This window comes from Eschrichtius robustus, chromosome 4 (assembly GCF_028021215.1).
Source record: "Eschrichtius robustus isolate mEscRob2 chromosome 4, mEscRob2.pri, whole genome shotgun sequence".
Lineage (NCBI taxonomy): Eukaryota > Metazoa > Chordata > Mammalia > Artiodactyla > Eschrichtiidae > Eschrichtius > Eschrichtius robustus.
The window spans coordinates 65402033-65474121 of record NC_090827.1 but is presented as its reverse complement, the minus strand read 5'-3'; the positions used below and the strand labels follow the sequence as shown (position 1 = coordinate 65474121).

Sequence of the window (72089 nt, the reverse complement as noted above, 5' to 3'; positions counted from 1 at the left end):
CTGTGTTTGACCAATTCCATCATTCTGGCTTCTTCCTCCTCAACTGAAACTAGCTGTAACTATGTAAAAGTTTCTGACAGAAGACTTTCCACAAAGTACCAATTTTAACATAACTAATATTGCCATCATTTTGATATAATGAAATTCTATTTAATTGCAGTTTATATTTTCATTCCCTAATTACCAGTGAGAATGATCATTGTGATCATTATTTCACATACTTCACTTTTCAGCCGTGCTGCAGCCCCAATTTTTGTGTTCTGACTCTTAAAGCCAGTAAGACTGTGGCTTTCTGCTTAACTTTTTAGCTCCTCTACATCACCTGGACTGGCCAGTGCCCTCTGGCAAGAAACCATATGTATGTAAATCTTACCCAGTACAGTCCCTTCCCTTCATGAATTGACTCTGAGACAGTTTTTATCAGTTTTTTGTCACTCTGTACTGCCTTCATATGGTTTTTATATTTTTTCCAAAGTTTATAACTATTAACTCTAGAAGGGCTTGATATAAGAAATTTCACCATTGCTGGAAGTGGAACTAGTTATTGGTGACTTTTAAAAAACAGAATTTCTTAATTTTAGTTTAAAATTTGTCAATATTTCCTTTCAAGGTTAATATTTTATGTGTATATATATGTAGTTTGTTGAAGAATTCCTTGCCTTTTATAAAGATATACTTGTATGTTTTATTTTAAAAACTTTAATGTGTTACCATCTGCACTTAAGTCATCAATTCACATTGCATTCGTTTGTGTGTATATTATGAAGTAGGAGTAAAGGTGCATTTTTTTCCATATGACTATTAATTGACCCTGTACATCTTATTGAAATCATGCATGTGCAATTCTTTATCCACTGCCCTGCAAAGCCACCTCTGTTATAAATCAAGTATAAATCGAATGCAGGTCTCTTTCTGAATTTTTTATTGTTTCTTTGATTTATTTTTTTATCACTGTGCCATATCACACCACCTTAATTATTGAAGTTATAGAATGTCTTGTGTCAACTTAAAGAAAAACACACAACATAAGAGTTGTGAGTTTAAGTTGTATTCAAGGTCTTACTGAGGACTATAGCCTGGGGACAGCCACTCAGCTCTGAGGAAACTGCTGCAAAGAGGTAAGGGAGAAACCAGTTTATATATGATTTTTGGCTAGGAAATACATGCAATCAAGCATACATCTTGGTAAAAGTTTACTGTATCACAAAGAACAGATATCTCAAGTCAGTGATTTTAGTGCTTTTCTATGTATGGGAAGATGCAGGAATCCGGGGTTATTAAAATTCTTCTGGAGATGTTTATCTAACTATCTAAGGGGGCTGCTTGTCCAAAACACAGAGAGCCTCATCCTGTCATCCTCTTAATTTCTTCTCAGATTGCAGTAGGTCAGCGAATGTAGTGGATTATGACTTAATCCTTGTAGAAAACACTTTGTTTTTCTCTGTTCACACTTGATATCTGGTATGTAAGCCCATATTTGTTTTCCTTTTTCAAAATTATCTTGGCTATTTTTAGTCCATTGCCTTTACTTATAAACTTTAACATTGACTGATCAATTTCCAAAAAGAAATCTCTAGACTTTTGTTGATATAACATTGAACCTATAGATCAATTGGGGAAGAATTGACTTCTTAATATATTGAAGCTTCCAATCTGTGAACTTGGTACATTCTTTCATTTATTTAGATTTTCTTTAATTTCTCTCAATAGTGTTTCACAAGGGTCTGAATAGAAGTCTTATACATGTTCTTCTAGGTTCAGTCTCATGTATTTGATTTATTCTATCCTGGTGTAAATGGTATTATTCCTTAAATTTCATGTTTTATTTATTGCTGACATATAGAATACAATTGACTTTTGTCTATTGACCTTGTATTGAGAAAACTTAATTCATTTATTTTTTCTATTTGTATATATATATATATATATATATTTTTAATTTATTTATTTTATTTATTTATTTTTGGCTGTGTTGGGTCTTCCTTGCTGCACACGGGCTTTCTCTAGTTGCGTTGAGCGGGGGCTGCTCTTCGTTGCAGTGTGCGGGCTTCTCATTGCGCTGGCTTCTCTTGTTGCAGAGCATGGGCTCTAGGCCCGTGGGCTTCAGTAATTGTGGCTCACAGGCTCTATAGAGCAGGCTCAGTAGTTGTGGCGCACATGCCCAGTTGCTCCGCGGCATGTGGGATCTTCCCGGACCAGGGCTCAAACCCGTGTCCCCTGCATTGGCAGGCAGATTCTTAACCACTGCACCACCAGGGAAGCCCTCTATTTGTATAATATTTTGGATTTTTAGCATACACCTACATCTGCAAATAAAAACAGTATTATTACTTCCTTTTCATTACTTATATTTTCTTTTTTCTTTTTTTGGTTGCTTGGCTGATTGATTGTCTTACATCATAGAACTCTAGTACACTGTTGAATAGAAAGGGTTGATAGCTGGCATCCTTCTCTTGTTCCTAATTTCAGGGAAAAGCTTTCAGTATTTCACCATTAAATAGGATGTTTGCTATCATTTTATCAGATTAAAGAAGTTTGCTTTTAGTTTGCTAATTTTTATCATAAATGAATTTTGAATTTGACCAAATGCTTTTTTTTTGCATTAATTGAGATAATCATATCATTTTTCTACTTTTATTTGACCAATATTGTGAATTACATTAACTGATATTTAAATGTTAAACCAACCTTGTATTTCTAGAATAACCTCAACTTGATTGCAAATAAAATATGATACATTTTGTGTGTCACTGGGTTTCATATCTTATTTTGTTTAGGATTTTTGCATCCATGCTTCTGAAACAGAATGACATACTTTTATTGTCTTTTTTTTTTTTAATCAGTCATCAAATTTATACACATGAGTGTATAAATGTCAGTCCCAATCGCCCAATGCAGCACACCACCATCCCCACCCCACTGCGGTTTTCCCCCATTGGTGTCCATACGTTTGTTCTCTACATCTGTGTCTCAACTTCTGCCCTGCAAACCGGTTCATCTGTACCATTTTTCTAGCTTCCACATACATGCGTTAATATACAATATTTGTTTTTCTCTTTCTGACTTACTTCACTCTGTATGACAGTCTCTAGATCCATCCACATCTCAACAAATGACTCAATTTCGTTCCTTTTTATGGCTGAGTAATATTCCATTGTATATATGTACCACATCTTCTTTACCCATTCATCTGTCGATGGGCATTTAGGTTGCTTCCATGACCTGGCTATTGTAAATAGTGCTGCAATGAACATTGCGGTGCATGTGTCTTTTTGAATTATGGTTTTCTCAGGGTATATGCCCAGTAGTGGGATTGCTGGATCATATGGTAATTCTATTTTTAGTTTTTTAAAGAACCTCCATACTGTTCTCCATAGTGGCTGTATCAATTTACATTCCCACCAATGGTGCAACAGGGTTCCCTTTTCTCCACACCCTCTCCAGCATTTGTTGTTTGTAGATTTTCTGATGATGCCCATTCTAACTGGTGTGAGGTGATACCTCATTGTAGTTTTGATTTGCATTTCTCTAATAATTAGGGATGTTGAGCAGCCTTTCATGTGCTTCTTGGCCATCTGTATGTCTTCTTTGGAGAAATGTCTATTTAGGTCTTCTGCCCATTTTTGGATTGGGTTGTTTGTTTCTTTAATATTGAGCTGAATGAGCTGTTTATATATTTTGGAGATTAATCCTTTGTCTGTTGATTCATTTGCAAATATTTTCTCCCATTCTGAGGGTTGTCTTTTCGTCTTGTTTATGGTTTCCTTTACTGTGCAAAAGTTTTGAAGTTTCATTAGGCCCCATTTGTTTATTTTTGTTTTTATTTCCATTACTCTAGGAGGTGGATCCAAAAAGATCTTGCTGTGATTTATGTCAAAGAGTGTTCTTCCTATGTTTTCCTCTAAGAGTTTTATAGTGTCCGGTCTTACATTTAGGTCTCAAATCCATTTTGAGTTTATTTTTGTGTATGGTGTTATGGAGTATTCTAATTTCATTCTTTTACATGTAGCTGTCCAGTTTTCCCAGCAACACTTATTGAAGAGGATGTCTTTTCTCCATTGTATATCTTTGCCTCCTTTGTCATAGATTAGTTAACCATAGGTGCATGGGTTTATCTCTGGGCTTTCTATCTTGTTCCATTGATCTATATTTCTGTTTTTGTGCCAGTACCATATTGTCTTGATTACTGTAGCTTTGTAGTATAGTCTGAAGTCAGGGAGTCTGATTCCTCCAGCTCCGTTTTTTTCCCTCAAGACTTCTTTGGCTATTTGGGGTCTTTTGTGTCTCCATACAAATTTTAAGAAGATTTGTTCTAGTTCCGTAAAAAATGCCATTAGTAATTTGATAGGGATTGCATTGAATCTGTAGATTGCTTTGGGTGTTATAGTCATTTTCACAATATTGATTCTTCCAATCCAAGAACATGGTATATCTCTCCATCTGTTGGTATCATCTTTAATTTCTTTCATCAGTGTCTTATCGTTTTCTGCATACTGGTCTTTTGTCTCCCTAGGTAGGTTTATTCCTAGGTATTTTATTCTTTCTGTTGCAATGGTAAATGGAAGTGTTTCCATAATTTCTCTTTCAGATTTTTCATCATTAGTGTATCGGAATGCAAGAGATTTCTGTGCATTAATTTTGTATCCTGCAACTTTACCAAATTCATTGATTAGCTCTAGTAGTTTTCTGGTGGCATTTTTAGGATTCTCTATGTATAGTATCATGTCATCTGCAAACAGTGACAGTTTTACTTCTTCTTTTCCAATTTGGATTCCTTTTATTTCTTCTTCTTCTCTCATTGCTGTGGCTAGGACTTCCAAAACTATGTTGAATAATAGTGGTGAGAGTGGACATCCTTGTCTCGTTCCTGATCTTAGAGGAAATGCTTTCAGTTTTTGACCATTGAGAATGGTGTTTGCTGTGGGTTTGTCGTACATGGCCTTTATTATGTTGAGGTAGGTTCCCTCTATGCCCACTTTCTGGAGAGTTTTTATCATAAATGCGTGTTGAATTTTGTCAAAAGCTTTTTCTGCATCTATTGAGATGATCATATGGTTTTTATTGTTCAATTTGTTAATATGGTGTATCACATTGATTGATTTGCGTATCTTGAAGAATCCTTGCATCCCTGGGATAAATCCCACTTGATCGTGGTGTATGATCCTTTTAATGTGTTGTTGGATTCTGTTTGCTAGTATTTTGTTGAGGATTTTTGCTTCTAGATTCATCAGTGATATTGGTCTGTAATTTTCTTTTTTTGTAGTGTCTTTGTCTGGTTTTGGTATCAGGGTGATGGTGGCCTCATAGAATGAGTTTAGGAGTGTTCCTTCCTCTGCAATTTTTTGGAAAAGTTTGAGAAGGATGGGTGTTAGCTCTTCTCTAAATGTTTGATTGAATTCACCTGTGAAGCCATCTGGTCCTGGACTTTTGTTTGTTGGAAGATTTTTAATCACAGTTTCAATTTCATTACTTGTGATTGGTCTGTTCATATTTTCTGTTTCTTCCTGGTTCAGTCTTCGAAGGTTATCCCTTTCTAAGAATTTGTCCTTTTCTTCCAGGTTGTCCATTTTATTGACATAGAGTTGCTTGTAGTAGTCTCTTTGGATGCTTTGTATTTCTGCAGTGTCTGTTGTAACTTCTCCTTTTTCATTTCTGATTTTATTGATTTGAGTCCTCTCCCTCTTTTTCTTGATGAGTCTGGCTAATGGCTTATCAATTTTGTTTATCTTCTCAGAGAACCAGCTTTTAGTTTTATTGATCTTTGCTATTGTTTTCTTTGTTTCTGTTTCATTTATTTCCGCTCTGATCTTTATGATTTCTTTCCTTCTGCTAACTTTGGGTTTTGTATGTTCTTCTTTCTCTAGTTCCTTTAGGTGTAAGGTTAGATTGTGTATTTGAGATTTTTCTTGTTTCTTGAGGTAGGCTTGTATAGCTATAAACTTCCCTCTTAGAACTGCTTTTGCTGCCTCCCATAGGTTTTGGATAGTCGTGTTTTCATTGTCATTTGTCTCTAGGTATTTTTTAGTTTCCTCTTTGATTTCTTCAGTGATCTCTTGGTTATTTAGTAACGTATTGTTTAGCCTCCATGTGTTTGTACTTTTCACGTTTTTTTCCCTGTAATTCATTTCTAATCTCATAGCGTTGTGGTCAGAAAAGATGCTTGATATGATTTCAATTTTCTTAAAATTACTGAGGCTTGATTTGTGACCCAAGATGTGATCTATCCTGGAGATTGGTCCGTGCACACTTGCGAAGAAAGTGTAATCTGCTGTTTTTGGATGGAATGTCATATAAATATCAATTAAGTCCATCTTGTTTAATGTGTCATTTAAAGCTTCTGTTTCCTTATTTATTTTCATTCTGGAAGATCTGTCCATTGGTGTAAGTGAGGTGTTGAAGTCCCCCACTATTATTACTGTCGATTACTTATTACATATAGTTATAGTAATATATTATTACTATTATTACTGCCGATTTCCTCTCTTATAGCTGTTAGCAGTTGCCTTATGTATTGAGGTGCTCCTATGTTGGGTGCATATATATTTATAATTGTTATATCTTTTTCTTGGATTGATCCCTTGAACATTATGTAGTGTCCTTCCTTGTCTCTTGTAACATTCTTTATTTTAAAGTCTATTTTATCTGATATGAGTATAGCTACTCCAGCTTTCTTTTGATTTCCATTTGCATGGAATATCTTTTTCCATCCCCTCACTTTCAGTCTGTATGTGTCCCTAGGTCTGAAGTGGGTCTCTTGTAGACAGCATATAGATGGATCTTGTTTTTGTATCCATTCAGCAAGCCTGTGTCTTTTGGTTGGAGCATTTAATCCATTCACGTTTAAGGTAATTATCAATATGTATGTTCCTATGACCATTTTCTTAATTGTTTTGGGATTGTTTTTGTAGGTCCTTTTCTTCTCTTGTGTTTCCCACTTAGAGAAGTTCCTTTAGCATTTGTTGTAGAGCTGGTTTGGTGGTGCTGATTTCTCTTAGCCTTTGCTTGTCTGTAAAGCTTTTGATTTCTCCATCAAATCTAAATGAGATCCTTGCCGGGTAGAGTAATCTTGGTTGTAGGTTCTTCCCTTTCATCACTTTAAGTATATCATGCCACTCCCTTCTGGCTTGTAGAGTTTCTGCTGAGAAATCAGCTGTTAACCTTATGGGAGTTCCCTTGTATGTTATTTGTCATTTTTCCCTTGCTGCTTTCAATAATTTTCCTTGTCTTTAATTTTTGCCAATTTGATTACTATGTGTCTCGGCGTGTTTCTCCTTGGGTTTATCCTGCATGGGACTCTCTGCACTTCCTGGACTTGGGTGGCTATTTCCTTTCCCATGTTAGGGACGTTTTCGACTATAATCTCTTCAAATATTTTCTCTGGTCCTTTCTCTCTCTCTTCTCCTTCTGGCACCCCTATAATGTGAATGTTGCATTTAATGTTGTCCCAGAGGTCTCTTAGGCTGTCTTCATTTCTTTTCATTCTTTTTTCTTTAGTCTGTTCCGCTGCAGTGAATTCCACCATTCTGTCTTCCAGGTCACTTATCCGTTCTTCTGCCTCAGTTATTCTGCTATTGATTCCTTCTAGTGTAGTTTTCATTTCAGTTATTGTATTGTTCATCTCTGTTTGTTTGTTCTTTAATTCTTCTAGGTCTTTGTTAAACATTTCTTGCATCTTCTCGATCTTTGCCTCCATTCTTATTCCGAGGTCCTGGATCATCTTCACTATCATTATTCTGAATTCTTTTTCTGGAATGTTGCCTATCTCCACTTCATTTAGTTGTTTTTCTGGGGTTTTGTCTTGTTCCTTCATCTGGTATATAGCCCTCTGCCTTTTCATCTTGTCTGTCTTTCTGTGAATGTGGTTTTTGTTCCACTGGCTGCAGGATTTACTTTTTCTTGCTTCTGCTGTCTGCCCTCTGGTGGTTGGGGCTATCTAAGAGGCTTGATGGGAGGCTCTGGTGGTGGGTAGAGCTGACTGTTGCTGTGGTGGTCAGAGCTCAGTCTGAATTCTCTTCTTTTATCATAGTTTTTAAGTATAGATATTCTAATTGTCCCCTCAGAATTATTCCACCTGGACCAGCAGGTCCTCTTTCCTGGCTGAAAGTCTGATTTGCAGATTAGTAGCACCATCTAGAGTTCTACCTGCATATATCTCTGTGGGCAAAAAAATCCTCTTTTGTTTTTTTTTTTTTTTTTTGCACTCTTATCCTAGGTTTATTCAACACAATTCTGTCCTCTACACAACAAAGTACAAACACAATATTACCTAAAACGTTACATACAAAGTTACAAAACTCAAAACAGAAAATGTATAGTACTGACTGTACAATAAAAGCCAAAAAAGCAGTGTACACATTGCCAAGGTAACCTCCACGACCACCATGAATACCAACACAACGGGGGGCTTCTGTGATGATCCGACAGAGGTGACTCTCAGCTTACCAGTTTCAGAGAGAAAGGGAGACTTGGGTGTGTGTGTGTGTGTGTGTGTGTGTGCACATGAGTACACATGAAAAGAACCATTTTGGGTATTTGGCACTAGAGGTTAGAAGAGGACTCAAGCAAGGGAGCAGGGCCAGGCTCACAGGAACGGCAATTGCATAAGAGCATACCTTTTCCTGTGGGACCCTGCAGGCCAACAGGTTAGGGCATGAGCAGGCCACCGGATCAGCCCCAGGTCATCTGTGGAATGGGAAAACATGCTGCCAGGCTGGGGCTGTACCACCTTCTGGAGCCCGTGGCTCATCCCTGCTGGCTTTGCCACTAAACTGACTCTCAGGAGCTAGAAATGTGGAAGCCTTCCAGCCAGAAAACTGGAGGGCATCTTTATAAGCACGACCCCAAAGCAACAACACTCCTGCAGCCTGAACTCTGCCGCCAGGGGAAATGTGGCAGTTACTGCCTTCACCTTCGAAGCCTGCCCCTGAGTGAGGGATTTCTTTCCTACCGATCCTCCTTCGGCTAGAAAAGTGACAAAAGTGAGTTGGATGGGATGCAAGTCACAGTGCAGGGCTTCGGTGGCCCTGCTTATCGGGAGTAGTTGGAACTGGAGAGGCTCCTGTGGCTGCGGCGGCCGGGGGACCTGCGCCGAGGGGAACGCGACCTTCTCCTCATCCGTGGGGGTGACCTGCACCACATGGGAGGTGGTGGCAGCATTCTCCTGGGAGGGCTGAATCGCCGGGGGGGTGGGGTGGTGGTGGCCGAGGCCAGGGGGCCAGCACAGCAGTGGCAGTGATCTCCTGGCCATCCATGTGTCCTCCGTCCATGTGCTTCGGCGCCTTCTCGGCCTCATCTGGATTCTCAAACTCCACATATGCGTAGCCTTTAGACAGATGCGGGTGCATCCTTTCTACAGGCACGTCAATCATTTTAATTTTCCCATAGGTGGAGAATATCTCCATGATATGATCCTTGGTCACATTCCTGGTGAGCCTTCCAATGTGCACTTTGGTGTGTTTAGGGGAAGGGCTCTGCCTTTTCCTTTCCTTTTCACCTCTTTTGGGTGGTTTGGATTTGGAGTGGGAACGCCGCCTGCTGTCCTGCCTGCGCCGAGAAGGACTCGGAGAGCCAGGGGAGCTGCCGGAGCTGGAGCTGCAGGATGTGCTGGAACTTCCTGAGCGGCTCGATGCTGAAGATGAGCTGGAGCCGCTGCTGGAGCCCGTGCTGGTGCTGGAGCCCAAGCTGGAGGTCGAGCTGGACCGAGACCTGGTGCTGCTGCTACCACTGGAAGCGCTGCGCCTCTTTCGCGTTTTATCCCTGCCAAGATCCTTCTCGCTTGACTTCTTAGTGGCCCCCTTATCTTTAGAGCGATCCTTGGACTTCTCGTCAGAGCAGTCTTTGCGTTTGGTAGGAGAAGGAGCCCTAGTGCTGGACTTTTTATTATTTTCTTTGACTCCTAGCAAGCTCTTCTTTTTCACTCCTGATAAATGCATTCTCCCCTTCTGAGGTGTTCAAAGCAGCAGTGGCAGCCTCACTTATCTGAACTCTCACTTCTAACTTGAGTCTGAGATACGATCCCTAATCGATTGCAATTTACGCCAAAGTGCAGCAAGTCCCCAGTCCAGGCGCCGGGCTCTGAGCCCTTCCAGGGTAGGGCCCAGCGTTGCCAGCCTGGGTCTCCCCAGCGAGAGGGCTGCGAGGGCGGAGGCCGAGTTCCCGGCTGCCCTGAATTCCGGGGGGCCTCACTGGGCCCGCCGCAGAGCGGACCGAAAAAAGTCCATTTTTAAAAAATTTTTATTTTATATTGGACTACAGTTGATTTACAATGTTTTGTTAGTTTCAGGCATACAACAAAGTGATTCAGTTATACATATACATCTATCTATTCTTTTTCAAATTCTTTTCCCATTTAGGTTATTACAGAATACCGAGTTCCCTGTGCTATACAGTAGGTCCTTGATTGTTAACTATCTTAAATATAGTAGTGTGTATTCACACAATCCAAAACTCCCAATTTATCCCTCCTCCCCACCTTTCCCTTTTGGTCACCATAAGTTTGTTTTCTAAGTCTGTGGGTTTGCTTCTGTTTTGTAAATAAGTTCATTTGTATCATTTTGTTTTATTCCACATACAAGCAATATCATATAATATTTGTCTTTCTCTGTCTGACTTACTTCACTTAGTATGATAATCTCCAGGTCCATCCATATTGCTGCAAATGACATTATTTCATTATTTTTAATGGGTTAGTAATATTCCATTGTGTATATGTCCCGCATCTTCTTTATCCATTCATCTGTCAATGGACATTTAGGTTGCTTCCATGTCTTGGCTATTGTAAACAGCACTGCAATGAACATTGGGGTGTATGTATCCTTTTGAACCATAGTTTTCTCTGGATATATGCCCAGGAGTGGGATTGTTAGATCATATGGTAGCTCTATTTTTAGTTTTTTAATTAACCTCCCTACTGTTCTCCATAGTAGCTCTACCAATTTACATTCCCACAACAGTGTAAGAGGGTTCCCTTTTCTCCACACCCTCTCCAGCATTTATTGTTTGTAGACTTTTTGATGATGGCCATTCTGACTGGTGTGAAGTGGTATCTCATTGTAATTTTCATTTGCATTTCTCTAATAATTAGTGATGTTGAGCATCTTTTCATGTGCCTCTTAGCCATCTGTATGTCTTCTTTGGAGAAATGTCTGTTTAGGTCAAAAAAATCCATTTTTAATGGCACCCTGAGTGCAATTTATTTAATACTGTCCTCATATTTATTTTTAAATATAAAATTACTTTTTAGTGTTAATTATATTAATAATATTGTACATTAGATCTCTAGTACTTATTTATCTTATAACTGGCACCTTGATCTTGGGCTTCCCAACCTCCAGAACTGCAAGAAACACATTTCTGTTGTTTATTAAAGTCACCCAATCCATGGTATGGCTGCTTCATTTTGCAGGAAGAAACCCGAACATCAGTAGTGTTTGTTAATTTACACCACCAGAAGTGCTAGAACTAACAAAAGAAATATTCTAGAGTTAAAAAACATCATTGCTGCACTGGCTTTCTGCTAAAAGTTGTTTCTTTGAAAATGTTTTGTGAATTTCTTGAACGTCACAGAATTTAATTATTAAATTCCCTATGTTTACATGAAAAGATATTAAGATAATAACACTATTATTAAGATATAGTCTTATTGTATTTGAACATATAATTGGTCCTGCGAAGTTTCTAAGTGTGTAAGTACATAGGACGATGCACCAGGAACAGTGGTAAATGTAAAATTTGTACACCAAAGGAGGTTAGGGTTGACAATTGATGTGTGTTTGCATAGTACTTTATACAAGATTGAGAAAAAAATGGGAAGATACAATGAAAACTTAGGTTCACACAAAAACCTACACACCCACATACAAGTGTTATGGTAGCTTTATTCATAGTAGCCAAAAACTATAAACAACTTGAATGCCCTTCAACGTATGAATGGTTAAACAAACTGCAGTGCTTCCATACTGTGGAATACTACACATCAATAAAATAAGAATGAATTATTGTGTGTGTGTGACATGCACAACTTGGATTGATCTCAAGGGAATTATGCTGAGTGAAGAAGCCAACCTTCAAAGTTTACATATCGTATGATTCCGTTTATATACCATTCTTGGAATGACAAAATTATACAGATGGAGAACAGATGGGTAGCATGAGGTGTCCTTGTGATCAAACTATTCTGCATTTTGACTGTGGTGGTGGCCCACAAATCCATACATGAGATAAAGCTACATGGAACTAAATACACACACACATGCAAATAACTGCGTGTTTTAAAAACATAAAATGTCAAAAGGTCAATAGATTGTCTCAATGTCAACTTCCTGGTTGTGATATTGTACTATAGCTAAGCTAGATGTTACCTTTGCCAGAAACTGGATAAAGGATACACATGATCTCTCTGTATTACATTTTACAGCTCTGTGTGAGTCTATGATTATCTGAAAATAAAATGTTGTTTTCAAGTGGTAAGAAATTTCAGAAAAAAGAATGTTATCTCCACTTGAGGGAGTCAAGGAAGGCTTCATGGAGGAGGCATCATTTGAACTAGACTGTAGATCTTCATGTAATCCAGTAACTCTATGGTTAATAAGGTTTATCATTTTTAAAAGTTGAAATGAATAATTAGAATAACAGAGAACAACTTGACAATTTCTTTTGGAATGATCCCAATAAAACTTCTTTTGTAGAATTAGAATTAAACAAGAAGTCAACGCATTCTGTTGACCTACTCATCTCTTCATTTTGAAAATACTTATTCAAGCTATTGTGATCAAGTAGCAATCGTATAAAATAAGACTGTAGTTACAGCAACAGTTATAATAGCACCGTTTCTTGAGCACCTACTATGTTCCGAGAACTTTGCTAAGCACTTTAAAATATCTCATTTTAATCTCTACAACAGTGTTTGAGGTAAATATTATTATCCCTGTTTTATAAGTGAGTATATTGAGGCTTAGTGTGTTTAAAATAACTGGCTTAAGTCACACAATGTAAAATCTGCGATTACTTCTTAACACATTATTAACCGGGGGATTTTTGCAGAAACTAACGCTTGTGGCCGTAATATGTCTCCAGTCAAAAATGTGTTAAATCAATGTATAAATAATAACAAAGCTATATTTTCTGCATAATACAAAAATAAAAGGTCAGTTCAACAACACTTATTGAAAGACTATTATATACAGAGCATTTTATTAGGTACTGTGGGAAGAGAAATAAAAGATGTAGCTGAGAAATGGCCTGCCCTCTTGCACAGTTAATAAATATTATTTCAGTCATGACTTCTTAACTTTTTCCAACGAGATGGTTAAAGCAGACATGTCCAAGAATGCTGAAACCCTTTATAAGTTATCTTTCAAAGAAAGTTATTTTAAAAATACGATACTGTATTATCTATTTCCCTGTGCACATAAAATTTGAACTATTGCTCATATTTTCACTGTGGCCTAACCTCTATTTCTCAAATCTTTTGCAAAAGAAAATATCAAAGATATTTCTCTGAGAAATATGATGCCATTGTGAAATTAAACTTCTAAAATTTCTCCTTAATTTAAATCTCTTCAAGTTTGTTTGCCAAAGAAATTCCTCATTATCACATTGTAAAATTTATTTTAGTTTGGAAAGTCACGTCCAGAAATCTGGAAAATACTACTCATGGTGTCAATTCATATGGATTCATTTTTAAATGCCTTCGCAAAGATGAATTGTATTCTTTCGGTTTTACTACAGTTTTCATTATTACTTGAACATCCCAAGGGCTTGCTTCCCTGTATCTACCTGGGTGCTACTTAGAGACCCAACTGCCAAACATACTCAAACAAGGGGAACCAATTTACAGAACACTGAGAGAAATTAAGTTTGAAATGTACTTAAGTCTTTGTTGAAAATTCAACATTTTCCTCAATTTTTTTCAAAAGAGTTCATTAAATGAAATATGTTTTTGCAAAATATTTAACGCTGTCAATTCATATCAGATTTCCTACCTTATTTTAGCCAAGTCCCTAAATTTTATCTGTTCATATACCAGTGTTATTTACGTTGGTAAAAGTCAATTTTTTTCTACTAATTTTTTTTTCAAAGTGGTTACGGTACAATACAGAACTCACATGAGTAGCTATACACAATGAGGAAAGGGTAATGGAAAGATTCCGTGAAATCTCACCACCAACAGGCCCGTACGCCATGGCACCCATCCTAACTTCATAGTGCCTAGATCACTTGAATGTTGTGTATCTAACAACTCAGTGATAATTTACCAAAGCTGAAATTATGAAGGTGGTTGATATTAGGCTTTTTCTCATCAACTTTATATCTAGGCAGTGAGCAATGCAGTGTCATGCTAGAGGTAGCAGGAGGCAGCTTTCGTGATGATGTCTTCCCTCTGAGCCCAGAAGAGTCTAAGAGGCCCATGGTCCAAGCACAGACTGGAAATGTGGAGGAGGAGGAGGGAGTGGTAGGAAGGGGAATCTGCAGTCATTTCAAAATAGAGGTCTGACCTCTAGCTTCATTTGCACAACTACGGCTACACACTAACACCTGGACCTTATTCCCCTTCAAGGCCTTGCAATTTGGAAAAGCTTTAAATACAAATACACAAGCACTTAGTGATAATTCCATTTCATTCAGTAGTTTGCACTGATTCTGTTTTTATTTCCTCCTATCCAACCATACAAAAATCTTACCACATAAGGTATGCTGGTTGTTCTTAAGTGAATTTTCATTCTAGCCTCAGACTTTAAAAGAATTTGCAATAAATTGATTGGTGACATTTTCCCCATCTTCCCCTTTCTCATAGATTATTATATTATAATATCAAGCAAATTGATGATATTTATTTTTTATTATTATATATTGACATTCTCAGTAGTGCAATGTTAAATAAATATTATTTGCTTTAACTTAGAATAAGTACATTATATAGAGTTTGTATAATTATTATAGGCCACAAGAAAACAGAATCTTCCCCACATTTATCTCTGTTGTTGGCTGGAAATGAAAATAAAGTTGTATCTTGGCTTCTCTTTGTTTCCTTAACTTTAGTTCCCATTCTTTTGCCGTCATGAAGTGTTTGGTATGCCGCTGTCTGTTTGCTTGAGCTTTCATAATGATTAAGATCATTTTCTTCATTCCATAAAGAAAAAAAAAACACCTAATACTTTTCTGTACGTAAAAATGTAGTTCTTTCCTTTTCATACTTCCTTTTACTCTTTGTCCTGCACCTTGAAAGTGGAAATTTACTGAGATGAGAGAAGCTGGGAAAATGAAGGAAGGGATCACTTCAAACTGTATGTATGCATGAGAAATTTATGTCAACAAGCCAAAATTTGATGACAGAAAACTCCTAGGAAACAAGTGACTGCAAGTTGAGACAGAATCCATCTGGCAGAAGCAGGATGCTATGTGAAGCAGAGGTAGGAAGGAAATAGCAGGTAGTTTAGTTCGATCGGTCACATCCAGGTGATCTGCATGACTCCTTCTGCAATTCTATATCTCTAAGAATGGCCTCTACACAAAAATGTGTTCCATTCTTCTAGGTTGTTCTCTCAGACACCAGTTTTGGAAGCGATCCAGTCCCGGAAGGCAGTCACTCTAGCATAAACACCGGGTTTATTGGGATGCCCACATTCGTCTCCCCAGCTCACTATTCCAGCGAGGTACCAGATATCTCTAGCATCTGGACTAACCAGTGGTCCTCCGGAGTCACCCTAAAGGAGAAGGGAGAGATTGGTAATTAGTATTTCAGTTTATCACAGAGAAATGTGCTATTTTTCTAACATGAGTTTAATGAAAGGGGTGGTTTTCAAAAATCTTCAGTGTGCTCAAATGAGAAGCAATGCTTTCTATCTATGCCAGTAATTCACATAAAGGAGGCGCTCCCCTACCTGGAGAACAGCTTAGACTCAGGGTTCAGTACACAGAGATTAAAGACTCCATCTCTTGGCAGGACAGTACTAGTCTGATACTTCTGACAAAATAACTGCCCATACTCTTTATCAGTTTGACACAGCTCCCAAAAGAAGAGTGAAGAATTTATTACTGATAAAGAGTATGGACATTAGGGTCAGACACCTGGGTTTAAATCTCAAGTCTGGCCCTTCCAAGCTGGCTAAGACCTTTAATTTGCTTATTTGTAATGCTGCTAATAATACCTATCTTCAATGATAATTTTGAAGATTATGCAAGACAGCATATGCAATGTGCTCAGCACAGAGCCTGGCGCAAAACAGAACTTAGTAAATATTATATATAACCACAAATTCCAATTGTTTGTGCCTTGTGAAAAACAGCCAGCGGGCTGTTTCTTTATACAGGTCATAAAAACAAGGTGCTGACTGATCTTCCCGAAAAATCCTGGGGTCTCTAGTTGCTGACCACCCACTAAGTGTTCAGCACTATATGAAACTATTAATTAACATATTATTTCATTAACCCATGTAATTCTGGCAACAAAACATGGAGTTAGGTTTCATTTTCTCCATTTTAGCAGTGAAGAAACTGAAGCCAACAGAAGTTAAGCAATTTTCCTGATATCACATGCTATTCAATATCCAGAGTGATCTAACTCAGAAGCCTATGCTTTTTTTCCCCTTACATTATACTAACTTCCTTGTGAATTTTCTTTTGTCCACATAAAAATATTAACTAATACTAATAACAACTCAATTAAAAATAATGTGTTTGTAATTTTTAAATCAATTAACCAATAAGTATTTACTTATACTCTCATATGTGGTAGGAGATGTAAAAAGAGTATAAACACATGAGCCCTCCTCTCAAGCAGTGTACAATCTGCTTATAGAAATAAAATGTACTATATGAAGCTATTTGAAAACAAATCACTTTGATAATTGAAACCCAGGCATATGTGAAGACATAGCAGATTAGGAAAAAGAAATAGAAAATTGCCAGAGACAACAAAGCTTAAATTTGTTTAAGAGACAAGAGTGAATGAGTCTGAGAATAAAGTAATTAAGGAAAAAAAGACAGCAGTGAGTCTAACAGCATTACAAGCTGAAAACTAAGGTAATGCCAGCAAGTATCAAATAGAGAAAGATATAGTGGGTTCTGTTAACATTAGTTAGCTCACATGCGATTGGTGAATAGGGAAGTTATATCAGGATAAGGTGGAAGTTTTCATGGCTTTTATGTGTTTTTGTCTTAGGCAGGGGAGCCAGGATAATGGGAGTAGAATTGCAACCATCAGAAGAAAAGGCCTCAGCTAGACTATTGCACAGGCGGAAGCCTTTGAGGCTCTATTTTAAGAAAATGTTAAGAGTGTCGGTGCTGAGGAACCCCTCTCCCCGCCCAGAGTGGCACAGCCCAGGCTTGCTTAATTCTTGGGTCCTGGCAGGTTGGAGTTCCTCCTCTGCCCAGAGCTATACTCCCACGTGCATTATCTCAGCCTCAGCAAGTCAGTATTTCTACTCTGTTGTTTCTGTGCAATTTTAACTTCCCTTAAGTCAGCCACCAGCCACCCTGGGCATTCTGTCTACCTACATTGTCTAAGTTATTTTTCAAGGTACAATTATTTTTGTTGTTGTCGATGTTGTTAATTCTCTGGTTACAGAGTTGCATAGCCTTTGAGGGGTCTGTTGGTCTGTATCTAACCCTATTTTTACCATAAATTCAGTTATTTTTAGTGAGTGGGTTTAGTGAGAAACATAACAGGAAGTTTATTCAAGAATATGTGTATGGGACTTCCCTGGTGGTGCAGTGGTTAAGAATCTGCCTGGCAATGCAGGGGACACAGGTTCCATCCCTGGCCCGGGAAGGTCCCACATGCGGCGGAGCAACTAAGCCCGTGCACCACAACTACTGAGCCTGCGCTCTAGGACCCGCGAGCCACAACTACTGAGCCTGCACGCCTAGAGCCCGAGCTCCGCAACAAGAGAAGCCACTGCAATAAGAAGCTCGAGAACCACAACGAAGAGTAGCCCCCGCTCGCTGCAGCTAGAGAAAGCCCGCTCGCAGCAACGAAGACCCAAAATAGCCAAAGAAAAAATAAAGGAATATGTGTATGTATAACTGATATAACTGATTCACTATGCTGTACAGCAGAAACTAACACAACATTGTAAATCAACTATACTCCAATAAAAAATTTTTTAAAAAAGAATATATATATATATATCACAACAGAAACTTTTAAAACTAGAAGAAGCCAAACTAGAAACCAATGTTAGTGATCAAGATATGAAGTAATGAAGGAATAGAGTAGGGTTTTAACAGAAAGAATAAAGACAAAGAGATAAATTTGGAAGAAATAGTATAGAGGAAAAATATTCTATGACTTAATTGATTACATGCGAAGGAGATTTAAGAGTAAAAGAAGCTTCCAAGAATAATGAAAGCCAACCACATAAATGAGAAACTTGAAATGAAAAAACAGGTAACATTTCGTGATGCCTGTTGAGTTTAAAATGGTAAGTACATAAATGTTAGTCTTATACTAACAACTTAAAACATATAAATGGAAACGGTTTTGTAGTACATGAAAATGTGAGACTGAATTTGGGCAAGAGGTTAATTTTGGAGATGTAGGTTTGGAAGTCATTAAAGTGACAGCTGACTTAAAGAAAAGATAATTTCTTTGAGTGAGTATATAGAGAGGAAAAAAAATGAGTGTTGAGGAACAGCCAGGCTTAGAGAGAGGGAGAGAGGAAGAGGAAGAGAAAGAGAAACCAAAATAAGGAACCAGAAATGAGTTGTTGGGGAAGGAGGGAGGGGAAAATCACCATATTTCAGGATCATGGAACCCAAAGAAAGATCATATTTGAAGAGGGGGTAGCCACATGCCACTGAGATGGGAAGGAGTAGGAGACCCAAGTAAAGGTTTTTGCATATAAAGTCATTAATGATTTTTGAGATATTAAAATATATGGAGGCAGTAAAGTGGCAAAAATTGTGGAGAGTAGACATAAAAGAGGGGGAAAAATGAGTGCCAGGTCCCCCCTGAAATAGAAAAGCAGGATATCATAATCACAAGGCTAAACTTGGTTCCTCCTCTTTAATTCCCCAAATTTACAAGACATTCACATCTAATACTATTATAAAAATGGCATTGTAGAATAGGTGACATATTTTCAAGTGAAATCATATACATCTGTGATTTATTTCAAAATAGATCTAGAGTTTAGGGTGGGGAGAAGAAGGTTGGGGGGTTAAAATATATAGGAATGAAATAAGATCGACCATGAGTTGATAATGTTGAAGCTGCGTGATGAGTAAACACTCCAGCCTATCACAGAAAACACTGTGGCCCCATTCCAACCCCCATAAGCAAGGGCCAGTTGGGGAGCCTAGACTTCCAGCCTCACCAGGATCTAATGAGGCCCAATCCCCCATCAGACTTATGTCAGAGAAGGCTGAGTGGGGAGCCGCTCTTTCATCCCTGCCAGGTGATGATGAAGCCTTCCTCTGCCTCCTCTGTGGTGACCAGCTGGGGAGCCTGGACTACCACCCAATGGTAAGGAGGCATAACTTTCTCTCCCACTAGGGTGATGTCAGAAGAGACCTAGTGGAGAGCCAAGCAGTGATGAGGCCACTACCCCATGAGGTCAGTGGAGACCACAAGGGGAGCAGTAACAAGATGCCCCCATCCAGAGTGTTATTTTTATATTGATACTTCATCCTCACTATCTCAGGCTTTACATGTGGAATCCCCCAAATGGAAGGGGTGGGGGTTTTTCTGTTCATCCAACAAGTTGGTGAGGATGGGGAAAAGAAAATATTTAAAGAAAATTAAATTTAATACGTTTCTCTAACCTTTAAAACAACAACAACAACAACAACCAAAAAAACCCACGCCTAGTGAGGAGCCTGAAATTCCACCTCCATCCAGCAGTAACAAAGCACTATTCACCACCCTGGTGTCAGAGGACAGTGAGTGGGGAATAGGATAGCACTTCCCTACCCCCTCTGGTGTCATGTCAGGGGAGCCCTGTTAAAACAGAAGACACAGAGACTCATAACATAATACCCCAAATGTCCAGGATACATCTGAAAATCACTCAATACCAAGAACCAGGAAAATTTTAACTTGAGTGAGAAAAGGCAATCAATAGACACTGACACTGAGACGACACAGATGTTGGAGTTATCTGACAAAGATTTTAAGGCAGCCATCACAAAAATGTCTTAATGAGCAATTGCCACCATGCTTGAAATAAATGAAAAAATTTAGAAGTTTCAGTAAAGAAATAGCATACATAAAGGATCAAATGGAAATCTCAGAACTGAAAAATACAATAATCAACAACAACAACAAAAAAACCTCACTAGAAGTGCCTAACAGAAGAATGGGGATGATGGAAGAAAAAAAATCAATGAACTTGAAGACAGAATGATAGAAATTACTCAATTTGAACAGAGAGAAAGAGGAGTGGGAAGAAAAAGAACAGAAGCTTAGAGATCTCTGAGACCATAATGGAAGAGCTAATGTACCTGTTATTAGAGTTCCAGAAAGAGACAAAAAAGAAAGTAAGGCTGAAAAAGTTTTCAAAGAAATAATGGCTGAAAATTTCCCAAATTTGTCAAAGGACATAAACCTGCAGATTAAAAAGCTGAGCAAGCCCTAAGCAGTATAACCCAGAGAAATCCATGACAAGATACGTAATCAAACTTCTGAAAACTAAAGACAAAGAGAAAACCTTGAACACAGCAAGAAATGACACCTCATCTTTTAGGGAAAAACAATTCTAATAACAGCAGATTCCTCATCAGAGATCACAGAAGCCATGATTTAAGTGCTGGGGAAAAAAAAAACAAACTGTCAATCCTAAATTCTATATCTGGCAAAATTATGATTTAGAAATGAATAGGAAATATAGAATTTTGCAAACAAAGAAAATCTAAGGGAATTTGTCACTAGCAGATCTACACTAAAAGAATGGCTAAAGGAAGTTTCTGAAACAGAAAAGAAATGATATAAAAAGAATCTTAGAAAACCAGAAGGAAAGAAAGAACAAATTACGAGTAAATAGACTTCCCTTCTCCTCTTGAGTTTTCTAAGTTACATTTGGCACTTGAAGCAGAAACATTGTTTGATGTGGCTCTCAGCATATAGAGAGGAAATATTTAATATTTGTATTTATTAATATTTAATATTATAAGTGAGGGAGGGTTAAAGAGACTTAAAGGGAGGTACATTTTCTATTCTAAACCCCACTCAAACTAGTAAAATCTCAATGCCAGTAGACTGTGATAAGTTATGTGTATTTAACTTAGAGGAACCACACAATTTTCTTACAAAGAGAGAGTCTGGTCAAAAACACTAATAAATAAATCAAAATGGAATTCTAAAAACAGGTTACTGTATGATTCTACTTAGATAACACTCTCAAAATGACAAAATTATAGAGGGCGAACAGATTAGTGATTGCCAGGTGTTAGTGATCGTAAAGTGTTGGGGGAGGGAAACAGATGTTATTATAAAGGGAGACAGACCTCTGTGGTGACGGAAGATGAGACCCCTCTGTACTATCTTTGCAACTTCCTGTAAAGCTGTAATTATTTAAAAATAAAAGGTGAACAAAAAGTTATGTAGCCAACCACTTACCTGGCACGCATCTCTGTTTCCTTTCAAGGAGCCAGCACATAACATTCTAGGAGTTATGGCCTTATTGTAAGCTTTGTGTTCATTACAGGTTTTAGTGTCTATGAGATCCACCTGTACTTGCCGAAGGTGATTTTGACTGCTTCCTAAAGGAAAAAAATAGACTTCATATTTATAAATCTACATATATTCTATAAATCTGAAGAAAGTCTTTTATAATTAATTATTGGATAAGGTGGTGGCATAGAATCTTAGGATATGTATTTTTTCAGATACAGTAAAATTTGGGAAATGAATTCTTTTCTAACTATTTTAAATGAAGTTAGGTGCCTAGGAAAGAACCTCCAGTTTGTTTAAGTAATTTCTCTGTCATTGTTAAGCTTAGAAGATAATTTCAGCAGGGGAGAATGGTGGCTTTATGATTCTCTGATCTTCACAACTGGGTGTATGTATTAATGATCCCTAATCTCTTATGTGGTTAATACCCTAGTAAAAATTTCAGATATATTTACTCTTTCAGACACCTTACCAAGCACAATTATTATAGTGGTAGTGATGCATTTGACAGTAACCTAAGGCCTGAAGGAACTTATGTGTCTTCTAAATGACTTAGTTCACAAGTAGGGCCTGACTTGGCCCAGGTCCATATGACCAACCCACAAACATATTTTGGCGTAATGGCATTCCATTCTTTAAATGCCTTAGAATACCAAATTAAATTACTATGATTTGACTTTCTCCTCAGATGCGCACCATCATTTTGCAGTGCTCCAAATCCTGTCACAAACATCTCATCACCAGGGTGGAATTCACGGGATGCATCAGGGAGACAAATTCTGTGTACTGCATTTGTGTAGGGAACAGGGCTAGAAAGCTCTGCAACTGAAATATCATAGTCATGTGATGGATATTTGTATTTTTCATGCACAATTATCCTCCGGAGGCCTTGTTTCATTTTTGGAGGCTCTATTTTTACTCCAAAGGAAGCAGTCCATCTGGCTGGGTCCTTATACCTGAGGAGAAAGTATGAGGAACAAATCCTACTTTACCATTTTTACCAGTATAACTACTTATATTAAATAATTTAGTGTAAAAGTATCAATATAAGTTTTCTTTTTAAAATGATGGTTTCTATGCATAGATACAAACTCTTTCCAATCTAAGGCTCAGGTGTCAGATCAGGTGGAAATTCCACCTTGGCATGTTTCTCAGGATATGCACACCACTCAGCATGCTGAGTCACCCACTCCAGATCCTAGGACCTTTTGACATTTCTGGGCATCAGTTGACTCCAGGGGACATATGGAAAGCATATCCTGTACCGAATGAGAGAACTGAATGTATTCTATGTGCACCATGTTGCCTATCCACACATTTCTCTGAAAATCGAAAACGTTACACAATAATTTAACAAAGCATTACTCATCCTGTATACTGTAGGCATTTTGCACTGGGTTGGAAGACTGAATTGAAATTCCTTGAAATACAACTAGTCGACCTATTCAGTTGTATAATTTGTTACTACCAAATTTCTTCATATTTAATTTTTTCTTACAACGTGGAATTTCCCTATCAGGGTCAAACCTACAATCCACCTAGCCTCCATCTCTGATAGATGACTCTCAAATTCCTGCTTCCTTTGATAAATTATTGTGTAGTTGTCAATGGATAATTTATCTACATGTACTTTGGTACCATTTCCATTTCTAAACTATAAAACCTCTTACTAAGGTTTATGAGTTTCCCACTCTCATATATATATGATCTTTAATTTGTATTAAACTCATCTCTCATGAGGTATTTCCTTCCTGCCAAGCCCCAGTGCGCTTTGCTTACCCTTAGTCATTCTCAAGGTTCAGGACTTACGTTCTAAAGCAGTGAGCAGCACTCACAAGCCATGTGTCATTAATCAAAGTTGCTCCACAGCGATGGATCCCATCCCATTGCAGACTAGCTTGCCATGGCCATTCACCCTCTTGTACCTCTGTCCCACCAACAATCCTGAGACTCTGTCTTGTAGTTTTGTTCCTTCGTGTCCCACAGCCTGCAAAAGAGATGATGCGTTAGTTAGCAGTTGTTTTTTAAGTAATCAAATTGTGTTACTGCGTCTCAAATTTCTTATACTTTGTGCTCCAACAGTATCACGTATTTTCTCTTGTTCTTACCTTTGCTTAAACTGTAGTGTTCCATTTACTTAACTCCTATTCATCTTGTAAGATTTAAATCAGTCATTACCTTCTCTAGGATGCCTTCCCTAATAATTCCCTTGCCTCCAGACTGGATTACTTATGACTTTCTTGATGCTTACATCAAAATAATAATAACAATAACAATAATAATAACAATAATAATACTCTGTGTGTATATATGTCTCTATATAATAGATTAATATATATTAGTTTATATTATTGTATGTATATATATCTAATATTAGTATGAGGATATTGTTTATAACAGGATGTCTCAATCTTGGCACTATTGACACTGTTAGATGGATAATTCCTTGTGTGGGGGGCCGTCTCATGCGTAGTAGGATGTTTAAAGGATCCCTGGCCTATATACACCAGTACCAATAGCATCCCGCCCCCCTACAATCATGATAACCAAAATGCCACAACAGGACAGAGCCACTTGGGGGCCAAATTGCCCCTGTTTGAGAACTATTATTTTAGAATTCTGTTTATGCATTAGTCTCATATATCTAGTCTCATTTGAGTACGAGCTGCCTTAAGCAAGGAGTAAATCTTATCCATTTTATATCCCTATTGACTAACACAGCACTAGCAAATAGCAAGTTCCCACTAAATATTGGTGACAAAAATATATGCCATTTAGGTAATGGGATTATCCTTTGGTTTTATGTTTAGTTAAGTTTGTGAATTAACCAACGTTCTGAGCTGGTGAATAACACACTTCCTTTCATCTTTTTACATAAATGTATTTTGTACTAATTCTGTTAAATATCAAATGTATTCTCTGAATCATGGTAGGGTACTCTGCTATAGGGGAAAGGAAACACTAAGCCTTGAGTCAGTATTTTTTTAAAATATGGGTGAAGATATTATCTGGGCCTTCAATAATTTCATCAATCTATACTCCAACCCCATAATTGTCTGCAATTTTTACAATAGGGATTAATAACATCAAGATTTTATTTAGTGTAGAGTAACACTAAATTTCTGCCTCTAGCTGACAAATAGCAACATACAGATTACTTTTATATAATCTTTACAAAATGTTCATGAGAGTATATTGTAGATATCTGCAATCAAAACATTGAGAAGTATTTTTGCCTTTTCTTTAACAACTGTACTACTCTCTTCCACTACACATCTGCCACAAGCCCCATACATCCATTCCAAAGTCCTCCCAGTTTTTATCCTTTTGCGATAAAATGTGCCTCAGAAATAAGATAAAATACCATGAGCTGTGCACAGATCAAACTTTATTCTGACCCTATAATACCAACAAAACCTAACTAATCTGGAGTTAAATTTTTTCATTCAGGTAATGCAATTTTAATAAATATATTAAACTTACAATTGTTCAGAAAGTTGTCTGTTTCTGTCTTGTTGATTTCTGAAACACACAGAAATGGTGAATAGAACAGGGTTTGCACATCAGAATTTCATAATGCCTCTGAGTACTTCAAATACTAAAGGTTGCTCAATTCCATTATTAGATAGTATCTCTATGTTGTTAAAAAAAAAAAGCAACACAGTTAGTTTATCATAGATAGAATAGGTTCATTGTCTTGGGGAGAAGGGAGATTTGAACAGTGTTTCTTAAACTTTAGTGTGGCCAAAAGTCACCTAGAGAGCATCTTTATACTGTAAATTCCTGTTCCTCTTCCCAGTGATTCTGACTCAGTAGCTTTGTGCTGAAACCCAGGAATCTGACTTTTATAGCCAGAAATAAGATGCAGGTAGTCCAGCCTTTTGGGGGGACATACTATTCTAAACCAGAGTATTGATTCCCCAGATGCGATGATATTTTTATTGACCATTATTTCAGATTTTCTTTTTTTACCAAACTCATAGGCATAGTTCCATCTGTATAACATATTCCAGTGGCATATCCATAGATTTGTCCTTACTCCCATTTAAAAGCAAATGTTATCCTTTTCCAGGTCTTCTTTCTGCTGAAGTTTTAGCAAGACAGTTTGCCCTCAAATTGTCATTCAACTCTAGCCAGTGGCTCCTTAGTTTGTTGACTTGTCAACAATCAGGTCTTAATCCTATCCAAACACTAAACCAACTGACAGATACATAAAACTTTAAGAACTCAAATTTCCTGACTCGGTAGATTTCCAACGGCCCAACCTATTTTCTTAGAACACGGCAAGATGGGAGTTCTAAATGCAAAATATTTTAAAGTTAATTTTTCTTTTAGTATTTAATAGTATTGATTTACCAAAAAAAAAAAAAAAAATCTGTATTCTTGAGAGGCTTCTTTCTGACTTTCTCTATTCTGGCTATATTTGGAGAAAATGACAAAAATGAGGAAGAAGTGACCATTTATTCTCAGTAAATAAAACACCACCACCACTAGTCTCCCTATTTCAATAACCTGTTCTTTATTTCAAGCTTTTCCTAGAGAAAATTCTGGCTTTTCATTTTTTTTAATTGGAGTATATTTTCTTTACAATGTTGTGTTAGTTTCTGCTGTACAGTGAAGTGAATCAGCTATATGTTTATATATATCCCCTCCCTCTTAGACCTCCCTCACACCCAACTCACCCCACGTCCCACCCAAGGGACAGGTCAGCATAGAGCACCAAGCTTTCTGTGCTTTATAGCATGGTTCTACTAGCTATTTTACGCATGGTAGTATACATATGTCAATCCTAATCTCTCAGTTCGTCCCACCCTCCCCTTCCCCACCTGTGTCCACATATCTGTTCTCTACATCTATGTTTCTATTCCTGCCCTGAATATAGGTTCATCTGTACCATTTTTCTAGATTCCACATATATGCATTAATATACGATACTTGTTTTTCTCTTTCTAGCTTACTTCACTCTATGTGACAGACTCTAGGTCCATCCACATCTCTACAAATGACCCAATTTCATTCCTTTATATGGCTGAGAAATATTCCATTGTACATATGTACCACATCTTCTTTACCCATTCACCTGTCATTGGACATTTAGGTTGTTTCCATGTCCTGCCTATTGTAAATAGTGCTGCAATGAACATTGGGGTGCATGTGTCTTTTTGCATTATGGTTTTCTCAGGGTATATGCCCAGTACTAGGATTGCTGGGTCATATGGTAGTTCTATTTTTAGTTTTTTAAGGAACCTCCATACTGTTCTCCATAGTGGCTGTATCAATTTACATTCCCACCAACAGTGCAAGAGGGCTCCCTTTTCTCTACACCCTCTCCAGCATTTACTGTTTGTAGATTTTGTGATGATGGCCATTGTGACCAGTGTGAGGTGATACCTCATTGTAGTTTTGATTTCCATTTCTCTAATAATTAGTGATGTTGAGCATCTTTTCATGTGCCTCACTGCTATCTGTATGTCTTCTTTGGTGAAATGTCTGTTTAGGTCTTCTGCCCATTTTTGAAATGGGTTTCTTGTTTTTTTGATTTGAGCTCCATGAGCTGTTTGTATATTTTGGAGATTAATCCTTTGTCTGTTGCTTCATTTGCAAATAATTTCTCCCATTCTGAGAGTTATCTTTTGGTCTTGTTTATGGTTTCCTTTGCTGTGCAAAAACTTTTAAGTTTCATTAGGTCCCATTTGTTTATTTTTGTTTTTATTTCCATTACTCAAGGAGGTAGGTCAAAAAATATCTTGCTGTGGTTTATGTCAAAGAGTGTTTTTCCTATGTTTTCCTCCAAGAGTTTTAGAGTCCCCAGTCTTACGTTTAGGTCTTTAATCCATTTTGGGTTTATTTTTGTGTATGGTGTTAGGGAGTGTTCTAATTTCATTCTTTTACATGTAGCTGTCCAGTTTTCGCAACACCACTTATTGAAGAGGCTGTCTTTTCTCCATTGTATGTTCTTGCTTCCTTCATCATAAATTAGATAACTATATGTACATGGGTTTATCTCTGGGCTTTCTATCCGGTACCATTGATCTATATTTCTGTTTTTGTGCCAGTACCATCCTGTCTTGATTACTATAGCTTTGTAGTATAGTTTGAAGTCAGGGAGCCTGATACCTCCAGCTCAGTTTTTCTTTCTCAAGATTGCTTTCTTTCTCAAGATCTTTAGGGTCTTTTGTGCTTCCATACAAATTGTAAAACTTTTTCTTCTAATTCTGTGAAGAATGTCATTGGTAATTTGATATGGATTGCATTGAATCTGTAGATTGCTTTGGGTAGTATAGTCGTTTTCACAATATTGATTCTTCCAATCCAAGAACATGGTATATTTCTCCATCTGTTTATGTTATCTTTGATTTCTTTCATCAGTGTTTTATAGTTTTCTGAGTACAGGTCTTTTGCCTCCTTAGGTAGCTTTATTCCTAGGTATTTTATTCTTTTTGTTGCAATGGTAAAAGATTGTTTCTTTAATTTTTCTTTCTTATCTTTTGTGGTTCGTGTATAGGAATGCAAGAGATTACTATGCATTAATTTTGTGTCCTGAAGCCTTACCAAATTCATCAATTAGTTCTAGTAGCTTTCTGGTGGCATCTTTAGGATTTTCTATGTATAGTATCATGACATATGCAAACAATGACAGTTTTACTTCCTCTTTTCTGATTTGGATTCCTTTTATTTCTTTTTCTTCTCTGATTGCCATGGCTAGGACTTCCAAGACTATGTTGAATAATAGTGGTGAGAGTGGTTATCCTTGTCTTGTTACTGATCTTAGAGGAAATGCTTTCAGTTTTTCACCGTTGAGAATGATGTTTGCTGTGGGTTTGTCATATATGGCCTTTATTATGTTGAGGTAGGTTCCCTCTATGCCCACTTTCTGGAGAGTTTTTATCATAAATGGGTGTTGAATTTTGTCAAAAGCTTTTTCTGCCTCTATTGAGATGATCATATGGTTTTTATTCCTTAATTTGTTAATATGGTGTATCACATTGATTGATTCGCATATACTGAAGAATCCTTGCATTCCTGGGACAAATCCCACTTGATCATGGTGTATGATCCTTTTAATGTGTTGTTGGATTCTGTTTGCTAGTATTTTGTTGAGGATTTTTGCGTCTATATTCATCAGTGATATTGGTCTGTAATTTTCTTTTTTCTGATACCTTTTCTGGTTTTGGTATCTGGGTGATGGTGGCCTCATAGAATGAGTTTGGGAGTGTTCCTTCCTCTGCAATTTTTTGGAAGAGTTTGAGAAGGATGGGTGTTAGCTCTTCTCTAAATGTTTGATAGAATTCACCTGTGAAGCCATCTGGTCCTGGACTTTTGTTTGTTGGAAGATTTTTAATCACAGTTTCAATTTCATTACTTGTGATAGGTCATTTATATTTTCTAATTCTTCCTGGTTCAGTCTTGGAAAATTGCACCTTTCTAAGAATTTGTCCACTGCTTTGAGGTTGTCCATTTTATTGGCATATAGTTGTTTGTAGTATTCTCTTATAATCCTTTGTATTTCTGTAGTGTCAGTTGTAATTTCTCCTTTTTCATTTCTAATTTTATTGATTTGAGTCCTCTCCCTTTTTTTCTTGATGAGTCTGGCTAAAGGTTAATCAATTTTGTTTATCTTCTCAAAGAACCAACTTTTAGTTTTATTGATCTTTGCTATTGTTTTATTCATTTCTATTTCATTTATTTCTGCTCTGACCTTTATGATTACTTTCCTTCTACTGTTTGGGTTTTCTTTGTTCTTCTTTCTCTAGTTGCTTTAGGTGTAAGATTGGATTGTTTGTTTGAGATTTTTCTTGTTTCTCGAAGTAGGATTGTATTGCTATAAACTTCCCTCTTGCTACATCCCACAGGTTTGGGTCATTGTGTTTTCGTTGTCATTTGTTTCTAGGTATTTTTTGATTTCCTCTTTGATTTCTTCAGTGATCTCTTGATTATTTAGTGACATATTTTTTAGCCTCTATGTGTTTGTTTTTTTACAGTTTCTTTTCCAGTAATTGATTTCTAATCTCATAGCGTTTTGGTTGGAAAAGATGCTTGATACAATTTCAATTTTCTTAAATTTTCCACCGCTTGATTTGTGACCCAAGATGTGATCTATCCTGGAGAATGTTCCATGTGCACTTCAGAAGAAAGTGTATTCTGCCACTTTTGGGTGGAATGTCCTATAAATATCAATTAAATCTATCTGGTCTATTGTATCATTTAACAAGACCCATATATATTCTGTCTACAAGAGACCCATTTCAGACCTAGGGACACATACAGACTGAAAGTGAGGGGATGAAAAAAGATATTCCATGCAAATGGAAATCAAAAGAAAGCTGGAGTAACAATACTCATATCAGATAAAATAGACTTTAAAATAAAGACTGTTACAAGAGATAAGGAAGGACACTACATAATGATCAAGGGATCAATCCAAGAAGAAGATATAACAGTTATAAATATTTATGCACCCAACATAGGGGCACCTCAATACATAAGGCAAATGCTAATGACAATAAAAGGGGAAATTGACAGTAACACAATAATAGTAAGGGACTTTAACACCCCACTTACACTATGGACAGATCATCCAAACAGAAAATAAATATGGAAACACAAGCTTTAAATGGCTTTGCATGTTGATACTGTTAAAAAAAGAAATAAGGAGACTCAAAATGGAGTGACTTGTGCTAAGTCCTACATCAGCAAACCACCTAATACCTAGCCTAATTGCAGTTTCAGCACGTCTCAGGAATGTGACCTTTAATCAGTCAATCTGGAATTACCTGGTCGGCACCAGTGAAGTAATCTGTCTGATAGACCCCACCTACCCCCAAATGAAGTTGCCCTTTCATGACACAGTCCACTCCGTTAGAAAGCTTCCTTGTCTCACCTCCTTCTGGCTATAAAAGGCTTCCATTTTGTATAGCTCCTCAGAGCTCCTATCTATCTGCTAAGGCGGAATACTGCACAATTTGTGAATCATTAAATAAAGACAATTAGATTTTTAAATTTATTTAGTTGAATTTCTTTTTTTTTTTTTTTTTTTACAATACTACTAAGAGGGCTGACTTCATGAGTGTGTGACTTGTGTATCTGCACTGAGTCCTACTCTCAGCATGACCTCTCACTTGGTTTAATGCTCACTGTCTTGAAATTCATAATAATTTTATCTCATAACATGTTTGGAAGTGAAGTTTGACAGGATAATAGAGATGGCATGGGCAGAGGAGATATACACAATAGATGTGCCCATGGATTCTTGCTACCCCGTTTGTATATATCATGCACAATATCCTACGAACTAAGAATTCCAGTGGACCCACAATGTTTAGCAACTCAAAGTGAGTATGAGATAAGTGTGTGATGTCTACCACTGTGTAAGCAGAGGGTAGTGACAGTCTGAGGAGGCTGTTTTCTGTTTGAACCAGAACTTGCTTAGAACACAAAAGAAGGCAATGGCATTCTAATAAACATGAATGACTAAGGGACCCTCTCATATCCTTTCTTGCTCCCATTATTTCTTTGTATTAACCAACAGCTTCAGCTGAAAATAATGACATAGAAGGATCTTTTGGTTCTTCCTCACATAAGCTGAAGGTAGAAAGCATTGGTAAAACGTGCCTGTATCAAGAAGGGAAATAAAAAATGTTGAGCTAGACTTCTGTAGTGTTTCCATTGCATGGAACCAAAATACATGCACGGATGAGCTATGAAATACAATTGTATAATTTTCATGATTCCAAATAAAAATTAAATGCTTTTATATTTACATTTGAAGTTGACATTTCACAATATAAAGGTGAACAGCAAAACTCATGCTAGTAATTTAAAGTTTGGATTTTTTCACTTAGAATATCATTAATGAACAAATAAAAATGCCATGATAAGTCGAGAGAGACCATGAAGGAAAGCAAAGTCTTATATCTTAGTACCTTTAACAGAATTGTTTAATTGCTTTTCAAAGAGTTCTACACTTTCACTTTGCACTGGACCCCACAAATTACATAGCTGGCCCTGACAAGGGAGCCTCCTTTTCTAAGCAAGTAGAGGGGCTGACCATCAGGTTAGGCCTCTAGTTACATCTGTCAGCTTTTATATCAGCACTTGTATTCATTCTTTCTACTTGTCCCCTATTCTGTAGTTTCTAGTGCTGCCATATCCAATATTCTATTCACTAGCCACATGCGCCTAGTGAGCTCTTGAAATGTGGCTAAACTGAAATGCGCTGTAAGTATAAAATATACAATAGATTTCAAAGCCTTATTACAAAAAAAAAAATCTCATGAATAATATTTACATGGGCTATTTGTCAATACAAATTACATTGTGAATACAATGTAAATTACATTAGTATTTCAACCAGTAGTCAGTTACATGGACTACTTGTTGAAATAGTACTACTTTGGATATATTGGATTAAATATATAAATTATTTAAATACATTTCACATGTTTACTTTTACTTTTTAATGTGGCTACTAGAAAGTTTAAGATCATACATGTGGCTGGCACACTATTTCTACAGACTAGCATTGTTCTATAGCACATGACTTAGCTTTTAACCAGTCTTTTATATCCCCTGAGGATCTCCTATTTTTTTTACTTTCTAGTAATGATGACCTATCACTGTTTATTTTGTCCCCCTGCCCTGACAAAAACAAAAACCTCAGATTTTTCAAATTAGTTGTAAAATATACCAAAAATAATTTATACCAAAAACTAAATTACAAACTTTTCATCAGTAAAAGGCCTAAGTAAAGAAGCTAACAAGGTTTATTAATGACATTTGAAAGCAAATATGTGGATGGCATGAACCTTTCCACCCATCATACTCAGAACATAAAAAGTAAGCAACAAGAAAAAGAAGAGGAATAAATACACAAAGCCACTTTCTCCATTTATCATTGGATTCTATAGCTAAAGTGTAAGCCCCAATATAGAAAAAGAACACAGGCTCAGGGGTTAATGACAGACTTGCATGGGTGGTGAAAGTTTAAGGTAGTATTAAAAACTTTAAAACTTCATTAGAACCAATTTAGTTCCAAAGAAATATTCTGTTGGTGACAAGATCCCCACAATGAAACACATCCAAAAACTTTTTAAAAAATCAGTGCCCAAGACCAGACTTAACATGGAGCTATTCTATGTAAGAGAATTGAACTACATAATAGGAAATAAACTTACTTTTAATTGCAACTAATTCAGGATTTAATTTAGGGGGTCCTACAGCATCTTGCAGCTTTTCATGTAGAACACGTTGAATAATTTTACTTATGGTTTCAGGATCCTCAGTAGAGGGAAATCTAAAAATCAGCAGCATATGAGCCAACAATCCATGTTCCTCCTGACTGTGGACCAAAAAGGAAAAAATTAAAAAAAGAGAGAGAAAGATGGTTTTTAAAAGTAAAGTTCCAAATAAGATTTATGGTAATATCAAACTCTATTTTTTTCTTTATCATTCATTTGAAGCACAAACATACACACAAAACAAATCCATAAATGTAATTTTAAAAGATCTAATTTGTTTTCTTCTATACTCCTATTGTTTGCCATATATAGAACTCCCATCTCAGCCTCTCTGATAACTAACTAGTATGCTCATGATCTCCCTTACCACCACAGGATCTAGTTAAATACTTGGGTTATTAATATAAAAAAACAATTCTCTTGTCAACCATTCAAAATTATCAAATAAAATGTATGGTAAATATGAAATCAACTCTGGCTTTGGCTTTCAGGCTTAATTTCCAATGGCTTAATTAAATCCAGTGATTTCTCCTAAGCAGCCTCAGGCTCTCCTAAACAACTCCCAATCCTAAGGACATTAGAAAGCTTGAGCAAGTTGTTTTGACTTCACGTGATTATATTTCCAAGATAGAGTGTTAACTAGCTTTAGCATTATTTGAATGAGTTACTACTTTGGAATCATCCTTTTTTTTTTTTTTTTTTGGAATCATCCTTGACTACACTTTCTCATTCTCTGTCAGTTACTCTACCCCTTCTTTTCAAATGCAATCAGTTCCCTTTTAGTCTGGGTGCAATAAGCTGCCTCAGTGCTGGGCCCTGGGATGGGTGAGTCCAAGTACATGGGCCCTTTAAGGAGGCATCTCCCAGATGGCTACAGTTTTGTGGATCTCAGGACTCAAACCCTGTTCATTTTCAAAGTTAGATGTTTTGGAGGCTCATCTCTCAAGTGCACGTCCTAAAAGTTGAGGTGCCTGGTAAGGGGTTCGAACCCTTCAGTCACCATGGAGAATCTCTGGGTTTTGAGTTTTCGTCTGGTGTGGGTTGCTCTGCTGGGGTGGAGTTTATGACAAGATTGTGTCCCAGTGTCTCCAGCCTGCTTCAATGTGGTTTTCTTCTCATTTGCCCAATGTGTAGTATTTACTCAGCCAACTTTTTTTTTTAAGAGAAAATTGTTTCTTATGTAGCTGCAGACTCAGTGTGTCCATGGGAGAAGGTGAGTTCAGTTCTTCCTACTTCACCATCTTGAACCAGAACCCCAAACAATTTTACTCCTCACTGTATACTGCATCAACTCCTATGCTCCCAAACTGAAGGTGGGAATATAAATTAGAATCTCATTTTTGGAAGGCAGTTTATCTGTTATAAATTTGATTATCCATCTTCTTTGATGCAGCATTTCTGCTTTTAGAAGTTTAATCTTCAAATACACTCTTTTGTGTGCAAGGAGATATGTACACATATGTTGTCATAACCTTATTTTTAAATCAGAAAAATATGTAACAACCCAAGTGTTCATCAAAAGAGCACTGGCTAAATCAATCTTGACATATACTTGTAGTGAAATACTATACAGCCAGCTAAAGAATGAAATAGATCTATATGCAGTCATTGGGAAAATGTTAAATATAAATTGTTAACAAAACGTATCATTTCTGGGTGTGAAATTATTGGAGAGGGGGCTTTCGCTTTCTTTTTTTGTAATACTGTGTTATTTGAATTTTATAAAATTTTCTATTATTTTTGTAATCTGAAAAAAACAAAGAGGACTTTAAAGAGATTATTTTTATATATCTCATCCCATTTCACTGCCTCAGCAACCCTATAATCTATTAAGTACTCTTTCTTCTTTCTCTTAAACTATTCCTATACTGGCTGGCTAATAGAGACAAAAACAAACAAAACTCTCCCTCTACCCCAGCTATACAATTTATCTCACACCTTCATATCACAGAAAACCTTCTTAAATGGGTAAATTACATTCTGCCTCATATTTACTTCATTGCAGTCTGCATCCTCCCCTTTTGTTCCACTCAGTTGTTTCTCTGCTTGAACACTAATGACTTCCTCATTGACATTTCCAATGGATTCTTTCTAGTCACATTACTTGGCGTCTCAGGAGTCTTGTGGATGCTGACCACTCACTCCCTGAAACGTTCTGTTGTTAGTTTCAGTGGTGCCTCTCTTGATTCTTCATTTTTCCTCCTCCTTCCTTATTTCCCTATTTTCTTCTATTTCCTTAAATACTGTCGTTCTTCAAGCTTTCTTCATCATCCTTTTTTTTTCTTGCATTACCCCTTTTCTGAGAAATTCTGTTGACACCCACACTTTCTAATACTTTGAGTTGATGTTGAGCAAATTTATGTCTTCACCTCAGTTTCCATTTCCTCCCTTATGTCAGATGCATATTTCAGGCTCGTAAGGTCCCTTAGTACCTCAAATCAACATCTCTAAGACTGACTTTATCTTTCCAACAAATTACACTTCTCATATTGTAGTAACTGAAGAAAGAATAATGAGTAGCAAGATTTCTGGGATGAAGGGGTAAACAAAATAGAAAGTTATTTGGAAGACAGAATTGGTAGAACTTAGTTATTCATAAAGTACGAGGGGCCCAGGAAAGGGAGGAGTGTGGGATGACTTCCAGGTTTCTCATTAGTGTGATTGGGTTTTTCTTGAGTTTAAGAATTTTCTGTGGAACCTCCATGTGGAGGTGTGCGTGGGCAGGCATATAGTTCTAAAAATCGGGACAACAGTTTAGATTGGAAATAGAAACTTGGGTTTCAATAGCACATGAAACCATGTTGTGGGTGGATGAAGTCCCCTTGAGAGAGTGAAAATTTAAGAACTGGAGAAGAAGATCTAAGAAAAAATAAAATTTCAAACACCAAACAGTATGGAATTTTCAGAAGAAAGTGAGCAAACTAACACCTCAGAGATGTCAACTAAGTAATAGAATGAGAAGTAACTTGGAGTTTTTGTCATTGAAATAATGTTGGAAATAGCTCTTGTTTTATTTTGAAAAATACCAATAATTTGTATTAAGACAATACATTACTAAAGATCTTCATATAGTATTTTGCTTAAAATGTTATGCTCTGGATTCTATTTATTGATGGTTGATGATCAGATCTGAGATCTTAAATATTTGTAGAAAAAACGAGTGGAATGAAAGAAAGGAAAGAAAATTGGTAGGAAGGAGAACCAAGAGGAGAAGAAAAATCTCATCTACTACACTATTTTACATAGGACACTTATTTGCTATTAAACTGAGGGATGTGGCTTAGGTCCCTATTTGTGCTAATTAGGGTTTCCAAAAAACACACAAACAAACAAACAAACAAAAAAAAAACAGTTCTATAACATAACCACCAATAATACTTCTGTCCCTCAAAATCATCTTGCAAATGCTATCTTTTGAATTTAAAGAATGAGTAAGGCACATTGTAACCCATGACTTATACGGAACAGGTACCAAATTAACGTCTGTTGAATTGAATTATATCATATCATTAATACTTCAAACAGTATTTATTACTGACCAGGTTAACAGCTTTAGTTTTAAATTATATTCAGAAGTCAGCATTTTAGATCTACATACCTGAACTTGATAATGTGAGATTTGACAAATGCTTGCTTCAATGAAGATCTATGAAATGCATTTTTCACCTGTTCCAAAAATATTCAAAATACGTCAGCAAGGATAATTTTCTGAAATTCTGCAAGTTGATTCAAAGCTTAAAAACATTTTTAAAAAACTTAAAAACAAAACACATTGACTGACATTTCACAATGTGCTGAACTTGAGGAATCTCTTTTTGTATTCTACTCAGTGACTTCAACTGAACTCTGCCTTAGGAATTATAGGAGCTGGGGGACCATAGTAGGGGGGCCAGGAGTGACATCTTCTGCGTTACACTCAGAAAGAGACAAAAGACAATAAACAGATTGGGTTTTGAAAAGTAAGAGTAAGCATCCACACCATGAGATACAGACTGTTACCGTAGATAAACAAAGGAAATGAAAAAACTCTGTCAAGTGGTAGGTCATAAAAATAAGAACAATCTATGGCCACACCATCCTGAACATGCTGGATCTCATCTAATCTCAGAAGCTAAGCAGGGTCGGGCTTGATTAGTACTTGGAAGGGGGAAATGAATGCATAATGGTGTCACATGTTTCTCAAACCTGGTGAAAAAGTTACCAAATATCCTGTCATAATCTGCACTCAGTTCAGCACTCAAGATGCTCTTAGGAAGGCCCAGGTGAACTGGGATACATAGCCTAATACCTCCTATAAGGTTTACTCTAATAGGGTGGAAGAATGTATTTTATGGAGGTATTTCTTACTACTACAAATAAGAATTCTAACCAACTTAAATTTTTAAATTAAAAGTCAAGGTAAACACATCAAGTGTTTCTTGTTTTCACTGTATGGATGTTTACCAAACACAGATACTACAAGCTGGTAATTGACTGACAGAAACAATGAGCCTTTTTATTCTTTCTTACATTTTGTTTGACTTCTGAGTCTTTGTGCCCAAGGAAAGTTACTTCAATTATGAGACAAATCAGCACAATTCAAATGAGTTCTCTAATGACAGCATTCACTTGGAAATATTTATTTAAAGGTTTATTTTTTTATCAAACAATTTCAAAATTATTAATTTTTAAGAGTATTAGAGTCCTGTTTATATTCCTATATATTTAAGTCAGTCTGGATCTTATAAAAATTTTAGTGAATGGCACAAAAAACGAGGAAAATAGTTGCATCTTTACTTGATCTCTTTAGTTCCATTTCCTTTCCTTTAATATATGTTATATTTTAAGGAGATATATGTACATATATATGTATATATATCCTAAAATATAGCTCCTTAAAAAGAGCTTATTTGCTATTTCCCTGGTTTGGTGTTTACAAGTACAAATACAACCAGGATTTGACCCTCTCCTCAGCAAAGTATCCAAATCCTCCAGCTCCTAGTCTACCAGGCAGTTTCCAGGTGGGCCACTGCCATTCTGTTCTCACTCAGGATATTGGAACTGGAAGACAATTTGGAAATTTTCTAGTGTAGTGCCTTAATTTTCACATAAGAGAATTTTTCCGGAATGATAAAGAGATATGTCAATGACACATCACTGGCTAGTAAACGGTACTAGAACTAGGTGTCCCAACTCCTAGTTTAGGGTGCTTTCCATCACATCATTTCACTAATTACTTCACAGACTACCAGGAAAAGTCTAAATTATTCTCTAAGTAGTCTGACAATGAAGAGAAGTCATCACCCAGGCTCTTGCTCTTTTGGCCTATACTGCTAAATTTTCCACTATTTAAAATATTCAATTCATTCCTCAGGATGAATATTGATGCCCTAAGGATAAAGATGAATATCCAAGGATTTCCTATAGACTTATGTACCAAAAACTTGTCCAAGGTTGGATGTTTTTAAATACTAAAATACTTCTCAAGTATGTGTCTGAATAGTTTCAATCTTGTGTCCTTTTGCTAAAGGTCTCTTCTTTAGGAAATCAGTAATACAACAACTGTATTTTGGGTCACCCTAATATTCTCAGAATTTCTAGACTCTGCTGATCAATACTGTAGCACTAGCTAAGGAAGGGTGAGTAGGACGTACAAAAAGAAATGGCTAAAAGTCACTAGGTTTAGCCCTGTAAGGCATATTCCTCCAAGTCATGTATTGTTAGTTTTGTCTTGTATCTCTCAGGTAGGGCCTCTCCCCATTTTGCAAGATATACAAGATCAGTTGAATGGATGTTTGAGAAGCTAGGATACTAAAAATTATGGTAAAAAGTGAAAGCAAATACTCTAGAAGTGGGAATAAAATGCTTACCATTGATTCAATTTTCTGGCTCATTTTTGTGAAATTTTTAGAAGCCTCTTTTCCAAACTCATCATATAGTTTGTCACTTGTAAATGACAATGTGCTATAGTAATTGTAGGTCGTCCTTTGATCTACAAGGATAGAGGAAAAAACTCATCATACTTTTTATCAGATGTGTGTAAAGCATCATCATTTCCCCATTTGGTAGTTGCTAGACAGACTGAGACAGGAAACAATGTCCTACCCTGGTCATCATCTCCATCATCCTGTTCTGACCTTCATGGTTATCTCAAAATAAAAGACAACAACGTGGGCTTCCCTGGTGGCACAGTGGTTGAGAGTCTGCCTGCTAATGCAGGGAACGCGGGTTCGGGCCCTGGTCTGGGAAGATCCCACATGCCGCGGAGCAACTAGGCCCGTGAGCCACAATTACTGAGCCTGTGCATCTGGAGCCTGTGCTCCGCAACAAGAGAGGCCGCGATAGTGAAGAGGCCCGCGCACCGCGATGAAGAGTGGCCCCCGCTTGCCGCAACTGGAGAAGGCCCTCACACAGAAACAAAGACCCAACACAGCCAAGAATAAATATAAAAATAAATAAATAAATAAACCAGAGAAGGCAGAAAAAAAAAAAAGACAACAACGTTCATCATCATAAGATTTAGAGTGTAAAAGCCATATGAAATGCTTGGTGTTCCTGTAGGCTAATTAGTCATGTGTTATCCATTCCTGAATAAGCCACACGAAGCAGTAAGTCACACCATCTGAGCATATCAACAGGAATAGATTCAGAAGCTTCCCAAGAGTAAATGCATTTTTATATTTAAAAAGTAGATTTCTTCCAATTCCATAAACTACACATCAATTCTTGCCATAGGGACTCTAGTGTAAGAATATTTATTTTGGATAAGGAGATGAGGGTAGGGATTAAAATGCTAGGAGCTCAGTATATAGAAGTTTAAGGAGGTAGAGTTGCCACAGGACATAACCCTCCAGAGACACTACTTAGTTTCACCTGGTTCCCTTGTCACTCCATTTATTTTCTCCCACCAGCCATAGGAATTGGTTTGTCTGTTTCTTTAGCCATTGTCTCCACTTTCTGCATCCAGTTCAAGCAGCCCATGTTTTTGGTCTGCTGAAGAATTAGTGCAACACAGCTTTTCCTCTACCCTCCTGTACATGAAGCAAGCACAGAGCTCAGAAGATTCATTCCATGAATATTCATGCCGACTACCTTTTCTGTGAGAGACTCTGTGCCAAGCATCTAGAACACGATGGTTGCGTATGGTTATGATAGGAAAATGGAGTGTGCCTCATCAATCTCAGTTGTTCTCTTGCTTCTCATCCTTTTCCTCACTTAAACCCCGGAGGGAAAGAAAACTAACATTAGACACCTGTGTCCCAAGCATATTTGCATATCTCATTCAATTTAAAACAACCCCCATAAGAAAGTAGTATTATCCACATTTAACAGATAAGGGCTACCATCTCAGAAGTGTAAATAAATTGCCCAACCTCAACATGACATGGCCAGAAAAGACTGAGCTGGGTTTCAAGCCAAGGTCTAACTCCCAAAGCACAAATTTTCATTATATATTGCTTCTTGGAGTGGAAAAAGCCAAATACACTCACTGAGGCTATAGGAGAAATCTCTAGTTTTACATGAGAGTTATATAAGAAAAAAAGAAAACTACCAATAAATTCCAAAAGAACATTCTAGCCATCCAGAGGATTTGTTGGGACAGAAAGGGAAGTCTCTGGTCAGACTCGGACAAGGCCTGGGGAGGGGTTGGTTATGCATAAAGGAGATGGATGACACTGAAAGGTCAGGGCCTCCTGAGCATTAGCCACTCAAGTGAGGGTCTGGGGAGGATTTGCCTTCCTCCCTCTCTTTCACTGAATGACCTTGCCCTTGCCCTGAATGGACTGTTTGACCTGAAATGCAAGCAGATCACAATATACACAATTTCAAGTAACGTTTTTAGTTTATCTAAATATTGACCAATAGTTTACTTTAGGTCTAAAGTTGGGCCCAACATGTATCTGGAGAAAACCATAATTCAAAAAGATACACATACCCCAATGTTCATTGCAGTACTATTTACAATAGCAATTGTGTTGTATTGTAAATTGTATTGTATTGTAAATTTACTATTACAATACATGGAAGCAACCTAAATGTCCATCGACGGAGGAATGGATAAAGAAGATGTGGTACATATACACAGTGGAATAAGAAAGCCATACAAAAGAATGAAATAACGCCATTGGCAGTGACATGGATGGACCTAGAAGTTGTCATAGTGAGTGAAGTCAGACAAAGACAAATATCATATGATATTGCTTATATGTGGAATTTTAAATAATGGTACAAGTGGACCTATTTACAAAACAGAAATAGAGTCACAGATGTAGAAAACAAATTTATGGTTACCAAGGGGGAAATGGGGGGAGGGATAAATTGGGAGATTGGGATTGACATATACTCACTACTAGATATAAAATAGATAACTAATAAGAACCTACTGTATAACACAGGGAACTGTATTCAATACTCTGTAATGACCTATATGAGAATAGAATTTTTAAAAGAGTGGATATATGAATATGTATAACTGATTCACTTTGCTGTACAGCAGAAACTACACAACACTGTAAATCAACTATACTCCAATAAAAAATTAAAGTAATAAAGTTGGGCCCAAGATTCTGCATTTCTAACAAGCTCCTAGATGAGGCTGATGTTGCTGGTACCTAAGCACATGTTGAATAGTAAGGTTCTAAAGAGGAGGAGAACATACTCTTCTACATCCTTAGACCTGTTTCTTTTCAGTTATTAGATTGAATTATTTGAAATTGCCATTTATATAGGTTAAAAATGGTCAAATATCAGCAATTTTATATGCTTCAACCAAATGAACAACTTATCTATAGTCAATATTTTAATTTGCCTGATAGACTCAAATAGGTTGCTATGTTTCAAAACATATTTCCAGTTACCAGAATTATACAGCATGTGCAGTTGTTGAAAAATATTATTGAGAATATTAACAGAAAAGAAAAATAAGGATGAACATGAGTTTGCTGATAATTTTCTAACAGCTTTGTGATTCTATAACCTACAATGATGTTCATAATAGATTCACCTGCTGTCATTCAAATCACAAAAGGGACAGAAACGCAGTCCCAAAGGCCACTGGATAAAAACTGAACACACAGTTCTATGCTGTCCTGGGTTTTATGCCAAAATGATGCAGTCTGATCACCTCGATCTTTATCTGCCTGTTTCTACAATAGATTCGTTTGGCTCAGTTTGGTTACCTAGGCGTGCCAGCACCTAAATTCTTATGTTATATCTACTCTGTTCTTAGGTTACATCTCTAAACAAAAGACAGGTCACAAATATGACAATAACACATATCATAACAATTGCTGTTTATTCAGGTGTGCTGTGTGGGCAGCGGACGTTGTGTATTACTCAGCTTATCATCCCAACAATAGGGTACACAGGAACAGGTTACTGAAATCTTACCAGGTTTTTATTGTATGCATATGAGTAAGATTTGTAAGCCTTATAATACTTGGCTTGGGAGGAGGCAAAGGAGAAGTAGTAAGAACATTTTCTCTCACTGAAGTAATAAGATCCCTAACATGACTAGGAATTCCTTGTTAAGTCAGACAAACCAAAATATACCCCAAGAAAATATCATAGGTATGATTCATTTATTTTTATCATTCAGTATTCAGTAAACATTAATTATCTAATATGTGCCTAATAAGTTCTTTAATAAGTTCTAGAAATACAAAAATGAGTAAAACATAGGCATCCATGGAGAGGAATAATGATGCTTACAACATAATGGGACTTAATATATTCAGAACAGAACTGTAGAATTATAAAGTTATTTTAGCTATTCTTTTTATACTAAAAAACATGCTCCAGAGAAATTATCAAAATGCAGATAGTCCAAATTCAAAGACCTGCATATGGGCAAATTCTATCCCCCCCCCAAAAAAAAAAATCTTTGAATACTTTTTCTTTCAGGAATAATCCACCTTGTTTAGGAAAGTAAGATTGGATTTGTGTCTGCTAGTAGAAGATAACCAATTTACAGATCACCATCTCTCTTTACAAAAAAGCAACTGCTGCAAATTCCCAATTAAATTAGAATCCAGTGATTAGCTTCTTTGGTTACGGGGTCTTGAACATCAAAGCATTATCTAGTCACTAAGGGAGATATTAAACAAATAGGTCAAAGTGGAGTCAACTAATTAAAACCTGAGACAGAGTAAGAAGGAAACTTCAGAAGGGTTGTTATGCCCTAGAAGAAGAGTTCTGAAGTACCCTGGGGACCTTTCTAATAACATAGCAGTGTTCAGGGTTCATCTAGCAGGGAGGTACCTGATTACCGCAGAGTGAACCTCTTTGTAATTAATATTCTCAGCATATCCTATCTTCTTTAATCACTTGCAATATATACCAAGATGATTTTAAAATAATGAATAGGCATTTATTCAACAATATGTTACTATAGGCATTTTCCCGACTAACTAGTACAAAATAGAGCCTACTTCCCTATGACCCCTGATTGTACAATTTATTGAGCTGTCAGGATTTCAATGAGTTAGAGTTATTTTAAATCAAGATGATTGTCCTATGACCTCAAACAACTCCAAACATTGGACTGTAGCTTTCCTATGGTTTTCCCTTAATTAAGACTTGATTATTGCTTGTTAATGAATATGAAAGCTAGCATGCTATTCCCAGCAGGAAGCATTGCTACATCAAAGATAGAAGAAAGAATCCTCCTTGGCTTGTGAGGATTAAATGAGTAACAAGGCAGGTGAAGAGTTCTTTGTACCAGCTATGCAAACAAATTATAGTAATGAATGAATCAGCTTGAGGCAAATCAAAACATGTATGTAATCAGGAAATATTTGAGGTAAATCACATGATGCCAGGGCAACCCATACTTACTGTATCTCACATAATGAACGATGAGTCCGATGCACACTGCCAGGACAATCAGGGATATAAAGGTGATGAGGCCAATAACCCAGGGCTCCAAACAAGCTCTCGTCCTGGCCCTCACCACAGCTGGCCTGAGAAAGAAAGCAAACAGATGGATTATATTACAGTGCACACCCATACCCACTCCTTAGGTGAAGTAGATATTCCTGGGGAACTAATTCAGGACACTCGGTTAGAAGGAAGAGTACTGTTTTGTCTTAGAACACACCCTAATCCCTGGCTGCTGAAGCCATTCCTGGCTCTGGTTGCTTGACCTTAGGCAGGTAATTTGACTTCTCTGTATCTCAGTTTCCTCGTTCAAAAAATGAAGATGATGGGCTTCCCTGGTGGCACAGTGGTTGAGAATCTGCCGGCCAATGCCGGGGACACGGGCTCGAGCCCTGGTCTGGGAAGATCCCACATGCCGCGGAGCAACTGGGCCCGTGAGCCACGATTACTGAGCCTGCGCGTCTGGAGCCTGTGCTCCGCAACAAGAGAGGCCGCGACAGTGAGAGGCCCGCGCACCGCGATGAAGAGTGGCCCCCGCTTGCCACAACTAGAGAAAGCCCTCGCACAGAAACGAAGACCCAACACAGCCATAAAATAAAATAAATAAATAAATAAAAAATTTTTAAAAAAATGAAGATGATAATGATAGTACCAATCTTATAGGATTATTGTAAGGATTAAATTAATTACTGTATGTAAAGTGCCTACAACAGTGCCTCGCATGTAGAAAGTGCTATTTAAGAGTTAGCTATGATTTGCTGAGCCAGCTATGTGCAAGATACCAAGTCGGGCACTTCCACTGTAGAATCTTAAATGGCCTATGCTATATGTTACAGTTTGAACCATATTAGGTTCAGGGCAGAGTTTCTAATTCTATTCTCTTACTATTTTTCTGAAACAAACTTAGAGGATACACATAAGAGATAACTAGAGGTCTCTTCTAAAGAACCTGAGTGTTTGAGCTAATATTGACCTCTAAACTTCAGCAACGCTGCAGGAAATCCCTTCTGCATGAAACTTCCTCAACCTCTCCCATTTGTTCTGCCTTCAAAAATACATGTGACTGAAAAATGTTGATCAACCTGATTTTTGTTTGATTAGTAAAGTTGCCGTTCCCTTGTGTTAAAATAGCTGCTAAACAAACTCAAAAGTTAGAGAAAATGAAATAAGTCAGAGTTGGCCAAGTTGTTTAAATACGATGCTGTTATTTTAAATTTCTTGAGGTATTTAGCATGTTGGTAGAATCAAGGCATGTGTTCTTATCTTCAGAGCAGTCTGGTATAAGAACTGAGGGAAAGGGCAGTGTTATCCTGACGGAGCACCTGGGGTTGCTTCAGAATAAAGAGAATTCCAAGTCCAGCCCTTTCCTTACCAGCTTGGACAAGTTATTTAGACTCTGAACTAAGTTTGTCCATCTGTCAATAAGAGACAGCCTACCCATTCTGTTTAAAGCACATGGTTGACTGTGGGACCCAGAATGAGATCATAAATGTGAAAACTTCTTGGAAACTGTGAAGCATTTCACAATAAATAATCGTTGCTTACAGAAATCAAGGGAACTCCATTTCCTGATGATACAAGACCAGGAAGCGACATAATCATTCTGGTCCCTGGCACACCATCATCCCATCTTGGGTCTGTCTCAATGTCCTGTTTGGCGGGAACACTGTTGCAGAAGTCAACAGTGTCATCGCCACATGACTCTGCCCTGCTGAAGTCACTGGAATGTAGTGGAAGGCTCCAGGGATTCTACTTGGTCTCCTCCCTTATTTCTGTTATATCCCCATGGGGCTGTAGCCGAGGAAACTATCTTTCTCTCCCCAATCTCTTCCATCTCCAGTTCTCCCTTGAGTGGGATTCCAAGCACCTGTTCCTAGAATGACAATTACTGTAATATAAAAACACTTCTCCACTTCTCTTCTGCACATTTCTTACATGAAAACATGCATAAGAAACTTATAAACTGACTCCTGTTCCTTCATCCCTGAATGCTTGCTATTCATTTGCTGCAGAAGAAAGGAGATGCATATAGCAGACATAAGCAAAAGTTTGGAGGGAATATGGGGAGGGAAGGGCTTCTCAACTAGTTTCAACACATGCCAGATGAAGAATATGAATTTGTAAATGTAGGAAACAATTGATATTGATATAATCGTCAAAAGAATATGTAGAACTGTGAAATATAAGACAGAAGTTCTATTTATTCTACAATAACTCTTAATCAAGACAGAAAATTAAAACAGTGCAGCCATTAAATTGATGAGGTAGAGCTACCCGTATTAACATGCAAAATGTCAATGATACATTTTAATGAAAAAATATTGCAGAATAATATGCATCCTATGTTCCAGTTTTTGTACATAATAAAACTATATGTGTAGGTGCATAGTGAAGTATATAGAAAGACACACAAAATTTTTAACAGTAAGAAGTGGAATAACAGAAGTAAGAGAGCAACTTTAATTTTAATTTATGTACTTTTTTATGTTATGATGGATTTTTAAAAAAAAAGAAACATCATGCTTTCGAATTAAATGAGAGAGAGAGAAAAAGAGAAAGAGAAAGTAACGAGGACGGTTATACATGTCTTTTCATGGAGTTCCTATCACTATCTTGTTTGAGGTACTGCTGTGTCTTCTTTTCCTGTCTCCCACCTTTCAACACTATTTTAGGGCTGCTCTGTCTTTGGTGGCTTTGAGGGAAATAATAGGGATAGTATGGGATGAAGAAAAAAGAGAATCCATCAAAAACACTTTGAATAAACAGTTAAGAGAGTATGTTTCTGATTCTGACCACCAACCTACTGTATAGTGTGGTACCAGCAGATTCATTTCTCTCCCTTATTTTCTCCATATGAAAAACAAGAATAAGAATTCCAGACCCTTACTAACTTGATGAGCTCTTAGAGATAAAAATGATGAAGTATTTCATTACTTTGAGCTGCCCAGTAGAAAATCATTGTACAAATAGTAAGGACTATTATTATTATCATCATTATTTTAATTATTAATAATAATGGTAATGACCACATTACTGAGATTTTTTTCATTTGAAACATTATCTCTTCCCTTCCCAGTCTGTATGAGATTGCTTTTCAAACTGATTCACCCTGTTTCTTAATCACTTTTTTTGTTTGCTTTCTCAGCAAGTGATTCCATACTGAATTGCTCCAAATTAGATGTAGTAGAAGTGTGCTAAAAAAAGTTAGTAAAATGGAGGAATAAATCTATTTTACATATCAACAGACACTTGTGTAACTAACCTCTTCCTGCACATAAACACTTGTCCAATCATTACTGGGGCCTGTTGAAACTTATATGAACCTCCTCTTGTAAAACCACCTTCAGACAGACTGGATAAATTCTAATAGCTTCAGTGGTATCAGATTTCTTTCTATGATTTTTCTTTTCCGTTGAGGATGTGTAATTAGACAGTGAATGTAGCAGGTGAATATAGCAGTTAAAATATGGTTATATTTTTATAAGCTCCAAATTGCCAGAAGACAAGTCCAGAGGTGCATTATCATTATCACTTCTTAATGTGTCTTTTTCTAGAATAGTATAAGAAAGAAAAGCAGCAGCAACAACAACAAAAAGAGGAGGAGAAAAAACATACTACCAGAAATAAACCACATGGCAAGCACTGGAGAACCATAAGTCAAGGCTCACAGTGCTTCAGAGGAAAGTTTACCAGAACAAATGCTTTCCTAACACCACCACCATGGCCCGATTAATAGTAGATGTCCAACTCGTTGCCCATTCTCTGTAATGGTAAACAGTGCTGATATTCTTAGTTGGAATGTTTCACCAGCTCAGTCCAGCTGAGCTGTTTTGAATGAACACAGGCACAGTATCTATGAAGCTGGTGATGCTAATGCATCATTAACTACTTAAGCCAGAGGTCAGCAAAGTTTTCTGTGAAGGTCCAGATAGTAACTATTTTAGATTTTCTGGACCACACACTCCTTATTGCAACTAGTCAGCTCTGCCACTGTACTGCAAAAGCAGCTACAGACAATACATATACAAATGAACATGGCTGTGTTCCAATAAAACTTTATTTCTGTACACTGAAATTTGACTTTTGTATAATTTTCACTTGTCATGCAATATTATTTTTATTTTGATTTGTTTCAACCATTTAGAAAGTATAAAAATCACTCTTAACTCAAGCTCAAAACAGGTCGTGGGCTGGATTTCACCCTTGGGCCATAGTTTACTGATGGCTGACATAAACAATAGCCTACAAGTCAATGATAATTGTGTTGGGAAGTTATAATAGTCTTTTCATTTTTTAGTCTCAACTGCATGGCAAATCTAATTTAGTGTGTCTCCAATCCCATTACCACTAACTTTGTTCTGATAATTGTCACTAAAACTCATCGTGCACCTCGATAACAGGTTTCTCGTCTGCCTCCCCAATCTCTGAATCATTGTCCATTACGGTAAGTGCTCTTTCTGGAAGTGATAGATCCAGTGGCTGAGATCACTTGAAACCCAAGTTGGCCTCAGTTAGCCTGGCATTACCCCTCTTCCCCATGAGCTTTCTAGCTCTTTGCCTTTGTTCCTGCTGCCTCCTATATGGAGTAACTCAGAGTCTGTAATTTGCTTGCATCATAAAAGCCTTTGTGCATTTAAGAGCCAGTTCAGAAAAGTCCCCTTTATTTCAGTAAGCTATATTCACCCCTAAATATCACATCATAATATACAGTTTGAGCCTCTTGGGGATAATGTCTGTGCCTTACTTATCTCTTTATTCTCTGACCACTCTGATGCTCAGTATATATTCACAGAGGGGATTGAATTGAAGTTGATTAAGCCAAATTGTACTGACCATTTGTCAGTACCACAATATGGGTTTCAACCTCTCTCAAAGCACTTCTGTTCTGCCTTAGTCTTAGAAAAGAACTTGGAATATTACAAAAAGAAAAGAAAGGTCAGACATTGTGAAGAATAATTACTATTTAAGTAAAGCCTGATTTCCATAAAACACTTTATATAATAATCAAGCTTTGTGGTTAATATGTCTATTTCACCTGTTTAAAATATATAATTTTGCAAATATGATTTTATCTATCTACTGTAAAGTGTTATCATAGTACAGAAAGTGATAAATGAAAATAAGGAGACATTAATTTCAGGAGACACTTCTTATTTGCGGTCATTGAATGTCTGTATATAATTACAATATCCAAACAAAAGCATAAGGAAAGATAGCACAATGAAGAAACAGCATAGTACCTTATGACATTACTAATTCCCTAAGTATGTGCTTAAGTTTTAAAATATTAGTTAATAAATATTTATTCAATTTTTGTTGTGTATTTGGCACTAGCTCATTTCTTTACCTTATAGATTGTGCCTGCTTGTCTTATTCACACAAAAACTTCAGATGCTTTGTGCTTTGTGGAAGACTCATATCAGCTGGCATTGGTGAGATCTTCAATCTTATAAGATTAGATTCTTATTATAGTCTAGAACAAGACTATTAAAATATCCAGGGTGGAACTAAAATTTTGAATACATGCTCATGGATCATATGTTTTCATTGCTATGTTTTTTAAAGAAATACAAATAAATTACTACTTATAAAACTACAAATAATCCAGAGGGCAGACAGCAAAAGCAAGAAGAACTACAGTCCTGCAGCCTGTGGAACAAAAACCACATTCACAGAAAGATAGACAAGATGAAAAGGCAGAGGGCTATGTACCAGATGAAGGAACAAGATAAAACCCCAGAAAGACAACTAAATGAAGTGGAGATACGCAACCTTCCAGAAAAAGAATTCAGAATAATGATAATGAAGATGAGCCAGGACCTCGGATAAAGAATGGAGGCAAAGATCGAGAAGATGCAAGAAATGTTTAACAAAGACCTAGAACAAACAAACAGGAGATGAACAAAACAGTAACTGAAATGAAAACTACACTAGAAGGAATCAACAGCAGAATAACTGAGGCAGAAGAACGGATAACTGATCTGGAAAACAGAATGGTGGAATTCACTGCTGCAGAACGGAATAAAGAAAAAAGAATGAAAAGACATGAAGACAGACTAAGAGACCTCTGGGACAACATTACATGAAAAAACATTCACATTATAGGGGTCCCAGAAGGAGAAGAGAGAGAGAAAGGACCAGAGAAAATATTTGAAGAGATTATAGTCAAAAACTTCCCTAACATGGGAAAGGAAATAGCCACCCAAGTCCAGGAAGTGCAGAGAGTCCCACACAGGATAAACCCAAGGAGAAACATGCCGAGACACATAGTAATCAAAGTGGCAAAAATTAAAGACAAAGAAAAATTATTAAAAGCAGCAAGGGAAAAATGACAAATAATATACAAGGGAACTCCCATAAGGTTAACAGCTGATTTCTCAGCAGAAACTCTACAAGCCAGAAGGGAGTGGCATGATATACTTAAAGTGATGAAAGGGAAGAACCTACAACCAAGATTACTCTACCCGGCAAAGATCTCATTCAGACTCGATGGAGAAATCAAAAGCTTTACAGACAAGCAAAAGCTAAGAGAATTCAGCACCACCAAACCAGCTCTACAACAAATGCTAAAGGAACTTCTCTAAGTGGGAAACACAAGAGAAGAAAAGGACCTACAAAAACAAACCCAAAACAATTGAGAAAATGGTCATAGGAACATACATATCAATAATTACCTTAAACGTGAATAGATTAAATGCTCCAACCAGAAGACACAGGCTTGCTGAATGGATACAAAAACAACACCCATATATATGCTGTCTACAAGAGACCCACTTCAGACCTAGGGACACATTCAGACTGAAAGTGAGGGGATGTAAAAAGATATTCCATGCAAATGGAAATCAAAAGAAAGCTGGAGTAGGGCTTCCCTGGTGGCGCAGTGGTTGAGAGTCTGCCTGCCAATGCAGGGGACATGGGTTCGCGCCCTGGTCTGGGAGGATCCCACGTGCCACGGAGCAGCTAGGCCCGTGAGCCACAACTACTGAGCCTGCGCGTCTGGAGCCTGTGCCCTGCAACAAGAGAGGCCGCGGCAGTGAAAGGCCCGCGCACCGCGATGAGGAGTGGCCCCCGCTTGCCACAACTGGAGAAAGCCCTCGCACAGAAACGAAGACCCAACACAGCCAAAAATAAATTTTAAAAAAATAAAAACCCTTTGCTTTCGTTAAAAAAAAAAAAAAAAAAGAAAGCTGGAGTACCAATACTCATATCAGATAAAACAGACTTTAAAATAAGGAATGTTACAAGAGACAAGGAAGGGCACTACATAATGATCAAGGGATCAATCCAAGAAGAAGATATAACAATTATAAATATATATGCACCCAACATAGGAACACCTCAATACATAAGATAAATGCTAACAGCTATTAAAGAGGAAATCAACAGTAACACAATAATAGTGGGGGACTTTAACACTTCACTTACACCAATGGACAGATCATCCAAAATGAAAATAAATAAGGAAAAAGAAGCTTTAAATGACACATTAAACAAGATGGACTTAATTGATATTTATATGACATTCCACCCAAAAACAGCAGATTACACTATCTTCTCAAGTGCACATGGAACATTCTCCAGGATAGATCACATCTTGGGTCACAAATCAAGCCTCAGTAAATTTAAGAAAATTGAAATCATATCAAGCATCTTTTCTGACCACAACACTATGAGATTAGAAATGAATTACAGGGAAAAAAAGGTAAAAAACACAAACACATGGAGGCTAAACAATACGTTACTAAACAACCAAGGGATCACTGAAGAAATCAAAGAGGAAATCAAAAAATACCTAGAGACAAATGACAATGAAAACACGATGATCCAAAACCTATGGGATGCAGCAAAAGCAGTTCTAAGAGGGAAGTTTATAGCTATACAAGCCTATCTCAAGAAACAAGAAAAATCTCAAATAAACAATCTAACCTTACACCTAAAGGAACTAGAGAAAGAAGAACAAACAAAACCCAAAGTTAGCAGAAGGAAAGAAATCGTAAAGATCAGAGCAGAAATAAATGAAATAGAAACAAAGAAAACAATAACAAAGATCAATAAAACTAAAAGCTGGTTCTTTGAGAAGCTAAACAAAATTGATAAACCACTACCCAGACTCATCAAGAAAAAGAGGGAGAGGACTCAAATCAATAAAATCAGAAATGAAAAAGGAGAAGTTACAACAGTCACTGCAGAAATACAAAGCATCCTGAGAGACTACTACAAGCAACTCTATGCCAATAAAATGGACAACCTGGAAGAAATGGACAAATTCTTAGAAAGGGATAACCTTCCAAGACTGAACCAGGAAGAAATAGAAAATATGAACAGACCAATCACAAGTAAGGAAATTGAAACTGTGATTAAAAATCTTCCAACAAACAAAAGTCCAGGACCAGATGGCTTCACAGGTGAATTCAATCAAACATTTAGAGAAGAGCTAACACCCATCCTTCTCAAACTCTTCCAAAAAATTGCAGAGGAAGGAACACTCCCAAACTCATTCTATGAGGCCACCATCACCAAAACCAGACAAAGATACTACAAAAAAAGAAAATTACAGACCAATATCACTCATGAATATAGATGCAAAAATCCTCAACAAAATACTAGCACACAGAACCCAACAACACATTAAAAGGATCATACACCATGATCAAGTGCGATTTATCCCAGAGATGCAAGGATTCTTCAAGATATGCAAATCAATCAATGTGATACACCGTATTAACAAATTGAACAATCAAAACCATATGATCGTCTCAATAAATGCAGAAAAAACTTTTGACAAAATCCAACACCCATTTATGATAAAAACTCTCCAGAAAGTGGGCATAGAGGGAACCTACCTCAACATAATAAAGGCCATATACGACAAGCCCACAGCATACATCATTCTCAATGGTGAAAAACTGAAAGCATTTCCTCTAATATCAGGAATAAGACAAGGATGTCCACGCTCAGCACTATTATTCAACATAGTTTTGGAAGTCCTAGCCACGGCAATCAGAGAAGAAAAAGAAATAAAAGGAATCCAAATTGCAAAAGAAGAAGTAAAACTGTCACTGTTTGCAGATGACATGATACTATACATAGAGAATCCTAAAGATGCCACCAGAGAACTACTAGAGCTAATCAACGAATTTGGGAAAGTTTCAGGATACAAAATTAATGCACAGAAATCTCTTGCATTCCTATACACTAATGATGAAAAATCTGAAAGAGAAATTAAGGAAACACTCCCATTTACCATTGCAATAAAAAGAATAAAATACCTAGGAATAAACCTACCTAGGGAGACAAAAGACCTGTATGCAGAAAACGATAAGACACTGATGAAAGAAATTAAAGATGATACCAACAGGTGGAGAGATATACCATGTTCTTGGATTGGAAGAATCAATATTGTGAAAATGACTATACTACCCAAAGCAATCTACAGATTCAGTGCAATCCCTATCAAATTACCAATGGCATTTTTTATGGAACTAGAACAAAAAATCTTAAAATTTGTAGGGAGACACAAAAGACCCCAAATAGCCAAAGCAGTCTTTAGGGGAAAAAACGGAGCTGGAGGAATCAGACTCCCTGACTTCAGACTATACTATAAAGCTACAGTAATCGAGACAATATGGTACTGGCACAAAAACAGAAACATAGATCAATAGAACAAGATAGAAAGCCCAGAGATAAACCCACGCACCTATGGTCAACTAATCTATGACAAAGGAGGCAAGGTTATACAATGGAGAAAAGACAGTCTCTTCACTAAGTGGTGCTGGGAAAACTGGACAACTACATGTAAAAGAATGAAATTAGAACACTCCCTAACACCATACACAAAAATAAACTCAAAATGGATTAGAGACCTAAATGTAAGACCGGACACTATAAAACTCTTAGAAGAAAACATAGGAAGAACACTCTTTGACATAAATCACACCAAGATCTTTTTGGATCCACCTCCTAGAGCAATGGAAATAAAAACAAAAATAAACAAATGGGACCTAATGAAACTTCAAAGCTTTTGCACAGCAAAGGAAACCATAAACAAGACGAAAAAACAACCCTCAGAATGGGAGAAAATATTTGCAAACGAATCAACGGACAAAGGATTAATCACCAAAATACATAAACAGCTCATGCAGCTCAATATTAAAATAACAAACAACCCATTCTGATGCTTTTGCAAATATGTTCCTATAAAGGGGTTTCATCTTCAAGGAATTCATGGAAAAGACTCTGACAAGTACAGGTTTCTGGTAACTGACTATACTGCTGAACTGAATGAATAAGCATTTTCAGAACTCTAATGGAAAGCTGATGAATTCATAAAAGTGCTAACAAAAGATCAAGATGAAAAAAAAATTAATTACATGGGACTGAGTGAACTGATGAGGATGATTATAATTTTTGTGACTTTCTGTTTGAATAATAAAAAGAAAAAATCCCACAAGGACTCAGAGGCAAAAAATATATAAATCAATTTTCACTGCAAAGTAAAGGAGCTGTTACAGTGGAGGATTACTGGACTGAATGTCAATATTATGACATAGTATGAGTTTGTTTCGTGTTTGGTAATTGCAATCATTGTTGCTTTTGTTGTGGTCATCCATTTACAATGCTTGGTGTCACTTTATTTATCTCTTGTAAAAATAAAATACAGTGTGTGTGTGTGTGTGTGTGTGTGTGTGTGTGTGAAAAAACAAACAAACAAAAAAAAACAACCCAATCCAAAACTGGGCAGAAGACCTAAATAGACATTTCTCCAAAGAAGACATACAGATGGCCAAGAAGCACATGAAAGGCTGCTCAACATCCCTAATTATTAGAGAAATGCAAATCAAAACTACAATGAGGTATCACCTCACACCAGTTAGAATGGGCATCATCAGAAAATCTACAAACAACAAATGCTGGAGAGGGTGTGGAGAAAAGGGAACCCTCTTGCACTGTTGGTGGGAATGTAAATTGATTCAGCCACTATGGAGAACAGTATGGAGGTTCCTTAAAAAACTAAAAATAGAATTACCATATGATCCAGCAATCCCCCTACTGGGCATATACCCAGAGAAAACCATAATTCAAAAAGACACATGCACCCCAATGTACATTGCAGCACTATTTACAATAGCCAGGTCATGGAAGCAACCTAAATGCCCATTGACAGATGAATGGGTAAAGAAGATGTGGTACATATATACAATGGAATATTACTCAGCCATAAAAAGGAATGAAATTGGGTCATTTGTTGAGATGTGGATGGATCTAGAGACTGTCATACAGAGTGAAGTAAATCAGAAAGAGAAAAACAAATATCGTATATTAATGCATATATGTGGAACCTAGAAAAATGGTACAGATGAACCAGTTTGCAGGGCAGAAATTGAGACACAGATGTAGAGAACAAACGTATGGACCCCAAGTGGGAAAAACGGCACGGGGTGGGGATGGTGTGATGAATTTGGAGATTGGGATTGACGTGTATACACTGAAGTGTATAAAATTGATGACTAATAAGAACCTGCTGTGTAAAAAAATAAATAAAATAAAATTCAAAAAATAAATTACAAATAATATACTGCTGTCATGTCCACTGTTATACAAACATACCTATAAAGTGTCTGATAGCATCAGCCAGGCCCTTGGACTGAATTATGTGTGCTTTCCCTACCATAATAACTATGAATAGTTCTCAAAGAGAAGTTACAATCATAACAAGGTGGTAGTCTAATTACCAGACAACTGTTTCCATTTTCTTTTTATAGCACCAAGACAAATGGTGGGAAACTCGTTTTTATTCTAACTGTTTTTATTTATATTCTACTTTGTTCTAGACTGATTTAAGGTAGCTTATAAAGATATATATTTACATTTATATAATTATTAAAGGATATATAGTATTAAATTACATTTACATATATGGTATTAAATTAAACATAGAGATGCAAGAATAAAGCAAAACATAAGTGAAAACACAAAATGAGAATAGTGCTATAACTACATATCATAATTCCTATCTAGATATTTCCTTAAGTCAGACAACAAACTTTGTAGCTTTCTAGCAGCCAACTCAAAAGCAAAACTAAACAAAACTAAACAGGAAAACAACTAAACCCTATTCAGGTACATTCTTCATGTCACCCATAAGATTAAAACTGATCAATTACTTAGCCGCAATACAATTCTTTCAGATTCTAATAAAAAGAATACTGTGTAATATCATGAGCTCTATTCTCCACATAATTCTTAGCATAGAAACAAAAATTAGTTTTATAATACTCTTAGTATGCCCCTCAGTACTGGAAAATGGCACCAATGACTATTCAGTAAAAGCAATTTTATGTGGGGGAAGCAGTGTGAAATTATTTATACCAAGCTCTAAGATAATTTTTTAAAATACCTGACAACACTTTGCGAATTTTTGAAATGGCTCTGTGTGGCATTTTCACATTATAAAGTACCTACAAGTTGAAATCATAGACTTAAAAATATAGTATTACTTAGTACCATAATAAGTTTTTAATAAGCATAGTATTGTTTAGTGCAATAGTAAGTTTTTAATAAATATTGGGAATGAAAGAAAACCCTACCACTGACTGTTAACTTAGGTAAAACCCAAAGCTTAATGACTCCTATATTTAACTAACCATAAAACTCAAGTGATAATATCTTTCCTCCCACCTACTTTAAAAGGAATTTGTGATTACAAATATGGTTTCATCAGGCTTTTATTGAACACGTGTGTTATATAGCTATTAATGACAATTCAACCATAACGAATGTCTCTGATCTCCACTGTGTTATCATCTAGCTCTTTATTAAGTTCCCAGCCAGATATGATGCAGCACAGGAAACTACAAACTGAGATTTAGGTTGGCACTCTGCCTGACCTCTAGAAATTTACAGTCACAGATAGATGGGGTGCAAAAAAATTAAAGATATTATTAAGTAATTAGGTATGGGTCTATAGAATTATAAAGTGAGCTACTTTAACCCTTAATTACACTAACATATTTGCTTTATTTTCTTCACACTCTTTGCAGTTCAAGATAATAAGTCAAAATGATCTGAGTAAGCAATTTTAAAAGCAGCAGTTTCCCACGGAAATGTTGACAAGAGACACCGTTGCAGCTAGTCATAGGGAATCGTATGCACTTTAAAATGTGGAAGGAAAAGAAAGCATTAACAGGGAGTGTGTGACTATGTTGTGGCAGGTGTATCAGAAGAAAAAATGGTTGAGAAACCTGAGCTAGAGACACTCTTGAAGCTGCTAATGTATGGCACTGCCTTTCAGAAATTTTTTGTAACATTAGGTATCTTTCTACCAAATCTTTCTCATGACTTTGTCTAGATGCCTCTTATGAAAGTTGGCATGATATGGTGGAAATAACTCTGAACTGAAAGACCAGTGACCTGTGTCTCCATCTTAGAGCTTTTATTGAAAGACTAAGTCCTTTCATCTAAGTCCTAAGTTTCTCAGATGAGAAATCTGAGAGCATATTCAACATCATGGAAGTTCCAGCATCCTGTAACCCCCAACTTAAATGATGTTGAGTACGCTCTCATTTTCTTCATTTGTTAGAAAACAATGAGAATTTTAATTGATCTAGCTGCTCTTTAATTTCCACCAAAGCTCGCCTTCCATGCCTCAAATAACCTAAAAATGCTCAACATTATTATAATTAAAATTTAGCACTTTTTAAACAATCAACTTTAACATAATTTTTCACGTTATTTTTCTGATGGCTACCTGCCAGATCATTTGGAATGGTCAAATTAAGAGTCTGCAAGTCATTTGAAATAATCCAAGTTTCATATGAGGAAGTCATTAAGTTTCTTGACTACTTGCATCCTAAGCCAGTTCTAAAACTCCTAGACTTGTAAAACTGCATTTTGTGCAAGCCACTGATGGGCCTTAAAATTGGAGTGTGCCAGCTGCAACATGTGCTAGACTGTGTGGTGTTCTCCTGGCTGCTGTTTCCCTGGCAAGTACTGTAAGCCATACACAAAGAATCCCTCAGATAATCTAGAAATTTCTGTATATAATAAAACCCTATCTGAATTAATTTAGCAATGAGGGACAACTGGAAATGTATTGACTGTTAGTGTTTGTATTATTCTTCCAAAAGAGGGATTTCTTGATTAATGAATCTCCTGCCTCAGTTGCTGACCTATAATATAATGGAAGTTTTGAGTCTTAACTTTTGGATGGAACACAAATTTGTGAAGTTGATCATTATATATTTACTTAATATAAATATATTTACTTAATTATACTTTAATATATTGATATTTTAATAATAACAGTGAAATATGCTCAGATTCATATTAGAATAAGGTAGAATTTACTGTGCAAATACCATAAAATTATAAAAGTATTATTTTATCCAGGGCTTCCCTGGTGGCGCAGTGGTTAAGAATCCGCTTGCCAATGCAGGGGACGTGGGTTCGAGCCCTGGTCCAGGAAGATCCCACATGCCGCGGAGCAACTAAGCCCGTGCACCACAACTACTGATCCTGAGCACTAGAGCCCATGAGCCACAACTACTGAGCCCATGCGCCGCATCTACTGGAGCCCGTGCTCCACAACAAGAGAAGTCACCGCAATGAGAAGCCTGCGCGCCGCAACGAAGAGTAGGCCCCGCTCACCGCAACTAGAGAAAGCCCGTGCGCAGCAACGAAGACCCAACACAGCCAAAAATAATAAATTTATTTTAAAAAGTATTATTTTATCCAAAAGAACTAAATATTTTCAGTCACTAATGTCCATGTCTTTAATTCATATCTAAATGCTGATGGCTACCAAAGCTATAAATACAGATCACTTGTCTAAACTTCAGACCCATATATTCATCTGCCTACTGTTCATCACAACAGGATATACCTCTCATCATTCGAACTAAGCATGTCTGTGCTAGAGACTCATAGGTGCCTATCCCAGATATTTTCCTTAATAATAGAATCTTTGATTTTTGGTTGAGCATATGGCCCCCTGGAAAATAGAATAATGTCCTTTATCCATGACTCTCCCTGTGAATATAAGTTCTGACCAATGGAGTCTCTATTCCAGTGGGTAGAATCCTGATGTGCTAGTTGGAGCTCAGGCAACCATACTAAACCATGATTGAGAGGAAATATATTCATGTTGATGGGACAGCACAGTAGTAGAAGCCTAGATTCCTAATTACTTGGTAAACCTCCCTATCAGCCCCTACCTGACTATCTCCAGACTTGCTTTACATTAAACTGAAATAAAATGACATATTATGTAAGCCACTTATCCTAAGCTTCCTGTCACTCATATCTAAGCTGATACTATTGCAATATGCAAGACAGATTACTTGCAATCAAGGTAAACTGTGATTTTTTAATGCAATTATCTTTGGGAGAAGAGGACATTCAAGAAATATATTTACTTAATAAAATATTTTTACTTAATATTTTCTAGCTGCACAATTTTGAGATACAAGTAATAAATCTGATACTAATAAATAAGGAGACCAAGTTTTCATCGAGGATCTCATTGTAAAAAGTTCTACGACTTTAAGCAAATGACTTCTATTTTCTTGCTTAGTGGATGTAGGTCTGGGCTTTTGTGTCAAACAGCTTGGGTTTTGCCCCGGCTCTACCTCTTACTAGCTAGATGGCTCCAAGCAAGTTACTCACCTTCTCTAAGTCTGCATTTCCCCTCCCATCAATGGGGATAATGATAGAACCTAACGGTAGGGTTCTTCTAAAGATTAAATGGAATGACACTTATAGAGCAATTGGCATTATGCCAAGTACACAGGACATGCACAGCAAATGTTGGCTTTATCATTATTCCTCCTTCATAATGAGGAATTAATTTGCTTTCAAAACAGGGTGAAAAATCCCTCAAATTGCCTCATGTGACTGAGGGGATAAGGAGAAGATGGAACAGGTAAGGCTCCCAAGCCTTATTCCCACTCCATCCGGAGCAATACTGCACCACGCAGCAGGGGCTTGCATTAGCCTTATGTGCGGAAGGGATTCAACGGGTAAAGAAAATATGTAAAACTACTCATCTTTGGACCTTTCTGGCTCTAAGAATCTATACATCAAGCCAATGGTCAGCCATGACGTATACAGTTTTGTGCCAGGATTTAGAACTCTACTTAAGAAGCCCAAATCTAGCTTTGCTGTTGAATCCAGTAATATATATCCAAGTGCTTAATTACAACTTGAATGTACTGTAAGGTTTGAAAGATTGGTTTGAAATATTTTAGACGTATTATTTATTATCTTTGGTATCTTCTAGACTAGGCAAGTTGAGACACAAGGGTTAAGCTAATTGTTTAAAGAGAAGGGAAAGTTATCTCTGCTAAACCAAGGGAACGCTTGTGATTCCAGGGATCATGATGTAGTGGAGGCAGCAGGGAGTATTAGAAAGTTCAGGACCAGAGTTAGAAACGTATGTCACACTCCAGTTCTACCAATCACTTACTCAGAGATTTGGAAGTCTCAGTCTTCCTAATCTTTGGTTTTCCTATCTGTAAAATCATGATAATATTAAAATTGTCTGCCTCACAGTTGTTGATAGGTATCAAATAAGAATATAGGTTGGAATTATGTGTAAAGAACATACATTATATATGTGTATATACATATATATCCTACTATATATACACTCTGAATTTTACTGTGACCTGCTAAGCTTTTAATGTGCAATAACCAATTTTTAAAAGTCCATATAAGTCTATACAAATTCGAACGGTAATAGTAATAACAGTAACAATAATATTTCCTGGGTCAGGTAGACACCTGTGTTGGTTTAACTCTTCTACTTGACAGCATTGGACTCGGTACACAGGTGAACTGGGAGGACTGATTCGAGCTTTAGTGTCGACTGACTCACCCATTCCTGTGACCACATGCAAACTACCTGATCTTTGACTGTGGTATCCCTTAATTTATAGAACACAGAGATGCTTCCTGTCTACGAGCCTTGGAGGTCTACTTAGAAGAGTATCCATTGAACAATAACATTGTTCCTTGTAAATATAACCTTTGTATCTTTTAACACAATAAGACAGTTAAAGCAGCATAGCAGTAGCATCACCTAGGTAGATAAAGGAGGAATTGTGGGGCTGCTATGGCATTGTGATTAAGAGCATGGGTTGGAGTCAGATAGACCTGGGTTAATTCCCAGTTCTGCCATTATCACTTCTGGGCAAATACTGTCTGAGCCTCAGTTTCCTCATCTGTGAAATGGGTATAATAATATAACCATTGTTTGTCATAAAGATTAAATGTGCATGCTATTTTAGAACAGTAGTTGGTACACAGTACCTGTGAAACAAATGATAGCAATTGTTATTTGTTCTGCACTGACTCATAGCTCAACTTTAAACAGAGTGCTAAATCCTTCTGTATCTGCTTTTGCAGCTTCAAAAAAAAAGACGTCATCTGACATCTTCAGATAAAATGTTGAAAGACTGCAAGATAGAATTTAATGGTGACTGATACTTTGGATTCCCCTAAGCTTAGTTCTATCATCTCAGAATTACTATTCTAAAAATCTCAGAAATTGCTCAACCATGCAGGCCATGTATGTACCTGGGAGAAGGTTGGGCTTGCAGGTTGTGGCGTGACCTGGTATCTCTGCAGCCCATTTGTTTTTCTCAACCTCTTAAAATTTTCCTACCCTCTAATCCACTCATTTCAAACCTATCAAATTATGCTTGAAACCGTGAGACCATTCTTCACAATTCTTATCCACCATCTTCGATGAGAATACGTCCAAAGGAGTGTGCTTTGAGACGTACTTAGTGGAGTTCCTCTAAAATCTAACCCGGACAAAGCCATGAAACGCAGACAGAGCACTCATTTCGCCACCGACCATCTTGGAAGACCTGCTCCACAACTGCCCAATAGCCCCATGCTCAAGCACAAAAGCATCAGGCATAATTATAAATCTCAGTGCTGACAAGGAGGCACATGATGTTGCTTTTTTTCTTGAATGTTTCTATTTATTCCCTTATTATATTGAAGCAATGATATTTTTGGAGGAAGCAGACAGTAATGAAAACATAAGAAAGGTTCACTAGACAGTTATAACAGACTGATGAATTCCTTCCATGAAATGGTTCACTAAGATGAACTTGATTTTCACACAATAGCAAATGTTGCAATCTTTGTTAGAAAACAGTGATGATATAATTGAAGTGCTGTACTCGCAGGCACCGATCACCTCTGAGATAGTGCGGAAAAGTTAGGTCATGTTCTTATCTTGTTTAAATACAGAGACAGTTTTAAGAGAATTAAATAACGGCAGTCTGTGCATTCTTCAAAACATTTGTAAAGACCTGTCAATGAAAGTAAAATTATACCACCACCCTTCCTTCTTCAGCATATATGTGCATTCTTTCATATTAACCTGTATTGACCTGTTTCTTTGCCTATACATTATATAAACATGTACGTCTACACGTACATACACATTTTCTCTGTGTGTGTATATGCATGTGTGCACGTTTTCCATTTCTCTGTTAGGGGACAAACTTTCCGAAGACTCTTCTTTTAGCTTCCCACACATGATAAGACAGCGTGTTACAGTAGAAAGAACACAGACTTTAAAGCCAGAAATGCCAAGGTCAGGTTCTAGAGCCAACACTTACTAACCCCGGACAGTCTGAGCTGCAGTTATCTCATCTTTTTAAGGAGCGATAACAATAATGGTTTACTCAGAGTGTTGCCAAAATTCAATCAGATAGCGTTTTACAAAATGTGCAGCACATAATGGGTGCTCAACAAAGTTTTCTTCCACACAGAACTTAGTACACAATGAGAACTCATTAAAAGTTGTTACATGGACCAGGACTGATCTTCGCCGAAGGAGAAGTGAGGCACAGCATTAAACGCCTGGAGCACTATCATAAAGCAACTCTGGACCTACACCTCAGTAGAGGGACCCTTCAGTATCGTCATCTATTGACTAATTTCAGGGCAAAAAGGAAGAGGTCGCTGCAATAGATTAAGGTTACATTGAGATTTTGCCCTGTAAACAAGTAGATTCTTAATCCAAATAAGACCACCCTCCCTGTCCGACACAAAGTACCCAAATTATGTCTGCATCCTCCCTTCCGTTTTCCAGACATTCTGAAATTGTCCCCTTCTCCTTAATCATCACTAGGTTGCATAAATGACTACTCTTCTCCCTTGGAGGAAAAGGTAAACTGTGAGAGAACACCTCCCACTGAGGTATACTTACACCAGTTTAAATAAAACAAAGAGCTACCACTTCAAAAACTGACCTATTTCATCTCTGCTTTAATTTCTTTCTATCTTACAAGTTCCTTTTTTTTTTTTTTTTTTTTTTTATGGCTTTGTACTGTACCAGTTCTTCTCAAACTGTACAGTAAATACGAATTACCTTGTGTAACTTTTCATACAATTCCCGTGCCTCAACCAGAGATTCATGGGAATTTCTTGGGTGAGAACTGGACTTTTCTGTTTTTGATAAGTACCCAGTGAATCTAATGGAGGGGCTCCATGGGTCACATGTTGAGAGATAATGCTTACCCTACCAAGTGAAAATTATAGTTGTCCATTTTGTTTCATTTGAATATTACCCAGTTTACCTTCATCTGTCTAAACATGTGTAGATATTAATGTCTACAAACTTGGTCTGCTGTCAGTGGTTGCTGGTTGTCAGTGGTTGCTGGTGAATACAGTTGGCAGACATTCCCATCAATAATAAATGTATTTAATAAATATATTCTTCTCCTCCCAAACCTCTTCCCTATAAACTTATACCTGAAAAAGTCTTCTTTAACCTTCTGTTGTATGTGTTTTTATAAAATTAATGTGTTGATTTCTTCATATTCAAAGGATAGTATAAAATCAGAGTTTGGAGAAAACGATAGCATCTGAAGAACAATGTTTACCTGGTCCAAATTTCTGCTAACTTTAAATTCTAACATAGTGGTTTTCACCTAGAACAGGTGGAGTGAGGAAGGGGCTATCAAAAATTTGGTCAAAGAGGAAGGAACATGCCATTTGATAAAACTCTCCACCTGTTTCTGATATGCCTTCCCAGTTATGAGCAAATGGCCTTAAAAAGGAATTGCCTATATATCTCAATATACCTCTTTTTTCAAAGCATTCTTGTTGGTACACTTATTCCAGCAAATGTGCTAATAAATTTAATCCCTTTTCACTCTAGCCCATTCTCTGAACATCTCCTAGGCCGACTCAAACATTGATATGCTCCACTTTGTATACAATTTTTAGAGCAGGAGGGAGTGTTTTGTTTGTTTGTTTTTCCTTGAGAGGTATCTTCCATCTACTCTGAAGCAAGACTGAAAACATCTTTGCTTCAAATTAGAGACTATACTCAGAAAAATTCTTTCCAATACCTCTGAATTATAACTCCCCTACAGAAACTCCAGACTCACTCAGATTTAGCATAGGCAAAGCCTGAAATCAATTTAGAATCTTGAGTTTGATAGAAATTATATGTTTAAATAAAAGCACTGTTTTCTATAGTAATGTTCTTAAAGATAATCCAGGTAAAAAGGGTAGGACACAAAACCTTCATGGATTATAGAGAAGTACTTGCAGAAGGCAAGAAGCCTTGAAAAGTCTGATTTAATTTGTGATGTCTGTAGCTCTTAGTTGATTCATCAACAAATATAGAGAGTATTAAATTTCTCATGAGGACTATGTAGAACTTTCTTCCTAACAACTACAGAGCCTGAGTGTTTTTCACTATTAAGATTCCATTAGAAGCTCTATACTTTTCAAACTGTTTTCTTCTCAAAACAGAAATTAATAAAAAAGAGCATGCCAATATCTCAATCAGAGAAAATGAATTTTTAACATGAAGATAAAATTATTTTCAGAGCCCAAACTGGTACACTGAAACCTTATTACTGTTTAGTTTCTAACTTTTAAAGAAAACAACCTCAGAATAGTTATGACTTCTCTATTAGAGAAGTTGATTGTGGCCAGGTACATCACTGGATTTATTTTAAAAATACAACTATAATAATTTAATCACATTGTCTTCTTAAATTGTTTCTTGTTCTTTTAAAACATATATAATTTTTTTTAGTTTATACTACTTACTTACAGAAAGAAGTGTAAGTTTGATCTTCATGGTTTTAGATTTTTTTCTCATGTATAATTTTGAGTATTAAATATAATATATAATATAATATAATATAATATAATATAATATAACTTGGGACAAATAAAACCCAAGCTAAAAACACATTCTATTTTTCTCAAAACAAAACAAACTAAAAGACAGTTGTCAAACACCATGTGCCTTTATCTTTTGTTGAGCTCTTCTGAAAGTACATAAACGTTTGGGATGGGACACAAGAGGACAGGGAACACTAGTATAGAAAGAAGAGAAACCTATTTCTTGACATAATTTCATGTTAAATATCAAAAGTATTTTTCCACATTAAACAAATATAAATTGGAGATCTACACATTCCTTGGTGTGGTTCATGCCATTTAAAACAAGTTAACTTAGACAAAGGAAAAGAGAAGAAAACTCACCGATACATTGCTGACCAGAAAGGAATGATCCTGTGGAGACCGAGGTCTGCCATCAAGTGTGTGTATCCAGGCTCTATCAGCAGCTTTGTAGGCTAGACTGAGGTGAAAAAAGAAGTCACTGATGATTTATCTAGAACCAGTCTGACGGGTCTTGGCTAGTGTGATGGGAACTGTGTGACTAGTAAGATAAAGTCAAATTTTATAGGAAGGGAGAGAACATAAATAATATAAGCACTTCCTAAGAGTGGGAACTTAAAAATCTATTGTCTTCAGATCATTATTATAATGATTTCAAAATGTTAATATAAACCAGATTTTTTTCAATAAAAGTCAGATGTTTAAATATAGAAAAAAAATTTTTTAAATCATCTTGCTCAGCTTCTTCATGTTTCCAATGAAGAAACTGAGGTTTAATTAAGTTAAATTGGTCAAAATCACATAGTTACTTCCTCTATATAGGACTAACACCTATTTTTTTTTAAACTAATCTGACATGCTTTCCACTCTACCATGCATATTATAAAAGTTTTATTTTGGTATTTACTATAAGTCAGCTGTTGAAAATACAACAGAGATTAGAAAAGCATTAATATCTCAAAATTATGTGCCACCATTCTAGTAGAAAAGTGAAGTAGTTTGCAAATATTAACCCCCAATTAAGAGTGTGTTTCTTTTACTATGGTAGAGACAGGCATATCAGCCAACACTGAGGCATTACTACCTTATTTCTGAAATGATAATAACCTAGTTTTTTTAAATGTGTGCTGACACATGGATATGCAAATATCTGTGTATTTGTGTCAAGTATAATCTTTAAATTGCCTCCCCTAATCCCCATAAACTAGATTAGGTGTTTCTCCTCTGTGTTCTCATGGTATCATAACACTTACCATATTGTACTAGAATTTTTTATTTTTATCTCAACCCCAGTAGACTGTGAATTCTTAACAGACAGTAACTTTATTCCTAAGACATATGGGCTCTCAAAAATATGCATGGAAAAGAGAGAGGGAATGAAGGAGGAAGGGGGTATGTGTGACCAGTCCTAAAAAGCACCATAAAGAAGACAAATAAATACTGTTGAATACTGCTACACAGCCATTTAACCAATGGCTCATCTGAACAGATGTAGAAGTTGGGATCCATACTGAAGTGTGGGATTAGGCTGCCAAGAATTGGAATCATTCTCTAACAGTAACTCAAGAAACCTCTACGTTGGCGCACACTGTACTTGGGACTAGAGAGAGCATCACATCTACCCTTTTTATTCTAGCCAAGAGATCACTTAACACTGAAGAACAGCATGGATATTTACTTGAAGTTATTCAATATATAGTATCATGTTTCTGTCTACTCACTTGAAAGTACAATTTAGCCAGAAATAAAGAAGAAACACTAATGAAGTAAAAACTTCCAGGTTATGAGATTAATCTGTTCTTGTTACATAGCCTTTAAAAAATGAAATCCTCATTAATGAAATGTTAATACTGGCTTGACATACTATATTCTACTTCATATTAATATTTTATGAAAATATTGATTATCCTCTTGCTTTCAAAGGAAGACATATTCTTCCTCAGTGACTTTGGGCCAAGACTTGTCAGACTCATTTTAACAGAACCCCATGACTCTTTCTCTTTACCAAAATCCAGACTCCAAACTCAAATAAATCCTTCCTATGGTCCTGTTACTTAAGTTTATGTATACCTGAACATGTAAATGAAAAGAATGAGAGGGCTTTCATGAATTTTTTTTAAAACCCTATGAATATAAGCTAGAAATTATAGAAAACCAGAAAACCAGAGACTAAGGATATGTAAACAGAGGATGAGTGGAAGGCCTTCATTCACCCTACGCAAAGAGCATTAACAGTGTGTGTTATCAAATTTCATGATATTACTTACCTTTTAATATAAATTTGAAGACTAACAGGGAAAGAAGGAGGAATGAAACATTATACAAAATTATCCACTGAATGGAGCCTTTCATGCACTCAAGGTATTTCTTTAATAGTCATTCTTAGAAATTAGAACACTCCCTAACACCATACACAAAAATAAACTCAAAATGGACTCGAGACCTAAATGCAAGACCAGACACTATAAAACTCTTAGAGGAAAACATAGGAAGAACACTCTTTGACATAAATCACAGCAAGATCATATTGGATCCACCTCCTAGAGTAATGGAAATAAAAACAAAAATAAACAAATGGGACCTAATGAAACTTCAAAGCTTTTGCACAGCAAAGGAAACTATAAACAAGACGAAAAGACAACCCTCAGAATGGGAGAAAACATTTGCAAACGAATCAATGGACAAAGGATTAATCTCCAAAATATATAAACAGCTCATGCAGCTCAATATTAAAGAAACAAACAACCCAATCCAAAAATGGGCAGAAGACCTAAATAGACATTTCTCCAAAGAAGACATACTGATAGCCAAAGAAGACATACTGATAGCCAAGAAGCATACTGATGAAAAGCTGCTCAACATCCCTAATTATTAGAGAAATGCAAATCAAAACTACAATGAGGTATCACCTCACACCAGTTAGAATGGGCATCATCAGAAAATCTGCAAACAACAAATGCTGGAGAGGGTGTGGAGAAAAGGGAACCCTCTTGCACCATTGGTGGGAATGTAAATTGATACAGCCACTATGGAGAACAGTATGGAGGTTCCTTAAAAAACTAAAAATAGAATTACCATATGATCCAGCAATCCCACTACTGGGCATATACCCAGAGAAAACCATAATTCAAAAAGACACATGCACCCCAATGTACATTGCAGCACTATTTACAATAGCCAGGTCATGGGAGCAACGTAAATGCCCATCAACAGATGAATGGGTAAAGAAGATGTGGTACATATATACAATGGAATATTACTCAGCCATAAAAAAGAAAGAAATTGAGTCATTTTGTTGAGACGTGAATGGACCTAGAGACTGTCATACAGAGTGAAGTAAGTCAGAAAGAGAAAAACAAATATCGTATATTAACGCACGTATGTGGAACCTAGGGAAGTGGTACAGATGAACCGGTTTGCAGGGCAGAGGTTGAGACACAGATGTAGAGAACAAATGTATGGACACCAAAGGGGGAAAGCCATGGGGGGGGGGGGTGGGGATGGTGGTGTGCTGAATTGGGCGATTGGGATTGACATGTATACACTGATGTGTATAAAATTGATGACTAGTAAGAACCTGCTGTGTAAAAAAAAAATTAAATAAAATTCAAAATTAAAGAAAAAGGAAAAAAAGTCATTCTTAGAGTTATGGGATACAAAAACAAAGCCAATCAGTTTTAAATTCATTGATCTCTAAGAGGGAAAAAAAAGTATCTTAGAGCAAAAATTTGTCTTTCATTCAAATATTTATTTTCTTTACACTGTTTTTCTGAAATCATAAATTTTATTCTGCAATCCTTTGCCCTAAACTATGGTGTGAAAAAAATGTATTCAGAGTTATCCACCTCTTTGTGTCTGAGATAGGACAATCTGTCTTCCCCGTGTCCTTCTGTGCAATGTGGAAGCAGAGTCAGGAGGAATATATTTGTGGATTCGAGTCTCTTAGAAACCCACAGTAGATATGTCACATTGCATAACTAGTAAAATAGCAAGTAGACCACAGGCATTTTTACCAGCCAACAAACTATTCCATAGTTCTTTACATATTTAGCAATGTCATAGCAGTGAAGCATCTGATGGCCACAAGGATGAATATGCTAAAGAGGTATAGTGCCAGTGTGGCTAGTCATGGATGGTTCAAGCCCCCTGGCTTGAACCAAGTTCTTTTATGCCTGATAATATCAATGCATGGATGCTTAAGGATAGTAATCTGATTAATTTACGGAAACCCTCAAAGTTATACCTAGATTATGTCTCTGTAATGCTAAAGCGATCCTTTCATTGGCCAGTTTATTGGGTTGTATGTGACAAACAGACCAATGTTAAACTAGTGAATGAGCTAGTTATCAGAGTAAACATAGCTATATTGTCATTTGTGGATCCATTTCCCCTTATCATGTATTGTTTTGAAGGTACCCATGCACCTTAGTTTGTTTAAACTGAGAAAACAAAGAGCATTAATATAATTAATTAACCTTTGGCCTCTATTTCAGCAAAAAGAGATCATGCAGAGCTCATCTGAAGAACAAGCTATCACCATTCTGTCACTCTCCTTTATCTAATTTTCTTAGCAAAAATGTGATTTGTTTTTCACCAGCCTATCTGTCCCTGTCTCTGAAATCCTTTTTTTATCTCCCCTAAACCTTTTTTATTGAGTGTCATCATGTAGTGGTTGTTTCGCAGTCCCATCTTATCCATTGTTTTGCAGTGGAAGAGACTATCTCAGCCAAACTAGCATTGGCTTTTAACCTGGTATTGCACTCACAGGGTTGGCAGAGTTGATTCCAAGATGCAGCCGCAAGCATGGGGAAGAGGCTGTAGATGACTGTAGATGACTTCCTGCACTTCAGCTGGTTGGAGAGTACCACTCCCACTCTGAACAACATCTCACCTTCCCTCCAAAGAGTGTACTGTACTTGAAGCAAAACAGTTACACACAAATGGCTATGGATAGAATTGTTTGCCAAAGAAATTTCTGGCCCTTCCCTTTCCCTTAACTGCCTTAGGGAAGAATCTTTTCTCTAGCTTAGTTTCCACATGATGTTTTGTGTTTTTTTTGAGAAAGGGGACAGGGACAAGAAATCTATCATGTAGTTAAACAGGCAAGAAATATTATTAATCCAGTTTTGTTTGAGAGTTGTTTGTCCATATGGTTTTTTAAAAGTCAAGTTTAGTTTCACAAAACCTTTTCTTTTCTGAAATTACTTTTGGGGTAATATTTAAAATGAGAGATTGTAACTCTGTAAAATACATAGGGAATAAAGCATTCCAGTGTACACAGAAAAGGCAAATTTTTAATCAAATAAAGTGTTATAAAATGAAAAACAAAAAGTCCTCTATAAGATGTTTTGCACCTGCTATAACTATCTCCATGATGCTAGGGATAGTTTTCCTGGCCATTGACATGAGGATCTGCTAAGCTTTACAATACATAGTGATACATATAGCAAAAACCAGAGACATGGTTTTTACAATTAACAGACAATAACAATGCTAAAACAATCTTTTTATTGTTTAATGTATTGGGATATACAATATAGACTAGTTAATGTTGTTAAACTAGTGAGTGAATGAGGATAACATTTTTGGACACATTTTAATTTTAAAACATTTTTTTTAAATTAGTCTTTAAAAAACATTTTTTAAGATTTATCAATTTCATGTTGAGGGATCACCTTTCAGTCTTCTGAACAGACTGAGATATGAATTAAATTTATTTATCTACACTCTACCTCTTTGCAAGTAGACACCCCCAGATGTCTAAATATATTGATAAAATAAGGATCAAATTCAAGAAAGACTACAAATGCAAGTATCCTATCTCTCTATATTGTTTATACTTGCTTTGATAGAGCTGGCAATTTGGCTTTGAACTTCCTGGCAGTAAGGATAACAACAGAAACTTAGACAATTCTCATTATAGAAAAGAAAAAACTTTTTGGTCTAGCTTGATCCGAAGGTAGAACTTGAATTACCTTAACTAGGGATACTATGTTCCTTAGATGAACATTCCTAAATATCACTTCTCTCAGAAGACCTTTGTAAGAACAGAAAAGGAGATTCTGAGTTCATATCCTTGACAAAGGCCTGGAGAGTTAGGATTATGCATTGCTGATTGAGGGAAGATTAATTTACTTTGTTACACCAAAGAGGCAATTGACAATATCGATACTTTATCAAAACTGAGGAGCTAGAGGAAACTTTACTTTTAAATAACATAAAACCCCATGAGACTATGATTTTAGATTAGTGCACTTTGACTCCTTATTAGCTCCTGTGTAGTTTGTATTATTATGTCTCATAGTTTGATGAATTGTATAATGTATCTCAATAGGTGCATAAATGCAAAATAGGTTAATCTTTATTCCAATGAAAGCATCTATCCATGATGTGCCAAATCTCCTTTTCATATTCCTTAAAGAAATCTTGGTACCTACGATCATTTTCTATTAATTATAGTCTAATTTTAAACCTTTGTCTAGTGTAAAACTTCAATAGTGAATCTGATATAAATACGATCACCTCCTTTTCCCCTTAACACAGGCATAAACTATGATGCTGGCTGCTTGGAGTAGAGAAGTTGGAAGGAGGTCTGGCTCCTCCTCCTCACTGCTTATTTCTTCTAGCTTGGGGTCGGACAAGGGAGATAGGGTAGTAGAAATTTTACATAATCAGCTATGTGTCGGTGTGGGAAAGCATCCCAGGTCTTTCTCTGGTTCAATCCAGTTTTGTCTACTGCTAATAGATTCTGTTATCGAGAGTTCTTTGCTGATGATGTGCTTAGTTTTCTTTGGTTGGTGTTCAGCTTTATCCTAGCCTCCCAATCACTGAGGAATCCCTCAGGGAAAGGTAACCATGTCCACTTTGGGCTTTGACACCGGTTCTGCTCCTGACTCCCTCGCCTCACTGAGCAGCTATCCTGCCCCTTTCTTTTCCTCTATGCTGCTTCAAATATAGTCAAGGTAACCACTGACATCATCTTCTGAACCCTCCAAGAGCCACAGAACACCAGCATGGGTTAGAGGGGGCTATGTATTCCCTCTCAGGAACAAACTCCAGACCATAGTCCCTTACTTCCCTGTTAATGTGAGCTAATGTAGTGAGCTCCTCCTCTTCAAAAATCTGAAGACTAGAAGTGAGCAGCTGTCTTTGGTTCACAGGTGGTGCTTAAACATCAGATGGCAAATGCTTAACTTCCCCAAGAAGACTTTCACAACAGG

General features: G+C 36.7%; 2 protein-coding genes across 2 annotated transcripts; both read right to left on the bottom strand.

The window, feature by feature from the left end:
* Positions 1-9027: 9027 nt before the first annotated feature.
* LOC137763719 (RNA-binding protein with serine-rich domain 1-like) lies at positions 9028-10051 on the bottom strand. Its single transcript, XM_068542183.1, is given in 2 exon segments — positions 9028-9198; positions 9201-10051. Coding segments are annotated over 2 exon segments (903 nt in total). The 5' UTR covers positions 9933-10051.
* Positions 10052-15542: 5491 nt separating this feature from the next.
* On the bottom strand, positions 15543-48144 carry TMPRSS11E (transmembrane serine protease 11E). Its single transcript, XM_068541982.1, has 11 exons — positions 48094-48144; positions 45640-45710; positions 43663-43787; positions 38697-38818; positions 36446-36513; positions 32785-32948; positions 25094-25132; positions 23420-23597; positions 22307-22566; positions 21557-21699; positions 15543-15704 (listed from the first exon to the last, which is right to left on the bottom strand). Exons 1-11 carry the CDS (start codon positions 48142-48144, stop codon positions 15543-15545), a joined length of 1383 nt encoding a protein of 460 aa, XP_068398083.1.
* Between the last annotated feature and the right edge of the window lie 23945 nt (positions 48145-72089).

Excerpts from the sequence above, each read along its gene's own strand:
- TMPRSS11E (XM_068541982.1), bottom strand. The coding sequence starts at position 48,144 with ATGGACAATGATTCAGAGATTGGGGAGGCAGACGAGAAACCTGTTATC. Across the intron at positions 25,133-32,784 it reads TGAATTAGTTGCAATTAAAA|AAATCAACAAGACAGAAACA; the intron begins GTAAGTTTATTT and ends TGTGTGTTTCAG. Across the intron at positions 23,598-25,093 it reads AGACAACTTTCTGAACAATT|GCTGTGGGACACGAAGGAAC; the intron begins GTAAGTTTAATA and ends TCTCTTTTGCAG.